General features: G+C 42.5%; 2 protein-coding genes across 3 annotated transcripts; both read right to left on the bottom strand.

Annotated features, from left to right (window-relative positions):
- Window positions 1-26,442: 26,442 nt before the first annotated feature.
- LOC125720882 (putative E3 ubiquitin-protein ligase UBR7) lies at window positions 26,443-50,393 on the bottom strand. Of its 2 annotated transcripts, none has more exons than XM_048996784.1 (12): window positions 50,359-50,393; window positions 49,706-49,835; window positions 40,899-41,032; window positions 40,607-40,667; window positions 40,350-40,445; window positions 30,253-30,306; window positions 29,744-29,849; window positions 29,534-29,664; window positions 29,096-29,269; window positions 28,827-28,998; window positions 28,680-28,741; window positions 26,443-27,159 (listed from the first exon to the last, which is right to left on the bottom strand). In XM_048996784.1, exons 2-12 carry the CDS (start codon window positions 49,832-49,834, stop codon window positions 27,067-27,069), a joined length of 1,212 nt encoding a protein of 403 aa, XP_048852741.1. In that variant the 5' UTR covers window position 49,835; window positions 50,359-50,393; the 3' UTR covers window positions 26,443-27,066. The 2 variants fall into 2 exon arrangements, with proteins under 2 accessions (XP_048852741.1, XP_048852740.1); XM_048996783.1 differs by lacking the exon at window positions 50,359-50,393 and adding an exon at window positions 50,128-50,258.
- A 5,641-nt stretch (window positions 50,394-56,034) lies between these two features.
- On the bottom strand, window positions 56,035-56,799 carry LOC125720899 (transmembrane protein 251-like). Its single transcript, XM_048996811.1, has 2 exons — window positions 56,694-56,799; window positions 56,035-56,466 (listed from the first exon to the last, which is right to left on the bottom strand). The coding sequence occupies exon 2, from the start codon at window positions 56,449-56,451 to the stop codon at window positions 56,035-56,037; it is 417 nt and encodes a 138-aa protein (XP_048852768.1). The 5' UTR covers window positions 56,452-56,466; window positions 56,694-56,799.
- Between the last annotated feature and the right edge of the window lie 15,290 nt (window positions 56,800-72,089).

Genomic DNA, 72,089 nt, shown 5'->3' on the forward strand with positions numbered 1-72,089 from the left:
CCTAAATTCTTGCACCCCTGCCTGATTCCACAGTTCCTACCCCACACTTATGTGGCCCCCCTCCCACCCTTCCATGACTTGTGAGATAAGAAAAGCAGACTTCTGCCTGCCTGGTCGGTCATTTCTAGCTGCTATTTAGGTTCTTGCTCAAATCCTGTTGCCTAAATGACTTATATCCCACTCATATTAATTTAAAATTTCGCTATAACAAAACAATCCTTATACATTTTAATAAAAAACGTGAACTATATATGTTTGGTGTTTTTTTGATTGAGCAAACTCTTTTGTGTTTTTGTGTGCGTGTCCGATACAACTGTAGTTTGTATCAACTTTTTTTTAGTTTGACCTCCGGGGTGTGTGTTTGTCCGCATGCGCGTGATTAAACATTTACTGAAAAACATATTTATTAAAATAACTAAGACTTTATTCTGTCAAAGTTTTTAAAAATGTGTTTTGATGCATGTCACTAAATGCTGCTTAATAGTACCTAACCGGGGGTGCTCCCCCAGAGACTGTTGCTAGTCCATTTATTCTTTTAAAGACTACTGATTCCAATTTGGTGCCATATGCTTTTATCTTGTAGGCCGTAGGATAGCTCCATTTCTACCAGCTATAGGCCATGGTACGTCTGGGCTATTATGCTTAAATTCTTTATTAATTAGCGTTGGCTATGTGCTTTATAACACTGCTGATTCAGGTCTCTTGTAGATTTTCTCTTGACCGGTCAGTGCAGTCTCTCTCTTGTACATAGAAAAAACAGAGAATACCTATTATTAGAATGTTATTTTTAATTTAATTTAATTTAATTAATTAGCATTTTTATCACGCGGATAAAAGAAATAATATACAGGTAAGGCCTGGATGAAACTTGTGGCTCTTTGGCTGGCAGGAAGGGTAAGACCTCGAAGATACTTGTGCCTCTGCCCTAGGAGGAATAGGCCCCCCCGCTCGCCGCAATATCAACCAGGTGCAGTCATATCGTTTCTCTATTAACCCATATGTGTACTGTCATGTATGAAAAACAGGATTTACTGGGAGACAAGGTGTCCAACTTGATGTATGGCCCAAGTCGTTAGAGACGGCCTTCAAAAGTGTGGCACCATAAGCTGATGTAATACAAACGCTTGCGTGAGGAAGAAACACACATACATTGTCAAAACTAGCGCCAAGCGTTTTTATTGGACGACAGACCCTCCACCTCCTCCTCCTCTCATTCTTTGCTCCAACTTTATCATTTTCTCCCAGAGTCTCAGTCTCTCAGAGTTTGTCACAGACTCGCGCAGCGGCACGGCTCTCAGCTCTCCGGCATCAGACTCGCGCCGCGGCACGGCTCTCAGCTCTCCGGCATCGCTCTCTCCGAGGATTATCCGAGCCCGCGTGGACCTTAGCGCAGTACCGCACCAGACACAGGGTTCTAAGGCCTTTGCTGATTCTCCAAAGCCCGGGACCTTACCGCGGTACCGTAACACCAGACACGCCGTACGCTCACGCTCCATCAGGTAACCCACCCCCGCTCAGCCACGGCTGTGCCCGACAAAATAATAACTTATTAAAATAACACACACACACTCATAAGCACTCTCCTCAATATAACACTCTCCTCAATATAATTTAAAAATAAAATAATAATTAAATAAATCATTTAAAATAATTTATAATAATAATAAATAATAATTTAATTTAAAATAATAATTTAAAATAAATAATAAATAATTTAATAATTTAATAAATAAATAATGAAATAAATAATTAATAAATCCAACTCCCGTGACGTCACATCGTACCACCACAACCAAACCCCGCCTACACAAGCCCCGCCCACAAGTGACCTTTTGACCCGACCTGTCAATTTGATGGAAGCGGCATTCATCCTCTCTCTCGGAGCCTATCCCGGAAGCAATGGGCACGAGGCAGGGAACAACCCAGGATGGGGGACCAGCCCATCGCAGGGCACACTCACACACAATTCACTCACACATGCACACCTATGGGCAATTTAGCGACTCCAATTAGCCTCAGCATGTTTTTGGACTGTGGGGGGAAACCAGAGTACCCGGAGGAAACCCCACGACGACATGGGGAGAACATGCAAACTCCACACACATGTGACCCAGGCGGAGACTCGAACCCGGGTCCCAGAGGTGTGAGACAACAGTACTAACCACTGCACCACCATGCCGCCCCATCTAATCAGTAACAATAATGGAATATAGGTGATTATACAAAATGAATTACCTAATTAGTAATTAACAATTGAGTTTATAATGTGTTGTTGTTTTACACAAAGTGGTTGAAACAATGTAATTTACTTGTCATTAATTGAATGTATCAAACAATAATGCAAATCTACTTAAGTAAGAAATTTCTATTTTCTATAGACGAATTAACATGTTTTCCATATATTGCTTGTTAAGCAAGTGGCCCAGGTCAAAGCAAAGGCATAAGATATTATAAAATGTATGCATGGTATTGGATAATATAAAATGTAGAAAAAGAGAACAACGAGTCCTAGAATAATGTAGCAAAAGGAAAAGTCCCAAATAGATAGACTTGTTCTAAGCTGATAGGTGGACCTTGAAAAAGTAGAAGGAACTGATATCTCCAGATGGCCAAACTTTCCTTTTGCTGCCTGGACCTAGAATGGCAGAAGTAACTGGAACGTCCAGATATCCGACTTGTCCTTGATGTGTCAGATGACTGTCACATTTTAGGCCATAAAAGATATATGCATTTGTTGCTTGGGGAGCAGAACACGAGACGCATGATTGCTGAGTGTCTGTTCCCTTTGAGCTCATCGAATAATAAAGTTCTGTCAAACACAAACATCGGACTTCGAGAAATTTCTTCCACAATAGACAGGTAGAAAGTACCACTGGTGCCGGTTGCTGATAATTAGGGTACAGATCCAAACAGCTAAATTTGTTACCTGGGACTGGAGGAAGACATGCAAAAACCCAGTGAAATGCTGATGCCCTGCATCCCGTGTGTCGTCATTTATGGCATAGGATCACCTAGTGTTCCTCTCATGGTGTTTACACCAGAGTAGTGAGCAGACATGGAGGATTATTAGGGTTTACATCCTTCTTCTCTAAAGGTGATATGTTTACAGCACCAGGCCCCCAAGGTGCGCTGTACGTGTCCTCCAGCTGTGCAGGCACAGGTGTGACCTATGTCTGCAGACGGACACTGTGACTTTCTGTTGTGACACTAAGGGACACGGGAAGGAGACACAAAGTCACGCTAACAAAACTTGTGATTGTCACACCAGACCTGGACATCTGTGTAATTCTGCGTCCCAAGAGCTCGTATGAATCAGTATTTGCAGAGGGAGCATTACATGTTGTTTGAAGGCAGCACACTTGAATAGCGTCCATAATTGAATTCCACTGTGCAGTGTCCTGGGTTTCACTTTCTCAGGTGAGAGAAGAGCAGGGCATTCCTCAGAGCCAGGCCACAATGACATGTTTCTGATCTGAAAGTGAATCTCAGCCAAACAGGAGTCAGCCGTTCGATCTGGGGTGTGTTACGGCGGCGTGGCTTGGCGCATATGGAATGAAGGCAATGATCCACGTACGGCTCCAAGTAACACGGGATTTATCAACAAAACAATAATACAAAAACAAAGGGCCCCAAGGTGTCACAAACTGAGTTAACAACTAAATAAGACTTAACCATGGTGCTGAACTAACAAGCACTAACTACATGAAGTCTAAAGAACAGGTAAGGGAACAAAGCTTTAAACTGAAACAGGTAAGGAATTTACAGGACCTGAAACTAAGGAAACACGGGGAAGTACTACCCTAGGAGAAAAATCAAGAAACAAGTAAAACAGAAAATAAACAAATCAATATCAAACTAAGGATACACCAAAACACGGAAGCAAAGGACTAAACACTAGGAAAATCAGAAACCCAATAAACAAACAAAAGAGGGGAAGCTGGCATCAAATCCACGACTGTAGGGTTATAGCTTCTGTACCACACAGGCAGCCCTTGAGATACATGGCTGTCTTGGGAGCCAGGGAAACACACAAGGGTCTAGGACAAAGACAGGAGGGACTGATGCTTACAGGGATGAAGCCCGTCAGTTTTTGTCATGATGCCAAATAGTGAGCAAATTAAATATTTACTTAGAAAAAGGCGAAAAAAATTGTAGTCTTGTAGAGATCTTCCAGGTGATCAACTGACATGGTTGCTGAATAAAGTTTAGCAGATTGCGCAAATATTTATTGGTTTTAATGCACAACCAGTATAAAACTGAAGGAACAATATCACATTTGTGTTGTTTGATTGTACCCTGTTTTGTAATGATTAACCTGATTGGTAACACTTTACTTGAGGATTATGATATTACGTGTATTAATTAACCACAGTCTAAGTCTTCGCTACACACTGATCTCATGTTCGTTCATCATTCATGAATTGTGTACACATGTTTTATGTCAAGCAATTACAGTATTTGTTACTATATCTGTTAATTTTGCAAACCTTTATGAAATACCGAAGGAACAAGTAATGAATAACACAAGTGAAATACTTATTTTGTGTTTGTTCATCATGAATGAATCATCACACACCTTTTATCTCAAGCAGTTGCTATATTTGTTACTATATCTGTTAATTTTGTAAGCCTTTATGAACTACTGAAGGACCTACTGAAGGGACAAATGAGGAATAACACAAGTAGCTACTATATTTGTTCATGATTTGAACTTCAGCAGTAACTGAGTATCTAATAAGTATATGTGCCCCGCAAGTAGTGTTACCAAATGAGTAAAGATACTGCTTCAGGTAATGCAGTTTCTCTGTTGTTTAATGATCCAGCTTTTCCTCTCCTTGATTCGGGTTTCATGAGTATTAGTGATGACTGGTCACCAAATATTCTCCAGTCTCCGGAACTCTGGATCTACTGCCGATGGCGTACATCTAGAGAGTGAGCTCATTCAGGTTTTTGATTAAGTTTTCTGTTCATTGTAGTGACTATATTTCCACCTAGTTTTAACTGTCTTTTCAATTATCTCTCATTCCCATATTTTGGTCATTTATCCACCAAATATTGAGAAGGAACATTCCTATGCGAAATATCTCCATTCTAACACCAGTAAAACTACTTCTACTAAAATCTTACATTTTTCACTCATGATCCTCTCCCTCTTTAGAAATTGACAATAGAGGAATTATTCTTCCATTATGGGACAATAATATAAAAATACAGAGTGCATTATGGGAAAAGAATTATGCAGGATGTCATAAATGGAAGAGCATTATTCCATTTTAAAAGACAAATGACTGCTGTGGAAAACCCTAAATATTACACTATATCTGGGAGACCTTGGTTTATACGATTACATTGCAAAGGTTGTTATGGTGTAATTTTTGCATTTTATCCTGAAAAACTCATCAAATGCAGGCAGGGATACTTACTTACATAGTGATTTGGCTTGATAAATTAATATTTCCCAAAACTGGGCTGGAACATCTTCACTTGTTTTTTCATTACTGTTTGTTGAACCTCAAGTTGAAGAAGGACTTTGATGCAAATGGGACATGGGAGATGGGAAGAGCTTATTAAGCAGCCGAAAGCAGCGTCATCTTCGTGGGTGTGCTGCAGATGAACTGTGTGTAATTTAACAGGATGTTTCTTGCATATCATCAAAATTATACTTATTATTCCAATCGCCATCCATCCCTCCATCCATTACAGGGCGTTCACATAGACTGAGCATCTTTTATAGAAATAACCGGAGAGTAACCAAAGGTCCCAGAGAAAACCCCGGCAGACAGACTCCACAGTACCACAGCTGGACTGGTTCACATCTTCATGTGCATAGCTGAGCAAATCTGCTTAATTGATACATTAAAATAAGAAGGTTCAACTAAGACACATGTTTATTATCATGACAATCCATCTATGAATGTCAAAGTATAAAAGTCAATGAATCTCACCTCCTCTGTTGTTATAAAACTTGTTCTAGTGCTTAATTTATATTTAATTGATTCGGTGTCTAGAATTCACTTTAATATGTCACTGAGCTCTCTGTCTGACACACTGGAATTTCTTTCTTAACACAAGATAATGTAATTGTCAGTGAATGAGTTTATAATAGAAACATGAAAGGCTGTAATCAGGACTGACTTGGAAGGGGCCGGGAGAGATATGCAGATTCATCCATCCATCCATTTTCCAAACCGCTTATCCTATTGGGTCGCGGGGGGTCCGGAGCCTATCCCGGAAGCAATGGGCACGAGGCAGGGAACAACCCAGGATGGGGACCAGCCCATCGCAGGGCACACTCACACACCATTCATTCACACATGCACACCTATGGGCAATTTAGCAACTCCAATTAGCCTCAGCATGTTTTTGGACTGTGGGAGGAAACCGGAGTACCCGGAGGAAACCCCACGACGACATGGGGAGAACATGCAAACTCCACACACATGTGACCCAGGCGGAGACTCGAACCCGGGTCCCAGAGGTGTGAGGCAACAGTGCTAACCACTGCACCACCATGCCGCCCCTATGCAGATTCATCAAGAAGAAAATCTCTGCTCTCTGTAAATATCTCCTCACTGCAGGTCTGGGGGTTCTGCGTTGTACAAAGATTGTGCCCTGAACTCCTGATCAAGTGGGCAGTTGTACTCCAAATTAATTTTGATAACACTTTACAATAATGTTCAGTTATACTACATGTACAAGCCTTTAAACATTAACCAATCATTTACAACCCCTCAATAAGACATTTATAAGCATGTAGTTAAGGACTAACAAATAATTTGCAAAACCTTAAACATTTATAAATTATTAAAATGGGAAATGATCATTTGAACACTTTACTTAAAGCTGTCATATATAATGTTTTATAGATAGATTCATAATGCATTATAATGTTCGGTATAAGAATTAATAAAGCATTACAGCTTCATCTATTGCCAGTCGTAAGACATTATAGCATTGATTATAATACTTCGTAAGCTCCATTGAAGTTCTTTTCTATAAGTCGCTATTGATACCTTCATAATGTATTACTATGGTCAGTATAAGCAATAAAGATGCCTTGCACTGCATTTTGAAACCAGAGTACCCAGAGGAAACCCCACGACAACATGGAGAGTACATGCAAACTCCACACACATGTGACCCAGGCGGAGACTCGAACCTGAGTCCCAGAGGTGTGAGGCAGCCGTGCTAACCACTACACCACCATACCACATTACTAATAAATGATTACAAATGATTAAGAATTTGTAGAGAATTTGTTCATCATTAAAATGCAGGTGTACTAATTGTTTAGTAATGATTTGTTTATTATTATTTCCCACCTTCACTTATAAATGTTTATTAATGTTTTGCAAATTAGTATTAGATTAGTTAGTCCTTAACTACAGCCTTATGAATGTCTTATTGAGGTTTTGTGAATGGTCAGTTAATGTTTATTTAATGTATTAATGTGGTACAAATGAAGATAAATGACCTGAATGTTACCTTAGTTTTTGTTTTATACCTGTTCTTTCCATTTACAGATGAAATCCAGGCCTTCTAACTGAAAAGTCGCGCCTTTACAATGGAGATTTCCATGGACACCTGAGCGTGACCTATGCAACGCGGACTCCCTATTGCCAAACTCACAGCCGCCAGTTACACATCTTTTGCTTTAATCTAAGCTGATTAGACTTTAATGATCTTGGAAAAAGTTTGACCATACAGCAGTTTTTATTAGATTTTGATGCAATAATGACTATCGGATGCCCATTATATCCTTGGGATGTATCGGTGCTGTAGATTTTTCATGACTCTCCGTTACCATTAAAAAAGTCAACATCACAGGGCACGCTCACAATCAGGTAACTTCAATTAACCTCAGCGTGTTCCTGGACTGTGGGAGGGTGGGACTGGAGTACCTAGAGGAAACCCCACAACGACTTGGGGTGAACATGCAAACTCCACATACATGGAATCATGGCGGAGACTCGAACCCTGGTTCCAGAGGTGTAAAGTCACAATGTTAACCACCGTGCTGCCCCACAACTCAGTATCAGAGATACTCCATGTATTAGGATGAATTCACGTACGATTACGTCACCCACATATATGGAATTGATCCTTTTACTGTAATATTCTGGGAGATCGTAATTGTGAATTAATTCTGATCGTGTGGGGACTGATCATCCTGAAGATCAATCGTCCAGGATTCACCCGGAATGTCATTGAACATGTTATTCTTTGCCGATCCCCCGTAAACCCTGTCCTGCCATAAAGAACTTCGGCTCATAAAAGAAGCCAGGATGTTTATCCTGGTTTCCGGGAGACAGGAGGGGGTCGGTATACGGCACCTTAAAATTGCCTCCGGGGGGGGGGGGGGGGAATAGGAAAGCATGACACCAGGATGCATATTTTATTATCGCAAGCAGCAACACTCGGACAAAAGGGGGAATTGGACCTTGCCCTGGGGGGAAGGGGTGAGCCTGACCAGCTCACCCCATGCCCACAGGCAGCACCCAATTTAGTATAAAGGATGGGGAAAACCGGAGCTCAGCCGTGGGATAGAGCGTGCATCGCCCGGCATTTCTCGGAACTCACGTGTTGGTCTCCTGACAGGACTGAAAAGGGCTCCCCAGTCTGTGTGTGAAGGTGGTTGATGATGGCACGCCCAAGTGTAAATAGTTTAGCAGCTGCTTTTACGTTAAATTGATCATGGGGATTAATTACCACTGCTAGTGGTAACAAATTCACATTATCTATATTTTATTGTTTCTTTCCTATATACAGTCAGGTCCATAAATATTGGGACATCGACACAATTCTAATCTTTTTGGCTCTATACACCACCTCAATGGATTTGAAATGGAATGAACAAGATGTGCTTTAACTGCAGACTTTCAGCTTTAATTTGAGGGTATTTACATACAAATCAGGTGAACGGTGTAGGAATTACAGCAGTTTGTATATCTGCCACCCACTTTTTAAGGGACCAAAAGTAATGGGACAATTGGCTGCTCCGCTGTTCCATGGCCAAGTGTGTGTCATTCCCTCATAATCTAATTTACAAGTAGCAGATAAAAGGTCTAGAGTTCATTTCAAGTGTGCTATTTGCATTTGGAATCCGTTGCTGTCAACTCTCAATATGAGATGCAAAGACCTATCACTATCAGTGAAGCAAGCCATCATTAGGCTGAAAAATAAAAAAAACCCATCAGAGAGATACCAAATACATTAGGTGTGGCGAAATCAACTGTTTGAAACATTCTTAAAAAGAAAGATCGCACCGGTGAGCTCATTTCAAATCCATTGTGGTGGTGTATAGAGCCAAAAACATTAGAATTGTGTCGATGTCCCAATATTTATGGACCTGACTGTATATATATTCGTATGATTAATACTATTCTATATCTCTGGTGGTATAAGGTTATCTTGCATTGTTTTTAATTGATATTGATTTTAATGCGATGTTATCTTGTATCACTTGTATTAAAGTGTTTTTTGAGTGAACCTAAGCGTGCCTGTTTGTTCCTTCGAGAGCCCTATATCCCTCTCTCATCCATTTTAAGACATACATGGAGGGAATTTGATTGGAAAGTTAAGATGACATACTTTAAGACTCCTCTTCTCACCTCTACGTTTGGCAACACCTCTAATCAATGTTGGACGGGTTGTGACCTAGTAGGAGACCACACCCACATTTTTGGAATTGTCCAAAACTGTCAGAGTACAGGAAAAAATTTACAGGAAGAGATATAAAAAAATGTTTGAACATAAAATTACCACTTGAACCAGCTCATTTCAAACTAGGAATTATGCCATAGAATGCAGTGCATGAAAATAAGGTTGTATTATTGACAGTTCTTCTTTTAATTGCCAGGAGCATGATAATGATCTCCTGGCTAAAACCTCAGCCCCCCACGACAGTACAATGGAGAGGAAAGAAAGTGTATAATATGGAATTTATAACTGCAAAATTGTTAATGAGAACGGAGTGTTTCTTTATCAAATGGCTTCCAATGTGTAATTTTCTTCTCAACAGATGTATGACACTTAGGAAAGGATGGGGTTGAATTGAGAATTCCATGTACATTACTGTGCAAAAAGCAAAGCAAATGATTTTTAGATTGTCCTCGTGTTGGTGTAAAACTATGACATTATGCCTGTCAAAGTGTGTCAGCTTAGCCATTTCAGAACCTCTGCTAAAATCATCGTAGGATTTGCAGCGACCGTCCAGTGCAGCCATGTATTTTTTAACTTGGCCACTAGCACACCTCATACAACTAGTCAATCTGTCACTTTTAAAACCAATATATTTAATTATTTAATTGAGTTGTTGATGAAATTTAACCAAATCATGGAACGGCTGAGGTGCCCCTGAGGAGAAGTTTGGGAACTGAAGCGGTGTTCATCTAGCCATCCAACTAGATATCAGTAACTCTTTAGAAAATAGAAGAATTTATTACTAGTTTTTATTGTGTTACTCTTAATTTGCACATGTTCTTGTCACGATCGCGGGCGGGCAGAACGGTGATTGTGCGGGTCGGGGGGCAGGAACAGGCAGACAAGCCGAAATCAGGGCAAAACTAGGGGTTTATTACGGGAACTGGGAGCAGGGAACATCAGACACCAAGAAACCTCACCAAACCAAAATGACGGACAAGGGAGACAAGGACTTAAATAGGACTGGACTAATCAAAGTAATCGGACAAAGATGGAGATGATCAGGGAAGTACACGTGGGTAATCCGGGGGCATGGCACACACGAGGAGCGGACGAGCCGGGCATCACAGTTCTAATGTTAAATTGTGTTTTTGTTCTAAGCCAAAGTACACTCGCTACCCAGATAAACAGCTTTAAACATTTCTTTGGACTTTTGCACAGTACTGTATATCTTAGAACATAAGAAATTTACAAATGAGAGGAGGCCATTCGGCCCATCAAACTCGTTTGGGAAGAACTTAACTAATAGCTCAGAATTGTTAAAATCTTAGCTAGCTCTGATTTAACCATCTCTCTCAATATAATATTGGAATCATTTATTCTCTTCAGAGGCCTCCATAGAATAGTGCATCCATCTCCTCACTTATGTTTTGACAGACGTATCCTAAGGCACCAGGACAACAACAGTCAGAATAACAACACCATCATCAATTTCACAGCTAGTTTTAAAAATTGCTTTAACGCAGAGTGATTACAGAAAAAAAGATAAGCAAATTAGGTAATATTAACAAAATTATTAAAACGAGTAATAGACATATTTGTCATTCAGACATATTGTGCTTTTTTAGGAGCAGAAGGGATACATAAAATCCATCCATCCATCCATTTTCCAAACTGCTTATCCTATTGGGTCGCGGGGGGTCCGGAGCCTATCCCGGAAGCAATGGGCACGAGGCAGGGAACAACCCAGGATGGGGGGCCAGCCCATCGCAGGGCACACTCACACACCATTCACTCACACATGCACACCTATGGGCAATTTAGCGACTCCAATTAGCCTCAGCATGTTTTTGGACTGTGGGGGGAAACCGGAGTACCCGGAAGAAACCCCACGACGACATGGGGAGAACATGCGAACTCCACACACATGTGACCCAGGTGGAGACTCGAACGCGGGTCCCAGAGGTGTGAGGCAACAGTGCTAACCACTGCACCACCATGCCGCCCCTGATACATAAAATCATGATTATATTTTGTTCTTAATAATATATATATGTATATATATATACACATATATATATATATATATATATATATATATATATATATATATTAAAATTTTACATCATTATAAATGAGAACTACAGGTCCTTCTCAAAAAATTAGCATATTGTGAAAAAGTTCATTGTTTTCTGTAATGTACTGATAAACATTAGACTTTCATATATTTTAGATTCATTACACACAACTGAAGTAGCCCAAGCTTTTTATTGTTTTAATATTGATGATTGTGGCATACAGCTCATGAAAACCCAAAATTCCTCAAAAAATTAGCATATCATGAAATGGTTCTCTAAACGAGCTATTAACCTAATCATCTGAATCAACTAATTAACTCTAAACACCTGCAAAAGATTCCTGAGGCTTTCAAAAACTCCCAGCCTGGTTCATTACTCAAAACCGCAATCATGGGTAAGACTGGCGACCTGACTGCTGGCCAGAAGGCCATCATTGACACCCTCAAGCAAGAGGGTAAGACACAGAAAGAAATTTCAGAACGAATAGGCTGTTCCCAGAGTGCTGTATCAAGGCACCTCAGTGGGAAGTCTGTGGGAAGGAAAAAGTGTGGCAGAAAACGCCGCACAACGAGAAGAGGTGACCGGACCCTGAGGAAGATTGTGGAGAAAGACCGATTCCAGACCTTGGGGGACCTGCGGAAGCAGTGGACTGAGTCTGGAGTAGAAACATCCAGAGCCACCGTGTACAGGCGTGTGCAAGAAATGGGCTACAGATGCCGCATTCCCCAGGTCAAGCCACTTTTGAACCAGAAATAGCGGCAGAAGCGCCTGACCTGGGCTACAGAGAAGCAGCACTGGACTGTTGCTCAGTGGTCCAAAGTACTTTTTTCGGATGAAAGCAAATTTTGCATGTCATTCGGAAATCAAGGTGCCAGAGTCTGGAGGAAGACTAGGGAGAGGGAAATGCCAAAATTTGATTTGATTTGATTTGATTCAAACCCTTTATTGCTGTTGCAATATACCATGTCACTAGTCACAAGTACCAGCGAAAAGCAGGCCATCGCCCGACATTACATATACAACATCACAGTAGGGGGTAGGGAGACAGGGGAGGAGAGAAGAAGAGAAACAGGATGACATGAGGAGAGAGGGGGAGAAAACACCTCAGCAACATAAGCACATGATCACTACATCGTACAACATGAAAAGACACGACTCGCAACGGGTGAGGGAATGGGGAGGTGGAGGTAGTCCAGCATAGACAAACAGCCATCCGGTCCTGCAGCCATGGAGGCGCTGGTCACAGACCCGTCTGTTCACGCTGGGGGTATGAAGCGGCGAAGGCGTTGGATGGGGGGAGGGTGCAAGTCCTTGGGATTGGGGGAGAGGAATGCAAGAGAGTCTCACTGCCTGTTCTTCCGGGGGAGTTGTTTGTTCAGCAGCAGCCTTGGCCAAGGCCAGTGCTGATTGAGGGGAGCCAGGAGCTTGATAGAATAAGGTTGTTTGGGTTTCCATGCGAGAAACTGTAATTTCCAGCTCCTCTAATGTCCACGCTGGTCGCCGCCATCCAATAAGTTTTGCAAAACTGTCAGCTTCTCCATGATGTTATCCAGTTTCACAGTCTGAGTGCTAACAGCTCTGCCCACTCCATCAATCATTCCGGCCAGCCTAGTGGGGCTTTGAGAGGCTGTCACGGTCTTCTTCAATTTTGATAAACCAGGGCAATGCCTAATCCAATCAGCATAATACCTGTAATCATAGTTCCGAATAGGTAGATGTCTTCAATGTCCTCCACGGAAAGAGCTGCCAGGCACACGACCCTCCACCGCTCCCATCCGTCCATCGTGTAGCCAGCCGCATACGTTCCCGCTGGACAGTTAGGTTCCCCCGAACCCAGGCTTCTCGTTGAGAAGATGGTGTCAATTGCGTTGAGAGACCAGCTGATCAAATCCATAATTTCTCGTAGTTTGGAGAGCAGAGCAGAGAGAGTCTCTTCAAGTATAAGACAGTAGACTAGATGAGACGAGAGGAGCGAAGCAGGGAAGATAAGGGGAGGGAGAGGGAAAGAAGTGCGACCGCCTCCGCTGAGAGCCAGAGAAAATGCCTCAAGTCCAGTGTCAAGTACCCACAGTCAGTGATGGTCTGGGGTGCCATGTCAGCTGCTGGTGTTGGTCCACTGTGTTTTATCAAGGGCAGGGTCAATGCAGCTAGCTATCAGGAGATTTTGGAGCACTTCATGCTTCCATCTGCTGAAAAGCTTTATGGAGATGAAGATTTCATTTTTCAGCACGACCTGGCACCTGTTCACAGTGCCAAAACCACTGGTAAATGGTTTACTGACCATAGTATTACTGTGCTCAATTGGCCTGCCAACTCTCCTGACCTGAACCCCATAGAGAATCTGTGGGATATTGTGAAGAGAAAGTTGAGAGACGCAAGACCCAACACTCTGGATGAGCTTAAGCTTATCGAAGCATCCTGGGCCTCCATAACACCTCAGCAGTGCCACAGGCTGATTGCCTCCATGCCACGCCGCATTGAAGCAGTCATTTCTGCAAAAGGATTCCCAACCAAGTATTGAGTGCATAACTGAACATAATTATTTGAAGGTTGACTTTTTTGGTATTAAAAACACTTTTCTTTTATTGGTCGGATGAAATATGCTAATTTTTTGAGATCTTTTTCATGAGCTGTATGCCGAAATCATCAATATTAAAACAATAAAAGGCTTGAACTACTTCAGTTGTGTGTAATGAATCTAAAATATATGAAAGTCTAATGTTTATCAGTACATTACAGAAAATAATGAACTTTTTCACAATATGCTAATTTTTTGAGAAGGACCTGTATAAGTGATTGCTAATTACTGTTTAATAATTTCCTGTATGATCTTTCTCCCCTTCAGTGTTAAAAATAATTATATGTCAGGGGGCCAATCAGTGGAGGCACACGGACACATTGGCCAGTTATCCTATTTGTTCAGCGCCAGCCCAACAAATAGAGTATTCAGTACCATGGACAGTGACCAGTGTTACTGTGACATCTGGTTCCTTCATTGGCTCTATACTGTATATTTTTATAGAAATAACTAAATGCCTCTGTTGCAGAAATTTCCAGCCATAGACTCGGTTCCTATATGATGAGAAGATTTTATTTTTACTCAGAGTAAGAAGCTATAGATAATCAGCTCTGCATGCAATCTTCCCTTTACTGCTCGAGCAGGGCACATATACATCAACAAATGTCAAGGCAGCAAGTGCATACAAACAACTTCTCAGGACAGTTATGGGGTCTTCAGGAGGAGTCAAACTGCTGCTTCATTCAGAGATACCATTGTCTAAGACTTGCACTAAACCATTCTAAGCACTTGGGCATATTTAGTGTCAGAATCCATCCCTGCCTTGTCCTGTTCTCTCTTGTTTGTTCCCATTTGGCCAGCACATGTCACTGGCCATCCTATTCTCTCCTCTGTCTTGTAGCTCCTTAGCCCGTAGTGTGTTTGCCTGCTCCTCGGGCCGCCATGTGGCTTAGTTTGACATGTGATCAAAATTTAGAGTAAACTAATACATGATAGCTTGTCTTAAAAAGAGATCAACGGCAGAACAGGGGCCGTGAAGAAGGTGATGCTGCCTGAACCACCAGCCAAGGCTGGGAGGAAAGGGAGGAACACTAGTAAAATGAAGAAAGAAAAGCAGCCCACCCTATCTCATGGTCACGGATACAAAAGTCAGGGAGTGTTATGAAGAAGACACCGTAATTAAGGCCATTGGTTTTATGCAGTGAATTATACCAGAGAGAGTTTTTGCATTCTAGCTGTGCTACGTAACATTCCTCAGCCTTCATTTGTTTCCACAGAATGCAAGACATAATTTACGGTGCCAAACAAAACAGTGGAACTGCAGTGTAGCCAATTATTAGTTTAGTAGTAAAAATCCAGTTAAAACAGACTTCATTTTTAAAAAGTTAGATGTCTGTAGTTGGAGAATGCTGCCATCAGTCGCTTGGGGTAGCACTCGCAGGATTTACCAGGCTATCACATAGCAAGGCCTGTTCTGCCTGGGATCCAGCAGGTCACTGGCGATGTCCTTCAACTCCTTTATGTACAGTGTCAGATGAGCAAACGTTATCTCCCCCTTGAGGATTTGGACATACCAACATAGGGACAAGGATTTCTGCTGCCTCGTCCTGCTGCCTGAGTCTGGCCACGGCACGTCATCACTGAGAAGGAGGTGGAGTCTGGTGCTGAATGGTTATGATCCTCGTCTGCAGGGGGGAGAGGGGAAGGGGCAGGGGAACCATTTGCTACACCTCCCTCGGCGGCATAAGGAGGAGGCTGTTGTTTGGGCAGCAATGCTTGGGCGGGGGCCACACAGTTTATTTATGGGTATCTAATTAGCAGACACCATTAGGTCCCTTCAGGGGCTCCACAGGCAAACTCATTGACAAAATAGAGTTGTCACAGACAAATGCTTTGTCACATGCTCAGTTAACATGGACTGTGTGCTGTTTACATATTTTTGGCACAAACAGAACCCCATGATTTTAAAGAGGGTAAACTCTGATCAGGAAATTTACGATGTCAGAATAAACTGATTTTTTAAGAGAACTAACGTGCCCTAATAAGGAAATGTATACAATCAAAATAAAATATCTATGGTTTTTATTTAACAGTAGTAACAATCTGATAAGGAAAGGTATCAGATATCTATACCATATCTATAGCATGTAACAGAACTTGCTCCCCTCCAGAACTCATAGTTCCAGTAGTTATCTGAAATTGTCGTTATTCGGAAAATTACAGACTATGAACAAAAACGGACAATGCAAGAAAATAAAAGAATGTGTATGACGGAAAGCTAGAGTATTTTTGCATGGGTGGGTACTAGCTGGTTTATGTACTAGCTCACATTCAAGAATCAGCATAAATGCTGCTCATACACAGTTGGGGGACAGGGGTCAGTATATAGACGAAGTCCTTGTGCTGTGATAGAAACATTTTAAATATAACGCTTAAAATAAAAGTCTGGACCTCTCAGTTTGGTGGGTAAAGGAAATCTCTTTTATTCTAGCAACTCAGCAAAGTGCTCTCATCACACTCTGGCACTCGGTACCAAGTCACACGGAGCACACAGACCAACCAGTTGATAAACCATAACTCCCAATTCCCAATAAGGATTTCTACATCCTGATTGGTCACTAAACACCAACAAACCAAGGTCAAACGTATAACAAACACAATTCCCCTGCTCTATTGGTTCACCTTGTCAGCAAGGTAAAATCCACCCATTTTGCTCAGTTTACCAGAACATGTCTCGACTGCTAGGCTCCTACTTGAGATATGAATATAGATATTGATTACATGACATTGAATCACTATTAATGTTTGGGTGTTCCATTGATTAATGATTAACACATTGATTGTCATTAAATCACAGCAAATACATGGTTAACATATATTAATACGATTAACATAATTACTTGTACATTTGCACTACCGCATAGCATGCTATATATTGTCTGCCGCAACTATTTTATAAAGCTATAACTCACTGTGCCCCGGGGCAGCTTCGAATATCTTCCTGCAGGTGGTTTCTCCCCCCCTTTGTTCCGCTGTCTGCCTCTCCAAGGTCCAAGCTTTCCTCAGGGTCTGCGGAACTTACTGCAGGCAGCTATCATGAAGCGAGGTCACACAGTATTTAAAACAATATCTTCTTGCCTAAGTCCTAAAGACACACACAAACCCAATATGCCAACCTCCCGGGCCTACCAATGTCCAATTTTACTTCCACACTCCCCCCTTTTGAACACGCGAGATCCGCACAGTTCACAAACAATCAGAGTCCGCAGCGTAGTAAAATTCCAGACAAATGCGTGGTGGGTCGAAGCGGGCTGGTGGTGGCTGGATGGAACAGGAGTCACCAGCAATGTTGGCGTTGCTGGTCACATTCATGACAACCTGGGGCTGAGGGTTGTAGAGCCAGGCGGGAACAAGAGGATCATCCGCGTAGGGAAGAGGGGGAGTCCGTAGGAACATAACAGAATTTGCCTGGGAAGACAGAAAACTAGAACAATACCTAGACAGCAAGAAGATTAGTAGCAACACTACAAGCAAGATCACTACACTGAAAACTAAGGGTCTGAATACCCCAGATAAACTCGGAATCAGTGAGGAGAACCAATAGTCCCAGCTGTACTCAAACAGACCATGCTCCTCATGTATAGCAGACATCTGCTTGTGCACCACGTCCTCTAGATCCTGCACAGTCTGAGTGGAATCAGGGATGAACGTGCAACATTCTCTCTCCACAATAGCACAAACTCCATCTTTCTCAGCCAACAGGAGATCCAATGCCATACGGTTTTGCAGGGCTACCTGCCTAACAGTTTACAATTCACCCGAGACGGCCTTCACGGTGTAAAGCATTTGATTGGCCACCTTTTCAACTGCAGTCTGCATCTCTTCCTCCTTAGGGAAGAGAGCTCTCCCTCTGGATTCCTCCAATTGGCATGAACCTGGTCCCAGGCTGCACCGATCGCTTGCCGCAAACCTGTAAGATAAGTCAGCAAATCCCCATCCACAGTCTCCAGTGTGACATATCGTGAGGGAGACAAAACACTCATCGGCCTTCTTGTCAACACTTCAAAAGGAACCAATCCTGTCTGGTGGTGTGTCCTGGCTCGCATGAATAACAAAGCCAGGGGCAGGGCATCCACCCAGGGTAGGCCCGTCGTCCCTGAGATTTTTCGCCAATTTCAGTTTAAGTGTCTGATTTGCTCTCTCCATAATCCCCCCACTCGAGGGGTGATAGGCACAATAATGCTTTAAATCAATTTGCATCCAATGGGACAATTTAGCCAGGGTCTCTGTGATGAACGCAGGACCGTTCTCTGTGGTGATTTTAGATGGAATGCCCCATCCTGGGCAGATGCCCTCCATCCACAAGTGATCCATCTTGCAGCACCACGGCATAGGAGGTCGCTGGGGATCCATCCTTCAGCCTCAAAGAACTCCCATCGACAAACAGGATGTTGCCTCCTTCCAGTGGGATGTCAGTCAGTATGCCTAGGTCTGCACACACAGTCAATGACCTGCAAAGAATCATGCGGCTCCCCGTCCACCCCCGTGGGAAGGAAGGTCGCTGGATTCAAAGCAGAGCATCTTTCCGCAGTCACATTTGCCAATAATGAAAACAAAACATTCAGATAATGCACCGATCGCGCAGGTGTCAAATAAGATGTCCTGGCCTGTGTCAGGATCGTGTGCACTGCATTGGGAATTCGAAATTTCAGTGGATAAAACTGGACTAGATCTGCACTTGCCATCATCGCCTCAGCTGCTGCAGCCACCGCTCGAAGACACAGGGGTAATGATCGAGCCACCGAGTCCAAATGCCTTGAGTAGTATGCAACCGGTTTGTTCCTTTCCCCATGATACTGAGTCAGAAGTGAAGTCATGAACCATTTTTTCTCATCCACATACTTCACAAATGGCTTTCTATAGTCAGGCACCCCCAAAGCTGGGGCTGACATTAATGCTTGTTTTAAATCAATCAGGGCATCTTAAGCTTTGGACGTCCATGTCAGTCTGTCTGTCCGTCAGTCCTAGCCCAATTGTCAAATCAACCAAGGGTTGTGACCTCTGTGCATAGTCCTGAATCCAAGGCCTGCAATAGCAAATCATGCCAAGGACTGAAAGCAATTGCTGTTTAGTCTCCGGTTTGGGCATCTCCTGTATGGAGGCCACTCGGTCTGCTCCAATAAGCAAAACAGTCCCAAAGCCTCTGTCCTGGCCTTTGGGTATGGGTTTTTCTTCCTCATCATCATCCCCTTGGTCATTGTCCTCATCCTCCTCATCGTGGGAAGACTCTTCCTGCTTTACAGAAGGATGCGGCATCGGACCCACTACCCCCCCTTCTGCAGCAGGGACAGAGGGCTCAACTCTTCTTGGAGGAGGGACCTGGGCAGGAGGGCGAGGTGCAGGTGGCAGCGGTGGAAGAGGGGACACTTCAGGCAGGACCGGATACAGGAGATCTGCATTAGGCTTTTTCCTCCTCTCAGCATCAGCATCAGCCACAGATGGGGAAACAGCAGCAGTTGGATCGGCCCCCCTTTCCTCTCTGCTAACCATTACACGACTTTCCTTATCAGTCAGCTGGTCTCTAGGTTTCCTAGCCCTCATCAAGGCCACAGACTTCCACCGAAAATAATATTCTGCCTTGTACATTCCCGTACTACAACAAACATTCCTTCTCCTTTCCAATAACGTTTCACAACATTCTATCTCCAATATGTTTAGAGTGCCCTCCTTTGTCTAACGTTACCAATTTCTACAAGCCTTCTTTAGTCTCAGGCAGTCACCCGTTCCATTATCTGCCTTGGGGATGGTTTTTTGTTGAAAACGAGAAGTATGCTGTCAAAAGAGAGGTCCAGAAAGCCACACCAAAAATATTAAAACCAATCTATTCATGGAGAAGAAAGCATAACAAGGTAACCAAGAGGTAAGAAACAAAATGGATGATAAATAATTGTTTGCGTGTATTTAATGGCACCGACCCGTCTGACACAGGAGACAGGAACAGAAAGCTAACACAGGATGACGGTTAGGCATGTTTAAGAGGGTTAAGCATGTTAAATGAAAGACATCGGGATGATCGCCTATAATGGCGCGCTATAACAAAATCAAACGTGACGTGAAAACGTTTCACCTCATGATAAAAAGGTTAGGGTCATTTACAACAAAAGCAGATTGTTGACTAGTGGGAAAACTATACCTTTTGATTACTGAAATGTAAAACTAGCAGCATCGCAAAAAGGGTGCTGTACGTCTCAAAAAAATACTTCATCGAATGTTTGTTAATGTGACATGAAGGTTTTTTCAAAGTAAGATGTACAGATGTTTTAAAATGTTACATGAAAGTTTTTTGAAAGATGTAACATTTACAGGTGTTGTACAAAATGTATCAAATGTATCACATTTTATCAAACGTAGTTGTACATTGTTTATTTTTCAAACATGTTGCACAAATTGCTGCTGACCTCAGCTCGGGACGTTTTGGGTCGGTGGAGGGAGTACTTCGAAGACCTCCTCAATCCCACCGACACGCCTTCCAATATGGAAGCAGAGTATGGGGACTTGGGGGTGGACTCGCCTATCTCGGGGGTGGAGGTCGCTGAGGTGGTCAAAAAGCTCCTCGGTGGCCGGGCCCCGGGGGTGGACGAGATTCGCCCAGAGTTCCTCAAGGCTCTGGATGCTGCGGGGCTGTCCTGGCTGACACGCATCTACAGCATCGCGTGGACATCGGGGGCAGTGCCTCTGGATTGGCAGACCGGGGTGGTGGTCCCCCTCTTTAAGAAGGGGGACCGGAGGGTGTGCTCCAACTACAGGGGGATCACACTACTGAGCCTCCCTGGTAAGGTCTATTCGGGGGTCCTGGAAAGGAGGGTCCGCCGGATTGTCGAACCTCGGATTCAGGAGGAGCAGTGTGGTTTTCGCCCTGGCCGTGGAACAGTGGACCAGCTCTATACTCTCAGCAGGGTTCTGGAGGGTTCATGGGAGTTTGCCCGACCAGTCTACATGTGTTTTGTGGACTTGGAAAAGGCATTCGACCGTGTCCCTCGGGGGGGTCCTGTGGGGAGTGCTCCGGGAGTATGGGGTACCGGGCTCCCTTTTAAGGGCGGTTCGGTCCCTGTATGACCGGTGCCAGAGTTTGGTCCGCATGGGCGGCAATAAGTCGGACTCGTTTCCGGTGAGGGTTGGACTCCGTCAGGGCTGCCCTTTGTCACCGATTCTGTTCATAGTTTTTATGGACAGAATTTCTAGGCGCAGCCAGGGCGTTGAGGGCGTCCGGTTCGGTGACCTCAGGATTAGGTCTCTGCTTTTTGCGGATGATGTGGTTCTGTTGGCCTCATCGAGCCGTGACCTTCAGCTCTCACTGGAGCAGTTCACAGCCGAGTGCGAAGCGGCTGGGGTGAGAATCAGCACCTCCAAATCCGAGACCATGGTTCTCAGCCGGAAAAGGGTAGAGTGCTCTCTCCGGGTTGGGGATGGGGTCCTCCCCCAAGTGGAGGAGTTTAAGTATCTCGGGATCTTGTTCACGAGTGGGGGAACGATGGAGCGGGAGATCGACAGGCGGATCGGTGCGGCGTCAGCAGTCATGCGGGCGCTGCATCGGTCTGTCATGGTGAAGAGAGAGCTGAGCCAAAAGGCGAAGCTCTCGATTTACCAGTCGATCTACGTTCCTACCCTCACCTATGGTCATGAGCTTTGGGTAGTGACCGAAAGAACGAGATCACGGGTACAAGCGGCCGAAATGAGTTTCCTCCTCAGGGTGGCTGGGCTCTCCCTTAGAGATAGGGTGAGGAGCTCAGTCATTCGGGAGGGACTCAGAGTAGAGCCGCTGCTCCTCCGCATCGAGAGGAGCCAGATGAGGTGGCTCAGGCATCTGATCAGGATGCCTCTGGGACGCCTGCCTGGGGAGGTATTCCGGGCATGTCCCACTGGGAGGAGACCCCGGGGAAGACCCAGGACACGCTGGAGAGACTATGTCTCTCGGCTGGCCTGGGAACGCCTCGGGGTCCCCCCAGAGGAGCTGGACGCAGTGGCCGGGGAGAGGGAAGTCTGGGTCTCCCTGCTGAGGCTGCTGCCCCCGTGACCCGACTCCGGATTAAGCGGGAGATGATGGATGGATGGATGGATGGATGGATGGATGAATTTCTGCAGCAAAGGAAACAAAATGCATGCATTTAACAACAAAACAAAAATGTAGAAAGGCTTCAAATATAAGGGCAGACCAGACACATAAAGTAATGCAGTTTCTGTAATTTCAGCTGATGATAGTGTTTTTTTTTTGTAAGTGTGTTATGATTGACTAAATGTTCCTGTTGGAAGAGAACATGTGTTAGTGTTTTAAATAATTATTTGATTTTAAAACATGTTTGCAGTGTTTTTATGACATAGTGACGTAGTTTGAAAATTAGTTTTGAGGTTTAGTTTACAATGTGTGATTTTGAGCATGAAGTTAACCGTTTTGTCAATTGTAGGTTTTAGGTGTGTTGGTGCGTTAAGAGTTTAGGGACCTTGTTAAATGTATTGCAAAAACTGTCATAGCGATTGTAAAAAACTGTAAGTCATTATTCCATTAAATTAAGCCATGGTTTCATGAAACTAATTTATGATTTCATGATCTTAAGAAGTCTTCATTTTAAGGAAACATGTTATGTTTTCTTGATGGTAAGTCATTCACTTGTGAAAATAAGTCATTATTTTTCTTAATTAAGCCATGGTTTCATGAACCTAAGTCTTGATTTCATGATTCGAAGAAGTCTTCATTTCAAGGAAACGTCATGTTTTCTTGATGGTAAGTCATTCACTTGTCATATTTAGTCATTCTCTTGTGATATTAAGTCATTAATTATGGTACATATGGTACAAATATAGTACATATTTGTGGATTGTCTTCTGTGGGTTACAAATAATAAAGTCCAATATATGCTTCCATAGATGGCCGGCCATGTTTCATTAAGACTATGTTGAATTAAGTATCAAGCAGGCTGCAGGTCAGTTAGCATTCTCAACTCAGCAAGCTGTTCTCAGTAAACATCTCAAATCAAGCATGTGGATGCTATAAGCACAGGCCACAGGGCCACCTTGTAGGAAAACTGAAATTTACTGAAGATTAATCTAGTTGATCATTTTTAAAGAAATTGAATCTAGTTTAACTCAGGTTGGCACTTTCATCATCACCTAACATTGTCTTACATATATTATATATAGCCGCGGCCTGTCCCATAGCCATTCACATAACAACCTGTTCTGTCGAAAAACAACTGCGGTTAAGCTATCCTCGCTTTCGCTCAAATCATCCACACTTAAAATGTATGGTGTGCGCATAGATATAACTTTACGGTTATAACGCTCTAAGTGATCTCGCATAAGAAAAAGGTGAATACTCATATGTACGAAGTACAGGATGTATGTAAATACAATTAGTTTCTTACTTTCCTATAATATATAAACAAGTCATATAGCACATGAACAATGTCCAAGGCTATGTCTAGGCAAAATGTGTTCAACTTTTACGTTTACCATTTCCAAGAAAATGCACTTGAAATCCATGCATATTTAGTGTTATCTGCCACTCAAACGGCAGCTCATTAGTTTGCAATGCAGACATCGGCCCTTTTATGTGAATGGCTGTAGATTAAGACAAAAGTAGGCCACAAAAGTTGAATATGGTGTCCCACAGGGATCAGTCCTGGGCCCGCTACTGTTTACCCTATACATGCTACCTCTTGGTAACATTATTAGAAATCATGGTATTGGGTTTCATTGTTATGCAGATGATACACAGTTGTACATATCTGTTAACCCTGATGATATATCACTGCTATCTCAGTTAGAAGACTGTCTATTAGATATCCAGTGCTGGATTGTAAAAAATTTCCTTATGTTAAACACAGAAAAAACAGAAGTTCTGGTAATTGGTCCCAAGGCTGCTAGAAATAAGTTTCACCACCTCAACGTTGGTAACCTTCCTACACAACCTAACATGGTGGTTAGAAATCTTGGCGTTCTTGTCGATTCAGATCTATGCTTTGATGCTCACATAAGAAGTATTCCTAGAACTGCATTTTATCATCTACGGAACATAGCCAAGCTTCGTAAGATGCTCTCACTTAATGATGCAGAAAAACTAATACATGCCTTTGTAAGTTCCAGACTGGATTACTGTAATGCCCTCCTATCGGGTTGCCCGTCTGGATCCTTGCATAAACTTCAGATGGTACAGAATGCTGCAGCCAGAGTTCTAACAAACACTAAAAAATTTGATCATATTACACCGGTCTTATCCTCTCTTCATTGGCTGCCAGTTAAGTCTCGAATTGACTATAAAATACTGCTATTAACTTATAAAGCACTAAATGGCCTTGCACCAGAATACCTTAGTGATCTGCTGACCACATACAACCCTCCACGCTTGTTTCGCTCTCAAGCCATGGGATATCTGTTAGTGCCTAGGGTAGAATGACCTACGGCAGGCAGCAGAGCTTTCTCCTACAAAGCTCCTCAGCTGTGGAATGATCTTCCACCAGATGTGTGGGTTTCAGGTTCACTCTCAATATTCAAGTCCAGACTAAAAACACACCTGTTTAGTTTAGCGTATAGGGACACTAGTTCTAGCCCTAGCTAACTCTTCACTCCCAGTCAGACCTGTAGTGTGAGGTGTAGAGCTGGGTGGGGATCGGTGCCAGTGGCTTTGGATAAACTGGATTGTCAGTGCTGTCACTCTAGCTTCGCAATCTCTTGTGGAACTGGAGTGCTGACATTTCAGGGACTCCCCATGCCAGCATAAGGAGCAGTGTGTGGCTCTGTGGGCTAAGCCTGTGTGCCTGTGATCAGAAGGTCGCAGGTTCAAACCCCGCCTCAGACTGTGGGTCCTTGAGCAAGGCCCTTAATTCCCAGCTTCCTGGGCGCCGCTACGGATGGCAGCCCTTCGCAGACAACTTCCTCTATGAAAAAAGAGCAAGTTGTGGGAGGTGTAAAGACAATTTCCCTACGGGGACAATAAAAGTATTGATTATTATTATTATTATTCCTCCCACTTGCCTCTCCCTCCTACTGATGCTGCCATAGCCATATCTGCCGGAGCTTGCATATTGCACTTCATATTGCACTCACCTAGCTTTTAGCACTGCCAATAGCCTCCTCTACTTTGCCTAATTGTACATTTTATTTCCCCTACTCCTCCTGGGGGGTGATGCCTGGAGACCTCAATCTATCAAGATATCCAGCACACCCGGCCACATGTGACGTCGCCACCACCAGTGACGTCCCTGCATCCAGCTCGCCGTTCTGATTTTCCATGTATGACCTTACCTCTGGTTGCCTGGCAATTGGAAGGAGACTCGGCATCGGCATTGGCTTGTCATCTTCCTTGCTCTCCAGTTATTTCCCAAATCTTATGATTGGGACAATGTGACTTGACCCATCTCTGGCACTTAGCCATCTCTCTATTTGACTATCCCTGCCGGCCCCTGGAGGATGGGCTCCCCCTTTGAGTCTGGTCCCTCCCAAGGTTTCTTCCTTCTAGGGAGTTTTTCCTTGCCACTGTCGCCTATGGCTTACTCACTGGGGGCTTTGGGTGAGGATGCTGTAAAGCGCTTTGAGACAATGTAATGTTGTGATAATGCGCTATATAAAAATAAATTTGTTTGTTTGACACCTAGAGTCAACTTGCCAAATTGATAACCACCGTCATAGTACCATTTAATTCAGATTACAGCAATCATGGTTAGTTAACCTGGCTCAATTGAGCTAGAAATTCACTTCAGAGTACACCCCACTGGAAGTGTACTACCAATACTTTTTTAAAATGTAGTTAGTAAAGAATACATTTTTGTGGTTTTTACATATTTTAGTACATACGTGTAATTTGTATTTGCATATAACGGTAAAGATTTTAATGTGAATTTTCATTGCAGGTTTGGTCATTGGATGGGTCTAATCAAAGCTTTTCTAGATACAAAGAAGTGTGCAGCAGTTTAACCTGCAAGGCATGTAGCCTACAAAATTGATTGCTAAGATCATCATAAGATCATGGTCTTTTTGTGTATTCTTGTGTTATGCCAAATCTTAGGTGATTATTTTCACGAAATACAGGTGTTAGCAATCTGACATCTGTTATCTTATAGGATGCTCCATCTTCCTTGCAGTTATCGTTTAGATACGTGATGGATGAGCAATGAATCCACAAACAGAAAAGCATGAATCTCAGCATCGCTGCTCGTTACATCATTCAACTTTATTTCTCAAATTGTCACACACAGAAATGGAGACACCACAAGTTCAAATGCAGGGACAAGGAGTGGGACAAAAAATGATACATGATCCCATGATGCTTTCCAACACTCTGTGTCATGGGAATAGCAGACATGATGACAAACCAGTCCTCTGAGAGGATGTGTAGTTGGTCCAAGAATCTGGAAAAAACCAGTTGGGACAGAGCTATTTACAATAACAGTAATTTCTTACTTCAAAACACACCAGTGAAGAACTGCAGAAACAGGGAGAACCTGCCTCTGGCAAACCAAAGCAAGTCACTAACGAAGTTTCCATTTTGGTCCACTTACATGGTTTTTTAATTTTACCATCACTACTTGCTCTTCCAGCTGGAAAGTCTTCCGGAAAGGGACACTACACACATTTTTGTGCTCTTTTAAATTATTACCATAACAGGTGGGATGCACAACCTTGGAGATACTGACTGCATTTTTATTTAAAAGCACAAGTAGAATAGCAGGACAGGGAGAGTAGTAAGTTATACTGGCATTGTTGTAATGGCAGTAATATTAAAAGCTGGGGTTCCGGCTTGGTGGACATGGAAAGATTGTATGGTGCAATGCTTCTTCAGCTGCAGTAGTACTGGCCAGCATTGGCTCGCCGCCTTTTCCGGCTCTGCTGCTCCTCAAAGAAGCGCTGGATGTCTTCAGGGGTCACCACCTGTTGGGAAGTGATGGAGCAGAACTCAGCACAGCTAAGGCAGCTTCCAGTGGCATATTCCTCAGCGCAAGAAAAGCTGCCAATCACTGGACCAGAGCAATTTGATTGGACCTGGAACTTGCTCTGACCAGATGAGACATTGGTGCAACAGATTCTCAACAATCTTCTGACATCTGCTGATTGCAGAGACATCAGCATCCTCATACCACTTGACCTGAGCACAATGTCCAACAGCATCTTCTAAGTTTTCTCTGGGTACTCACCTTCCAACTTGGCATTCCTGTGTTCCCTCAAGCCTCTTTCCTAGGGCCACTGCTCTTTGTATTATACATCCTACCCATTGACACTTAGTTGGAGTTAATCCAATCTCAACTTCCAGATTCCACTGATGATATCTAGATGTTCATCAGGACTAACTCAATCCACTCACCATCTATGTCCCAAATCAAAGCCTGTTTATCTGCAATCAAGATCAGGTTGACCAACAACTTTCTCAAGCTCAATAGTGACAAAAATTTATCCTCAATAAAGCTGGCTTGATTCCACATTGAAGGAACAGCAGTTCTCCACTCACTGACAGCTTACAGCCTTGGAGTCATTCTAGAACTCTTCATCTTCCATGTATGTAACATCACACAAATCAGACCTTGCCTCTCCCATATCCACGCCTTCATTCCAGCTGCTTCGACTACTGTAACAAGCTTAAAATGATCCACAACTCTGCAGCTCACCTCCTTACCAATACTCAGACCCAACTATACACATCCTGTTCTGTGACCTGCACTGGGTCACATAAAAATTTCGTATTCTGTTCAAAATTCTCCTCCTCACCTACCGGGCCTTCAATAATAAATAACCAAAAAGCACTACATAAATTTAACATATTATCATAAATTAGGGCTGTGAGTCTATTAAAAATCGCAGCGTTTGTGATTAATCTCGATTAACCACACCTTAGAAAAACATTTATCCAATGAATTCCCAAACCAATATAGAATTAACACAAAGGGTATATATGGGTCATTGTCAGAAACTCATTACCATAACATATTAATTTTCTCAAATTTTTTAATTGAGTTACAAATTCTGGTATTTCGATTTTGCCACCAAATCAGGTCATCAGTTTGTTAGGGTACCATTTTTTTTTGCAATAAACTAAAGTATTCCATAAAATCCAGTGCAATAATTAATGAGATGAGAAAAAAAATGTCAAAACTAGCAAAACTTTGAGTAAAAATAAGCATATTAGAGATTGGTTTTAACTTTAAACTTTATTGAATGTAAACCACAATAAACAACCAAAGAAGAGGGTCGGCGTTATGGGGGGCGCACTAAATGGCCATGTCCCCCAAATAAGCCATTGTGTGCCCCCAGACGGCACCCAATAGGGACACCATTTTATTTACCTTTTTTTAATAAAGGTATTCAAAAGTGTTGTGTGGTAATAATATGCTAATTAGAATGAAACTCACCAATCATCAGATGAACGTTAAGACATTCCATTAGCCATACCTCCTTACCTTTCCTTCATGTGCAAACCTCTGCAGATACTCCTTCAGCTCTGTCTTCATATCATTGTACTCTAATAAAGGGAAAGGTAGCACTGTTAGCTCCCCTCCCAGCTCAGCAGTTTGGAAGCATCTCCCCTTTCAGGCAGGTCGTCTTACCATAGATGATCTCCAGCTGCTGCACACGGTCCAGCGTGTTGAGTGCTGACATTAGTGGGTCACGACCCTCAGACATGTCCTCCTGATCTGTTGTCTTTCCCTTGTTCTCATAGGCTAGGACTGTGTCTGACTCATCTAGCAGGAAGGGCACCCCCACATCTGTGTAGACCGCCTACACCGGGGGGGAAGATAAACAGAGTGGCATGTCACTGAGAGTCAGGAGCGGGAGACTTGTGGTCCACGACCTGGCTGAGTTGAGAAAACAACACCTTGCAGTTGGTGCAGGTGCATAGTCTGGAGCGCCAGAACTGAGGCCAGAAGACGGCTCCCTCCCTTGGCCTGGACAGTATCCGGGCCTCCAGTTCCGTCAGCCTGCAATGCACTGCTGAACCCTCCACTTCCTGGTGTTTTCGCTTGCCAGATATGGCTCTATTGGCCTGGACCTTTTCAGGGGAGAGGACACAAGCTGTGATTGTGTGGTTACAGAAAAATCATCAGCACCTTTCAGATTTGAGAATTCAACAGTACTGTGGTAATGGTGTGGTATAATCAGCATCAGTATCTCCCAGTCACAGTGGAAGTTTCTATATCCACCACTAAGCTTTTGCAAATTAGCCCAATCTTTACTGGACAGCTCCCTCTATTGGTCACAGACAACATGCATGATTACTGGTAACACAGTCTTAGCAAAGCATACTGGTCAGTACCTTCTCTTCCTCCTGACATTGCAGGCTGGTCGAGGGTTCCTCTGTGCCATTCCTACAGCTGCTGTCAAAATCCTCCTTCTTCACAACCACCTTCTCTTCCGTTATCTCATCATCTACCTTGACTGAGTTCACTTTGCAAACACAGACACACAGTATGACCCTTCGGATAGTGACTGGCGAGTGTTGGTGAGCCTGACCCAGGAAGCTCACCTGCCAGATGGGTGGCGTAGGTCCACAAGAAAGGTGCCTTGTTCATACAGGTCTCGCAAACCATCTCCTGCATTTCCACCCCTTCTGCCACCCTGCAACCCAGGTGCTGCAGACCAGATCAGAGCACCATAGAAACCCTCTTTCTAATCAGTTACCAAACCCCTTTGTTACTGTTATGTTTTACTCACTTGAAATTTTGCTTAAAAGCAGCAGTTATCAATCTTGCGCCTGCTATAGTGTTTTCATTCCAACCCTACCTTAATCAGGCTCACATGGTCCTTAGTAGGCTAATAATTAATGTGGTAGGGTGAAAGCAGTGTGGGCTGGTATTAACACAATCATTTAAAACTGAAAACACTGCTTTAAGATATTTTTAGTAATGGTGAAAAATATAAGGAATTGCATGCAATCACATACTTCAATACATTAAGATGGAAGTACTCAAGGAAACGTCCCTGTGCTTCAGAACTTTACACGGTTTTGTCAAGAAAAAAGTTTACAACACTTACTCTCCCGTGGAACCAGTCCTCGCAAACGATGCACTGAATCATCTCATCTGGAATCTAGGAGAAAGAGACAGTCCGATGATCTGCGTGGGCAAACCTGCTTATAATAACCCATGTAGCTGTTTAGCTAATACTTTTTCGCAAAACACTAAAATTTACCAACATACAGTGCTCCAGATGGTGCTTAAAATGGTCACCAACGTGCCTGAATATAATTTGCGAATAGGTTTTCCATACTGAGGCTGCTGGGATTGCTGTAGAGATTGCTGGGATTGCTGCACTGTGATGGAGTGGTGTAGACTAGTGACGGGAAGTTCGGCTCAATTAACTGATTCCATTCTTTCGAACTGTCCTTTGTAATTAATCGATTCTAAACCCGATTCTATGATTCACTTTTTTTTCCATCTTTTTTTGCGCCTGACCATATGACTCAATGAATCATGGGATTGGATAATAGATCTATCTCAAGGTTACGTTATTTGACTGAAACATAACGCTGGTGTTCAAAAAAAAATTTCAGCTTGACTATTCACAATAAAAAAAAAAACTATATAAAAAGCAGAAAGGGTTTTTTATGCTGACTAAACATGCATGTATATATAGTTCTTATTTTCTTTACTTAAGCCAAATTCATGTACATGAGTATCAAGGACATCACAGTTAACAACTGCATCTGAACCAGATCGGAACCAGCAATTTGGGTAGGCATACGTGTATAGCAGCTGAGGAATGTTTAAACTAGGGACTAGGGGGGCAGGGAGGTTAGTTAAGAATATAGGTGGGCAGAGACGGACAATTAATATTAAAAGTAGGCACTATAAAAGGCCTACCCTTTGCAGTCTGTATTTAAACTCTAGGAGTATTAGAAACAAAATTCATGATCTAGAGGCTTTAATTCCATCAGACTCTTACAACATTATAGGAATAACAAAAACATGGATGAGTGACAATGATGAAGAATAATAAAATATGGATGGTTACACGTTGTTCCGTACAGACCAGATAGGCAAGAAGGGAGGTGGTGTTGCAGTATATGTAAAGGAAAACTTGCAGGCAAAGGAGCTCCCTGATAAAAATTTAAATGCAGAAGCTGTATGGATAAAACTAGATGCTAAAACCTCAAATGCCCTAATTGTCGGTGTTTGTTATAGAGCACCTAATGTAGCTGCAGAGGAAAGCAGAATGTTATATGACGATATCAGGATTATAAGTCATAAAAAAACGATGTGGTGGTTATGGGTGATTTTAATTTACCTGGGATACAGTGGGACACTGTAAATGAACTTAAGGTGGCGAAATAAGTACAGGATTGTGTTTTTACTCAGTTTGTTAATACCCCTACTAGGAGAGAAACCTTTCTTGATCTTGTTTTCTCTAACAACCAAGACAGGATTGGAAAATTAAAGGTTTTAGAACCACTGGACGGTAGTGATCACAACATGATTAAAGTGTCTGAAGAGCAAAGTCCAAAACAAAAATATACAACACGAGGAAGGCTAACTTTAATGGTATGAGACTGAAACTAGAAACTGTAAACTGGATGGAGTTAAACAGCAAAACTGATGAAGAGGCATGTGGGTTTTTAAAAGCACATTGCTGCAAGTGCAAGAGGAAGTTTACAGACTGAGTTAAAAAATAACATTAGACTCGCAAAGAGGAATGTAGAAATGAAGATTTCACCAGAGGCTAAGGATGACACTAAAAGTTTCTCCCAATGTTTTAACTCCAAAAGAGCTCTAAAAGCTGAAATCACTAATCTGCAGGATAGTAAGGGTCTTATGATTGAAAATGAAATTCATATAGTAAATGATTATTTTACACGGATGTTCACAAAAGAGAACACGAGTAACTTGCCACAATTTAGTACAAATACAGTGTCGTCTATGACCAATACATGTATAACTGAGGCTGATGTGGTTCAAAGCCTAGCTAAGCTCATAATACATAAATTGCAGGACCCTGATGGCATCTTACCTATAATTTAAAAAAAGATGAGGGATATTATTAGCCAACATTTAACTTTACTATTCCTGAAATCTTTATCTGCTGATATGGTACCATCTGATTTGAAGTATGCTAATATAACACCCATATTCAAAAAAAGGGGACAGAAGTAATCCAGCAAACTATAGGCCAATCAGATTAACTTGCATAACTGGAAAAGTAATGGAAGCTATAATCCAAGCGAAAATGGTAGATTACCTAGATGCAAATAACATTCTGAGGTATAGCCAATGTGGATTTAGGAGAGGTAGATCCTGTTTAACGAATTTACTTGAGTTCTTTGAGGAAGCTACAAGAGAAATTGATCACAAAAAGGCCTACGACGTGATCTACTTAGATTTCCAGAAGGCCTTTGAGGTTGTCCACCACAAAATGGCTCTTGCTTAAGGTCAGTGCTGCAGGGGTTTTAGGAACTGTAGCAGCTTGGATTGACAACTGGTTAACAGACAGGACACCGCTGGTAGTTATTAGAGGCACAATGTTACAGTGCGTCTGCATTCATAGTGGGGTACCACAGGGTTCAATTTTAGGACCACTATTGTTCCTAATTTACATGAATGACATTGACACCAATACACAAAGTAAAGTGGTTAAATTTGCAGACGACATCAAGGTGAGTGGTGTAGCAATGCTAAACTAGTAGCACAGAGGCTACAATGGGATCTTGATTTAATTAGCGACTGGCCTGAGACCTGGCAGATGAAATTTAACATCGATAAATGTAATCCTTGCAGGGAGCAGAAATATAAAGTACAGATATTTTATGGATTCCACTGAAATAAAGGTATATGATTATGAAAAAGACCTTGGTGTGTATGTTGATGCTTCCATGTCCCAGTCTCACCAGTGTGGGGAAGCAGTTAAAAAGGCCAATAGGATGTTGGGGTATATCTCCAGGTGTGTGGAGTTTAAGTCAAGTGAGGTGATACTACGATTATATAATTCCTAAGACCCCACCTAGAATATTGTGTGCAGTTTTGGTCACCATACATTAAAAAGGACACTGTTGTCTAGGAAAAGGTTCATGGGTTACAAGAATGATTCCTAGTCTTAGAGGAATGTCTTATCAGGAGAGGGTAGCCGAGTTGAATCAGTTTAGCCTTAGAGATTAAGGGGGGACATGATCCAGTTAAATAAGATTGTAACAGGTCTGGATGCTGTTCAGCCAAATGGCTACTTCAATATTAGTTTAAATACCAGAACTTGTGGCCATAGGTGGAAATTAGTGGGAGAACAATTTAAACTGAATTTGAGAAAACACAGTGTATAGTTAGAGTATGGAATAGTCTTCTTGTTCATGTAGTGCAAGCTAAAACCATGGGTTCCTTTAAATCAGAGCTAGATAAGATTTTAACAACTCTGAGCTATTAGTTACAGTGGGGCAAAAAAGAATTTAGTCAGCCACCAGTTGTGCAAGTTCTCCCACTTAAAAAGATGAGAGAGGCCTGTAATTTTCACCATAGGTATACCTCAACTATGAGAGACAAAATGAGAAAAGGAAATCCAGATAATCACATTGACTGAATTTTAAAGAATTTATTTGCAAAGTATGGTGGAAAATAAGTATTTGGTCAATAACAAAAGTCCATCTCAATACTTTGTAATGAAACCTTTGTTGGCAATGACAGAGGTGAAACGTCTTCTGTAAGTCTTCACAAGGTTGTCACACACTGTTGGTATTTTGGCCCATTCCTCCATGCAGATCACCTCTAGAGCAGTGACGTTTCGGGGCTGTCGCTGGGCAACACGGACGTTCAACTCCCTCCAAAGATTTTCTATGGGGTTGAGATCTGGAGACTGGCTAGGCCACTCCAGGACCTTGAAATGCTTCTTACAAAGTCACTACTTTATTACCCGGGCGGTGTGTTTGGGATCATTGTCATGCTGAAAGACCCAGCCACGTTTCATCTTCAATGCCCTTGGTGATGGAAGGAGGTTTTCACTCAAAATTTGACGATACATTGCCCCGTTCATTATTTCTTTTACATGGACCAGTCATCCTGGTCCCTTTGCGGAAAAACAGCTCCAAAACATGATGTTTCCACCCCCATGCCTTTCAGTAGGTATGGTGTTCTTTGGATGCAACTCAGCATTCTTTCTCCTCCAAACACGACTAGTAGCGTTTTTACTAAAAAGTTCTATTTTGGTTTCATCTGACCATATGACATTCTCCCAATACTCTTCTGGATCATCCAAATGCTCTCTAGCAAACTTCAGACGGGCTTGCACATGTACTGGCTTAAGCAGGGGGACACGTCTGGCACTGCATAATCTGAGTCCTTGGCAGCATAGTGTGTTACTGATTGTGGCCTTTGTTACTTTGGTCCCAGCTCTCTGCAGGTCATTCACTAGGTCCCCCCGTGTGGTTCTGGGATTTCTGCTCACCATTAAGAACATAAGAACTATACAAACGAGAGGAGGCCATTCGGCCCATCAAGCTCGCTTGGGGAGAACTAAACTAATAGCTCAGAGTCGTTAAAATCTTATCTAGCTCTGATTTAAAGGAACCCAAGGATTCAGCTTGCACTACATTATCAGGAAGGCTATTCCATACTCTGACTACGCGCTGTGTAAAGAAGTGCTTCCTTAAATCCAGCTTGAAATGTTCTCCCGCTAATTTCCACCTATGGCCACGAGTTCGTGTATTTAAACTAATGCTGAAGTAACTATTTGGTTGAACAGCATCCAAACCTGTTAGAATCTTATATACCTGGATCATGGCCCCCCTCAGTCTCCTTTGCTTGAGACTGAACAGATTTAGCTCAAGTAACTGTTCCTCGTATGACATTCCTCTAAGACCAGGAATCATTTTTGTGGCCCTACGCTACACCTTTTCTAAGGCCACAATGTCCTTTTTAAGATATGGTGACCAAACCTGCACACAATATTCTAGGTGAGGTCTCACCAAGGAATTGTATAATCTTAGCATTACCTCCCTTGACTTATACTCCACACACCTGGAGATATACCCCAACATCCTATTGGCCTTTTTATTGCTTCCCCACACTGGCAAGAATGGGACATGGAAGCATCAACATACACACCAAGGTCTTTATCATGATCGGCTACCTTTATTTCAGTGAGACCCATGAAATACCTGTACTTTATATTTCTGCTCCCTAGATGGAGTACCTTACATTCACAAAACCCAACAGCAGTTAAAACTCAGTGCTGGCTGCCACAAATTTATCGAACACACTTCAGTCAAATTATGGTGGGACAATTTACTGCTGTCCATTATCACATGGGACACTTGGTGGCAGGGCCAAGCATATTCTGCAGCAAATGGAAAGCCTATATTTTGTTGCCTTTGGTCAATTTTTACATGATCTTTTTTTCAAGAAGTCTCAAAGTTCAGCCTCATACATCAAAAGAATTCTCTGATCTTGTGCAATTGAGGTGGCTGCAATTGAAACCTGTGTGACTACAGTTTAAAGGTTGAAAGAAAAGTCATTAATAGAAGGGAAGATGCAGGAATTCTAACAGCACATAGAGTAAATTTCTAGGGCTGAAAGTACAAAACAACAGAAGATACTGACAACAAGCAGGAAGGAGAGGACTGCAAGTACCCTCACTGGCAGAGCCTTCCAATATGTCAAATTGAAGGCCCCCCAAAGTCACACCACTTTCAGGAATGACCTGAATGCAATAACTGAAAAAAAGAGTTGACATTACTGTTAAAGAACTAGAGAACAGATTTGGAAATATGACAACGTTACACAGCAGAGACATTCAAAGGGATCAGAGGTCAAGCCTTTCTCTGTGTTTTGCCGTGATACATGGCTGCAAGACATTGCTATCTATGGAGAGCAGGAAAATGACACAGCAGTGACAAAATTAAGTCAAACAAAATAAAATTTAGCCAAAAGTGCAGCAAAACTTAAAAACGCAGTGAAAAATCAGTAGAGGGCCCTTCACCTGACGACTCAGTGAAATTCAGAACAGAGAGCTCCTCACTAGGGCTGTTCAATGCAGAACTCAGCTTGGAGCATTGCCAGACAGCTAGTAAAACAAACACAGACCTAACTAAACTGGCTGACCAAGTGACAGTCACATTGTAATGGTGACACTGACTCTGAAATTAAGGAATGGGCTTTTTCAAAAAACACCCTGTATGTAGATGTCATGCTTTTATGTGTTACGCAATCGTGTTCTTGTGTTATTACATATTCTAAAGACAATACAGAAGAGCTCGTAATGATAGGTTGAGTAGACAACAGCAAACCCCACGGTGATTAATATGTATATTTTTACTTATTCCATGTTTGACATGTAAAAGTGATTTTGATTTTGGAACCTAAAAACTTGATTTGCCGACGATTCTGAAAAAAAAAAGTGAATCGCATTTCTTTTAGTGAATTAAACAGCAAGGATGAAAATGATTATAACTGTCTTGGAGAACGCATGCAGCGCTGATGCAAAAGCAACAGAGGTAAACTATAAACTGATTCTTAAACATATACTAGATAATCTTGAAAAGGAATAATTAAAATAGCAAAATCTGATTTATTTTTCCCCTATGACAGAGTAAATTTTTTTTTAGTGAAACAAACTCCCTGTGCTACAATGTTTGTATATAGAACTGAAAATAAGAAAGACTGATCTTAATTTAGCTGACTGGCGAAATATGAATTACATGTGCACAATATGCGATGTGGGTATTAATGTTGAACATCGGCCAGCCCTACAACATCACTAGATTTACCGAGTTTTTATTTTCTGGTGAGAGTCCCGAAGTGTTTGTCACCCCTGCTGAGATTTTCGCAGGTCTTCAGCTCCGTTCTCCTCCTGCTTTTGTTGTGCAAACACACCCATTACCTGTGAGGCCTGGCACATTTGCATTTTTTACTTAGAGTAGCTCAAATCCAAGGTAGGCCAAACCTCTGTGTGAGACATATAAACCTTCACAAAAGTCTGCCATATCTATACAAAATATCCCACACACTGACCTGCAAATATGAAAAACACACATTCACAAAATATATGGAAACACAAGTCTGTTTTATTTATAAAAAAATTTAGTGAAAATAGAATGAAAAGTTGCTAATAGAATGAAATGAATAAAATGAAAACATGCTATTACTTCATCCAATGCATGTTTGTGCATAAATGTCATAAGCTGAGTGAAGTCATGGTCCATGGTTTTTGAGATGCTCGTACACATACAGAATAAAATGTCATTTCATTTTCATTGGTCATCACTGAATTATAACACCAAAGGTGAATTTTGTTTTTATGTAATCTCTCCAGCTTTGCATGTTTGGCTGTTCATGTAAAAATAGCAGCAATTGTAAAAAAAAAAAAAACAAAAAAAAAAAAAAAAAATTTATCCATCCCTCAGTTCCAGGTTCATCTCTTTATTATCTTTCTGCCTTTTGTCTCAGTGGTTATTCTCCCACACAGTCTGTCTATCTGTTTCAAAGTCTGTGTTTGCAGCGTTTGCAAACCCAGTGAGTATCATCCCTGCATTCGGAAATGGAGTTCCTTGGCTAGAAGAATCAGAAACAATCTTCGTTTTCCTTTCCACGTAGGCATTCACCGCCACCAGGTCCAGCATTTTGTAAAACACAGCTACTGGCCACCTGCGTGTTGCTGCTCGTACTGAATACATGCGCGCCATTCTAAACACTGACTGTCCCTGTGCAGTGTCTTCTGCCAATGGAGGAAGTTCACAGCAAACGTTATTCACCATGCCCAGTAAAGTGAAGCAGTCTATGTGACAGTGAGGTGAAGAAATTGTCCATTGTGACATTTCTCCCGTCATACAGAAATGGCTCCATCAGACTCATGACCATGTTCTCTTCACCAAGAACTGTGTTGAAAGTTACACTCCAGGAGAACACATGAACATAGATGTACAGCTGGTACATCTTCAGTACAGGTTCATTGTCCACGCAGTATATCGCATCCAAGCCGGACAAATTTGGGATCAAGTTCTGGATGGCCACGGATTTGGAGACCAAATACATCTGAAACGTGTTCCCTTACTTGGGAAAGGACCCCATTCGTCAGGGAGAGGCTGGCAGAGAACGTGTTCATGAATCTGATGGAGCCATTTTTGGATGATGGGAGAAATGTCACAATGGACAATTTCTTCACCTCACTGGCACTGTCACACAGACTGCTTCAGCGCAAAACAACACTACTGGGCACAGGGAATAAAGTTTGGCGCGAACTTCCTCCAATTGCAAAGGACACTGCACAGCAAGAGGAATTCTCCATGTCAGAGCTTAGAAGTGGCAGTGTCTCCTTGACAATTTTTGCACCTAAAAAAACAAGACTGTGTGTGTTCTGAGTTCCTTGCACCAAGATGTGGCGATCTGTGACAGCAGAAAGAGGAAACCCAACACCATAACAGACTATAACCACATGACGGTATGTGAATGTGTGTATAATTTTACACCAGTGCTACAATGTTTTCTGATATGTACTATACAGGCTTATATCAGGTAGAAAAAAGCAGATACACCCATGACATCTCTCTCTGCTTTTACAATGTGCTGTAAATGTGTTGGACCAAATGGCGTGCATGTATTCCATAAGAGCAGCAACACACAGGTGGTCAGTAGCTGTATTTTACAACATGCTGGACCTGGTGGTGCCAAATTCCTATGTTCTGTACAAGGCATGTACAGGGTGGGAAGGCAAAAGAAGATTCTTTCTGAGTCTTCTAGCCAAGGAACTCCATTGCCGATTTATGCAACAAAAGGCAATGGAGACAGAGAGGAAGGCTGCTGCTGTGCCAGGACTTGTATGGACAACTCAGTGCCAGGTACAAGAAAACTGTAACAGAAATCACAGCAAGTTTACCAGTGCAAAGTGTTACAAACTCACTTGCGCCAAATGCAGGGACGATGGTCACTGGGCCTGCAAACACTGCAAAGTTTGAAACACTCAATTTTTTTTTTTTAAATCAAACAGACTTGTGTTTCCATATATTTTGTGAATGTGTGTCTTTCATATTTGCAGGTCAGTCAGTGTGTGGGATATTTTGTATAAATATGGCAGACTTTTGTGAAGGTTTCCATGTCACACACAGGTTTGGCCTACCTTGGATTTGAGCTGCTCTGAGCAAAAAAATGCAAATGTGCCAGGCTTCACAGGTAATGGGTGTGTTTGCACAACAAAAGCAGGAGGACAATGGCCTGCGAAAATCTCAGCAGGGATGCTAGTAGGTGTTAGGTCCAGGGAATTTATGCAAATTCACGTAGATTTGGCAAATCTACTGACATACAGCCACTTTTTGAGTTCAGCTCAAAAAACCCTGCCTCACGTTGTGATGTCATTCAGCACTAGTACCAGATTTTATAGCAGTGGAAATCCAACACCTTGAAGTACCGTACTTCTGATACTTTCTCGAAGTACTAAAAATGACCTGGGGCGCTGTAAAATTCTTTAAAGAGAATGCAGAATTATGGAATGCTTGAGACTCTCTGGGGAAAAGTAGGAGTGCTTACTTTGATCTGACTGATGTAATACAGAAGAATCGTTGTAATTTAGAAATGAGATTGCATAGAGGTGTGAATTGAGATTTTTTTTTCTTTTTAAACAATTAATTGTGCAGCCCTTTATGTTATTCTCTATGGAGCCCTGTTATATAGCTGGAACTTAAGTAGACAACAGCAGCTCCCGTCTTGGGACTTAAACAAGCACTATTCTGGTTAATAGTCCATTCTTATAACCACTATGTCACCTGCTGCACCAATACTGATAAACTAGAGAATGCATTTAACACAATCTTACTCAAAAAGTAATGAATGAAAAATATTAAATTTGATTTACTATGTAGTTAAAAATCAAAAGATACATATTCAACTTAGAACACAGCATTTTTAGCAGTCAATTCTTTTGTCATTTATATTTTTACACTGAGTTCAGGATTTACTAAGGAAACTGTCAGTTTGGCTGCAAATGCTGGAAAACTGATGTACAGAGTCTCAAAGTCTCTTGTGGATCAGGGTACAGCTAAACCTGATCTATTACACAGAAGCTGTACACTGAATGCACACAAAATCATGCAAATGAACAATATGCCTCAGCTGTGCTATCAGGGAAGTAAAAATTTACAAAAAGCTTTCAGGAAATGGTGGCCTTGCCTGGTCCTCTAGATCCGGGTACGGCCTGTTGCAGATACAATACAAGCCAAAGAAATTGTGGCTGTATTTGTTGTCAGTGTTCAGTTGATCTTTTTCCTTCAAAGAAGAGAAAAATGTCAGTTTCAATACTTTCACTTTAATATGAACAGAATGAATGTTTGGCCACTACAGTTACGAGTTAATTCTACACATCGCACTTTCTGCTGTAAGAAAATGTGAGCTGCAAAAAGATCTGGAAGGAATAAAGCTGAACGTACGGGACATAGCTTGCACTCAAAGTCTTTGAACTTGGAATTCCCACAATCACAGCGGAAGTTCCTAAAAAGAAACATCAGCTTAAAATATACAAGTAATATGTACTGATAAGACATTCAAGCAACATAACATACAGTCTTGGCTTATTAGACAAGAAAAACCCATGTTTTAAATAATAATATAATAATATTATATTATTATTTTATGACCCCCCCCCCCCCCCCACCACCACCACAGGTTCAGGACCCACAGTTCTACAGACAGGCAATAGGTGACATAGACTATAAGGATCACCTTTTGGTGTAGAGCTCAAAAAGCTCGTGGCCCTCGTGGCATGTGTAGGAGCAGGCAAGACAGACTCCGGCCGGCTCTCCACCTGTCGGCGTGCACGTGTTGCATGCATACAGCGCCTGTCGCTTCACATAGCCCTGCAGCACAACATGACACAGCATCACCCAGTAAAACCTCATTCAATGAGCCGTTGCACCAATTCAAGTGTGCAGCCACTTTCAAACACAGATGTAAAGTCAAAAACAGTATAAAACCTTCCATGCAAGTGCTATCCCCTATATTAATTAATCAGATTTAATAAATAATAAATAATCATCTAGCCCAGGGGTAGGCAACCTTGATTCTGGAGTGCCAGTATCCAATAGGTTTTGTAATCTAGCTGAGATCAGATGCGATTCATCAGAGAACCAAATAGGACAGAAAACCTGCTGGACACTGGCACTCCTGGATTAGGATCGCCTACTTCTAGTCCAGCCTGTTCATTTATATCAACAAAATATTAAACCACTGCTCTATACACTGCATCCAGAATTATTAGGCAAGTGTGTACTTTCCTTGTACCTTCCCCAATATTTTCAGCCCAGATGAAACCACAATTAAGAATGGGCAGTTTAAAAACAGAGCACGCTCAGTATTTGGTCTGGGTACTTTCTGTATGGAGTAAAACAAGGAACTGCACATACTTCCCTGTGTAAAGTTAAGAAAATTATTATTATTAAAATGGGTCAAAAAGGACAGTGCACAGAGCGGAAATAAGAGTAGTAAAGTCCAAGTCAGAGGGATGCAAGACAACAGAAACAGCCAAACTTTAAAATATGATCACCATACAATTGAATGTTTTGTGGCCAGCAACCAAAGATGACAGAAGGAGTATGCTGAGACAAGATGACACAAATTATCTGCCACCTTCTTCATGCACCAACAAGGTGGTGGTGGAGTGATGATGTAAGCTGTAATTATCAGTGATGAACTTGTCGGACTTTTCCAACTTGAAGATGGTGTAAAAATTAACTACAAGATCAATTTCTAGAACATACCTTCTTTATACACTTGTACAAGAAGAAGTCAGCATCTTTCAAAAAAGGCTATGATATTCATGCAGAACAATGCCCCCTCACAAGCAAGTAGTCCATAAATTGGACAGGGCTCTGTACAGGCAGGCCAGAAACACACTGACCAAAGAAATCAGAGTGGCTAAAAGAAACTACTCTGAAAAGTAAAAAAAAAAAAAAAAAAGTCAGTGGATGATGCAGTAAACATGGGACTGCATTACATCCTGTAACTGCCCAGGGACTGCAAGGATCCCGTTTATAGACTTTAGTTCGCAGTTCAACACCATTGTCCCAGAAATCCTCTCCTTCAATCTTTCCCAGCTGAACATATCTCCTGCCATCTATCAGTGGGTCATCAGTGTAGGATCACACATGCACATATCACAAAGCTTAAATTCCAGGTGGCCTGAGACAAGGCCTACCCTGGTACGAGAGGCACACATTGGCCTAGGCCTCAAAGGGGGGTTCATGACCCCACACACACAGACACACTTAAACACACACAGATAACAAGGGAGGCCAGCACTCCGACTTTTATTGCTCAAAGATTTAGGGACCTACAGACAGCAGAGTGGACCTCAAGGACAGGGGTCCCTCGACTTAGCACACAACCCCCTCCTCAGACATCCTGCCTTACATACCACTCACCCAACAGACCAACACCCCAAAGAAAGTCTCTTTTAAGTTTGGCTTTTGTATATCTGTATATTTATTTACTCTTGACTACTAGTCTCAATATACGTATGTACAGGTTATGTTTGTATGTGTCTTAACTTTCGGAGATTCTTTTTCTTTGTTTGACAACCCCCCCCCCCCTTTCTCATCCACATTCCTTAGTGGCCTTATCTGATCCTTGTGGCCGTTAGTAAGCTCTTTGTATTCTACCATGCCTATCTAAGGGTAAGATGTGCTGTTGACATGAGAATATGTCATATAATGCCTGTATGAAGGGTAGCCTCTGATTGAGGTGCAACCTAGACCATCTAGACCAGGTACTGGTGAGTAATATAACATAACATAATGACATAATATAAGTAATCATTAATTAATCATTACAGATGGTGTTCGGTGTGAACCACTAGGCTGGTATGGCATGTTTGGTATCAAACCGATGGAAAATCACTCCAGTTTCCAAATCTGGTCAGTGGTTACCACGAAAGTGAATATATCAAAAGTTACACCAGTCTAACGAAAATCATCAATACAAGGGAAATCAGTCTGGTCATAAATCTCAAAAGGACTGATACAGACCCCCTTCCGAAAGCCCGCCAAATGGATGGTCAGTCATTGGTCCAGGAGTCGAATTCCTGGTCACTCCTATTCACGAACTTTACATTATAAAACCTGGCACCTCAGAACAAAGGCAGGAGAGAAGAAACAGAAGGGGAGAAGAAACAAAAAGACCATCAGCCCGAAGAGAAAGGTGTAGAACATCAGCCCAGAAGAGAAGCCCACAAGCAGCGCTCTTGAAGCCTGTCAGTGAAGACCCAGCTGGACAGAGAACTGCAACCCAGCCCAAGCTTCACCAGGAGAGAGAAACAGAGGGGCTCCACACCAACCACCGCTGCAAACACCACGCCTCCCTGAATGCCATCACCCATCAGCTCATCAGGCTCCGCAACCAATTGCCAAGACCACCCCCCCCCCACTCTGCAACCAAGTAAACCAACTTCCTTTCATTCCTAATAACCTAAACTGTCCTATTCACCTGCTATATTCCTTTAGGGTCATATTTTCAGAAACTGCTTGCTTTGCAGTACAGTTTTTCCCTGTTAAGGTTACTCATTTTAAATCTGGTCATTGCATTTTCATGATTACATTGTTTGTTTCTATTACGCTATTTCGTGTCTATTGTTTGTCTTAGGTGCAATGTCTGTCTTATGTTAGTTGTAGGAATAAATGCATGTCTTTTACACAACTTCAGCCTCCATTCATTGAGTGCTCACAATAGTCCCTGCCTCTGTGCGATCTGGCTACTACGCTCTGAAACCTCAAACTCGCCTGAAATATCGCGAGACTCTCTCTCATCGGCCGTGAGGGGAGCTTCGCTACCGATCGTTTACATTACCTAGTGACGCAGTTCGCTGGACGAGCCTACTAACCCAGGTTATTAAGCGATACGGATTATTAATGAATCCCATATAAGTCTCACATTAACAGACTCACGGGGATTCGCAATTGAGTTTGGAGGAGCCGACCATTCGGCATAACAATTGGTTAATAATCAGCATTAAATAATAATTAATTAAAAGTTAATTCATTTCAAAACATATTGGTGGAGATATTATAATTTACCTGAGCTAATAATTCCTACATCAGCTTCTTGACTGACAGAGAACAGCAAGTTACTTTCATATTGTTGAATAATTCTGTAGGCTGATGAGTTTTTCTTTATTGTTGTTTGTGACAGACTAATGTTACATTTTCTCTCTAAATAAATTTACTTGAAGCAAGACAAATTCATAAAATTCTGTGGGAGTAGTACTTCCCTAATAATTCTGCATTCAATGTAGACTGCTGATCAGTAAAATTGACAAACAAATGTAATTTGATTAAATTACAACTAGTCCACCTGTAGTATATTTTTGCACTCAGTTCAACAGAATAAACCACAACATGCAACTTCTACCAAGTTGTACTGTGAAAACATAAAGGGCAAGATTTAGGATTTGTGTTCAGCCTCAAACTTTGAAGATCTGACTCCCTAATCCTAGCCATTAAATGCAGACGCAGCACACACAACGTTTACAGAGATGGGCACTATTTCAGTTAAATGTATTTAAAATATATATGTATTTCATTATTTCTTGCGTACTTTGCGTACTTTGTAACAAGAAAAATTTGTACATAATTTATAACAAAATACTTTAAGAGATTGTATTTTATTATTTAAAATATTTTAAATAATGAATTTTATGACTTTATTTTCTCTCATTTTAAAACCATTAAAAGTCTTTAAGCCAGGTAATAAATATCCTATCACCGTCTTTGGCTAGATGCAAGTAAATCACGAGACCCAGGGTCAGTCAATCCTATAGACGACACAGGCTATAGGCCTAGGGTGCCAACTTCTAAGGGGGCGCTGACTAGCCAGCCAATTTAATTTTACCTCAGACAGAGGGGTACTGGCAGTGATGCGCACCTAGGGCACCACATAAGCAAGAATTGGTTCTGACGTGACCCATCCTGCTAGGCCCAGCTTTCTTGTTATGAACTTTGTTTTTACATGACCATTAATCCTCAAGAAAAGAAGCTGCTTTGGTGCTCAGTGCAAAATGCCTTGGGGTAAGTCCGTGCCAAATCAACCAATGTCCAGAAAAGTACCATGGGCATCATTCCTGATTTAGATGAAAACTTGGTATTTTGATCCTTATAGAGAACACTGAAAATTTCCCAAGTTTTATTGAAAAATTCGGATGCAGTCCAAAGTTATGGCCCTTTCAAATTTGGGTGCCATGCCCCTTTTTTGCACTCACGAATCGCGCATGTCATTTGTAAGGGTTTTCAGGAGACCATATCTTCGCTTCTAAGCATGCAAGAGAGCTGAAAATTGCTCTCCTGGTATACCTTTCCCTGCTCTTTCAGAATCAGCTCAGGGGAAGCACTTCAAAGTTATGGACCTGCATAAATCAGTTTTTGGTTCACTTTTTTCGGATTTTGACCCCAAGCTGTGGGGTCACCACCACACCTACATCCAATATTCTTCTATATTTTTGCTATTTGAGGAAGATACTGTAAGCAGATGCAAATTCATTCTAAATAGCCATTTATTCTTTGATATATTGCCATCTGAAAATGGTCACAGGTGAGAAATCCCCCACAGGACCCCCTACTTCGGGGGCGTGGTTGTGTAGATAGTTAGTGATGGGAATGAAACTTATACAGTTGAAAGAAGCATATCTGAACTATAAATTCTGAAAATATAAGTATCTCAACTCAACTCCTTCAATATAAACTCCCAGGGTCAAATATGACATTTTCAAGTCTTTCTGTTCAGCTGCCAAGAGGTCAATTTTGAGAATACCCCTCTTGAAATGTGAATCTAATGAGAAGGAGCACTGTCAGTCAGAGATACTTAAATCAGATCTTAAATTTGAGAAACCTACTAGTAGCATCATTGAATTAATGAGAAGCCTTGTTCACAGTTCTTAAGATATTCTTTGGTCAATCCATCCGGACTAACACAGTTCCTGTGACAGGTAAGTGCACAGTACAGTTGAAAGAAGCATATCTGAACTATAAATGCTGAAAATATAACTCTCTCAACTCAACTCCTTCAGCATATAGTATTCCAGTCAAAAAATGAGCATTTGGCATGCATCAGCCCCACCCCCTGCAAATAACTTCCAAGCAATATGGCCCTTTACATACATCTATGAACTAATGCTGGCTGATGTTGTCAAAATGCTACTGAAAACATCAGGGACTAAGTCAAGCTTACCAGGGACTTGACTTTTTTCTTTTTTTAAAGAAGATTTTTTTAGCATTGGAGCTAAAAAACTGCTCGGACTGAACGACGCTGACGGCACAAACTGCTGCGCTGAAAGCATGACAGGCTAGCCCTGGTCTGGAGCCAGACCAAACCAAGCGCCCCCAACTACGTTAAAGTGATGTGATTGGTGAATAAATGAGTATAACCCAGACCCTGTTTGACATGCTGATAAAGTAAATACACGTTAAAGTAAATCGAGATTTTCGTTTTTACACATTGTTCTAAAGCAAATCTCCAATTAATGAATACAATCTATTTCTCATACAGTTTGTGTGTGTGTGCAATAAAATAAATGATTATGCAAGTAACACCGCAACCTCCATGTTAAAAAGCTCAAATAATGTGCAGTCCTGCTGCTCTTTTAGTTACCTGAAAGCGGTCAGTGATATTAGTGTAATAGATTAGTTCAATCGAATTATTTGCTGGCGTAATATTTTTACTTTATTAAAACTGTAAAATTTAATTGCCTGACAGAACTCCTAAAAATTTAAAACATAACAGTACACGCTGTATGCGGTGAACAATAAAGAGGTGGGGGCAGATTTTAAGTTGTAAGAAAATACAGCCTGACTTAGAAATGTATGTCAGAAACTAAAAGGTGTTCTGCAAGATATCTGTTAAATCAGGAGTCCACGATACGTCGATCGACATATACAGTACTGGTCGATCGCAAAGGTAGTGTGGGTAGATCGCACGGCATAAAAAATAGAGAATGGATGATGCATTCAACCGCGCCAGCTAGATACAAAACTCTAGCAAGCTACCGAGTCACCTAGTCAGCCTCCAATTTATTTCTGCTGAACTTAAGAAAGGGTATAAAAATGAATGGGTGAGCTGGACCAAGTAAGAAGCCACTTCCATACGGAATGGGAGGACTTTTTTCCACAATTATATTTGAAGTGCGTTTGCCTCATCTGTCAGTCTACCATTGCTATTCCGAAGAAGGGAAATGTGGAGTGGCATTTTCAGACTGTTCATAAAAACTACAACATTAACTTCCCTCCGAAAAGCGAGCTAAGAAAGAGAAAGGTGAAGGAATTAATATCCCAGTTCAATTCAAAAGTACTTTATTTATCCCAAAAGGAAATCGATAAAGAATACTATATACTTTATAAATAAATATATGTTTTGCAGTTTTATAGTAGGTAGATCATTTTTACTTGGCCATTTATAAATAGATCACAATCTGAAAAAGTATGGGCACCCCTGTGCTAAATTATCACATTTATGGCAGTCAATGCTAATCTGTATCTCTGTACACAATGTATATATAATTTATGACAAGGGTTAAGCAACGGCTATTTCTAAGCGATGTTTTCTAATTTAAATATAATTTGCAATAACATTCTGAATATGTCATGCTCTGTCATATTGTACTTGTATTTGTACTTGTGGCAAAACAGAAAATTATATGCTGTTTGTTGACATCGTCGGACATTACAGTTCTCCGGCTCCAGTACCTGGGGGTATTTTTTTTGTACATGGATTACTCATTTAGCCGGATGTAATTGTTGACGATTTGGTATGATCCTGGATCTGTCGGTTTTTCAAAACTCCTGTTGTCATAGCAGCACTTCCAAATCCTCAAACCTGCTCGGAGCAGGTTTGTTCTACGTAACAAGGATTAATTCACATGCTCACACGCTTAATCAGTGTCCGTGCATGGAAATCCATTCAGTCATAGCCTCGCCATTCATGGATGAGCGACCAATTGCAATCGGTGCACAAATAATAAGGGAATTTCAAATTGAGGGTTTTGCGCGATCGGCAAGATCCTTTATTGTTGCAGGATGATATTCTTTTCGAAACATACGGCTTCAGCCGAGATGGCATATTATATCTTAAAGTAATACTACGGTCAAGTGATAAATACAATAACTAAAAACTACTTACACATTTAATTTGTCGAACACTTTTTGCCTCCCGTCTATTCTGGTTTGGGCCACTTTTAATGTGTTTCCTTAAGTACATATTCATTCTTTGAATTCATCATACCCCTCTTTATACCATTTTGTGGAAGCCAAAAGAGACTTGCCGAACAAGTTTGCTAGACTCGATATATCTCCTCTGTGAATGGCCGTATGTCGTGATGTGTTTAACGCCTTTACAATTTGAAAGTATTGCACATACAATGCTTCGCATATGTAGAAATGTCAACATTTTCCAGTCCAAGTCACAAACTGGAGTCCCCATCTCTGCAGGTACCCCTGTCAGCCACCACCACTAATTCTGTGAGAAACACTGGGTGTAAATTAAGGGCGTGACGGTTCTGAAACCAAGACTAAGACCGTGATACAAACGTTCACAATCTCGTTTTGCGGTTCTGTAAGACTTAACCACGATACCACCAACCTCAAACCGTTACTGGAGGTGCAACTTAAGCTCTCAATACGTTACTAATGTTACAAAAGTCATTTTCAGTTCACAATTAACACTGTAACATCCATCTATTTTCCAAACCGCTTATCCTACTGGGTCGCGGGGGATCCGGAGCCTATCCCGGAAGCAATGGGCACGAGGCAGGGAACAACCCAGGATGGGGGGCCAGCCCATCGCAGGGCACACTCACACACCATTCACTCACACATGCACACCTACGGGCAATTTAGCAACATGTTTTTGGACTGTGAGGGGAAACTAGAGTACCCGGAGGAAACCCCACGACGACATGGGGAGAACATGCAAACTCCGCACACATGTAACCCAGGCGGAGACTCGAATCTGGGTCCCAGAGGTGTGAGTCAACAGTGCTAACCACTGCACCACCATGCCGCCCCACACTGTAACATGTCAATTATAAAATTATTTAAAGTTACTGAAAGCTGGATATTTTGGAAATATTACACGTACACTACAGATGAAATGGTACACTTGTCGCGTATTGTCACTAATTCACATGTATTTCTGTATTTGCAAATTACAAATTAAATGTATTTTAATTAAATACAAAGTACTGGTGTGAAAGTGTATGTTATTGTGTTACATTTGATTTGTAGCAGGATGATGTTGACGTATTCTGCCTGGTACTTAGACATTTCATCCAATTTGAAAGTCAAAAGCAGCTGTAGCAGACCGTCTTAATTATAAACGAGCGGCCAGACATGTGGCAACATACCCATATTTACGTCAAAAACATCTGGATGTGCACCTGCATCTGCCCTTCATCATAGCCTTATATTGGCGCCGGCCAGCTTCGGAAGCGAGCAGTGGGCTCCGGCGACCCGGCCAGCAACGACGAACGGCTCGAGGGCTACTGCTAGTGTTACCTCGGGATATGAACACTTCTCCGAGTCGCTACCGCCCAGCACTGCCGACGCCTCGTTTTCCAATTCCTCGTCTTCCTCCAGGACGTCTACAAGAGAGACGGTCGCCTCGTCCCCCTCGTTTACCGCCATGCTTAAAAAGATAGAAAAAAACTAAGACTCACTTCCTTTTCCAGGGCAAACGGCACGGGGGGGGGAGGGAAAGAGGGGGGGGGGTCTACCGTATTCACTGGTAATGCACACAGGCATGTGCACATTTTTCATTAGAATGAAGATTATTGAGGAACAGACAAAGGAGAGCGCTAAACGATTATTTCTTGGTGTTAACTGTAATAAAACATGAAATCGTTTCTAGAGCAGGCAAAATATTTGGACGAATTCAGGGGCGTCTCAAGTATTTGAAAACTCTAATAAGTCGAGTTTACCCGGAGTTTGGCCTTTTTTTAAAGGAAGATAGGCATCGGGTAGACGGAAAATACGTGGGGCTATAGCCCCAAGTGGTCAGACCTAACGACTCCCATGGACTAATTTCCTACTAAAATGTTATGCAGGAATCGCAGACAAATACCACTGCGTATTTTCAGGCTGGCCAATTTAAGCCATAATCTAGCGCCCCGGTTTGTTAGCCGCATGTAGTTCTGAAAGTGGGCACATACCCTCCTATAGCCCCAGCACCCTATCCGTGTTAGGCTCGTTGACGTCATTACGTCGGAAGTCACGTGTGTCATTCAGGTAGTATGGCTGCGCCGGAGCTGCGTGGGGAATTGAAATATCGAGATGGTGACAGCCGGGAATTCGTGGTTAAAACAGAGAAAAGCCTCCAGTCTGTTTTATCGGGGATTCACACTCTAAGTGCCGATGTGTCACAAGCCTTGACGGAGTTGGTGTCTAAGGACGGAGGAACTGCGGGAAACGGCGTGGACCAGCTTAACGCCGATGGTATGCCTCGGTCGTTAATATTCGGCCGGTAGCGCTTCGATGGTGTCTGTTGAATATTAAAACTTGCCATATAATTGCTACGGATGTTTTTCGGCGGTTGCCGTGCAGGTTCTGCCTGAAGTATTAAAACGTTGAGGTGTTCTTTGCGTGTTTGAGACGTTGGGGTTGATACGGCCATTGATGCGAATATTTGGAGCTGCGTTTTAAATATAATTCATAGTGAATTATGAAATACAGAAGATTTTACCAGTATTTTCTATCGTACTAAATAACGGAGGCCGTCTGCAGCTGCACCTTCCGTACGTACCCTTGGCATTTGGACTAATCATTCGGCTAACGTATCATTTTTTTTTAAATATAAAAATAGAAGGCGGCATGGTGGTGCAGTGGTTAGCACTGTTGCCTCACATCTCTGGGACCCGGGTTCGCCAATATAAGGCTATAATGAAGGGCAGATGCAGGTGCACATCCAGATGTTTTTGACGTAAATATTGGTATGTTGCCACGTGTCTGGCCGCTCGTTTATAATTAAGACGGTCTGCTACAGCTGCTTTTGACTTTCAAATTGGATGAAATGCCTAAGTACCAGGCAGAATACATCAACATCATCCTGCTACAAATCAAATGTAACACAATAACATATAAAATACTGGTGTGATGAAGTGTATTTAATTAAAATACATTTAATTTGTAATTTGCAAATACAGAAATACATGTGAATTAGTGACAATACGCGACAAGTGTACCATTTCATCTCTAGTGTACGTGTAATATTTCCAAAATATCTAGCTTTCCGTAACTTTAAATAGAGCAATAATTTTATAATTGACATGTTACAGTGTGGAGCGGCATGGTGGTGCAGTGGTTAGCACTGTTGCCTCACACCTCTGGGACCCAGATTCGAGTCTCCGCCTGGGTTACATGTGTGCAGAGTTTGCATGTTCTCCCCATGTCGTCGTGGGGTTTCCTTCCACAGTCCAAAAACATGTTGCTAAATTGCCCGTAGGTGTGCATGTGTGAGTGAATGGTGTGTGAGTGTGCCCTGCGATGGGCTGTTCCCTGCCTCGTGCCCATTGCTTCCGGGATAGGCTCCGGACCCCCCGCTACCCAGTAGGATAAGCGGTTTGAAAAATGGATGGATGGATGGATGGATGGATGGATAAAAATAGCAGTGTTGCACAGTTTAGGGTAAAATTTGATTCGCGTTTTCCCCCTCACAATCGAGATCGCGGGCAATTATGCTAGTTGGTTTTATGTTCGATATTCGCTACATTTACTGACATATAAACTGCAATATCTTCGGGATCATGACGGTAATTCTTTTCAGATTAGGCTCCACATGTGAAGTTAAACGAGGAGGATATTTAACACTTTTAGTTAGCTCCACATTCTCCAGCAATATGAATTAAAAATACAAAGCAAGACGGGAATATAAGTCTGCTCACACAAAACTGCCGGAAAACTGAGGGACCGTCTTGAATGTTCAATGCCAATCACCGTGACACCACTTGTACAGCATGTGTCCTATAACCGTCTGTCAATATTGCTCCTTCATTTTAAGCCAGTCAGCATCAAACCAAGTTTAGTGAGTTCCTCTGGCCCTCTCTCATCTTTCGCACCCTTTCAGGAAATGTTGTTCCTCGCCTCATGCCCATAGATTCCAGAATAGGCTCCAGACCCCCCATGACCCAGAAGGATAAGCAGTTTCAGGAAATGGATGGATGGGTTATGTTACGAAAAAAACAGAGGAAAATTGAAAGGAGAAAAAAATACAGTTTATAGAACTGCAATACTGATGCACGGTTTTAGGTCACATGCTTTACAAGTGGTGTTACGGTGATTGGCATTGCACTTTCAAGACGGTCCCTCAGTTTTCCGGCATGCAGTTTTGTGTGAGCAGACGGATATTCCCGTCTTGCTTTGTATTTTTAATTCATATTGCTGGAGAATGTGGAGCTAACTAAAAGTGTGAAATATTCTCCTTGTTTAACTTTACATGTGGAGCCTAATCTGAAAAGAATTGCCGTCATGATCCCGAAGATATTGCAGTTTAGATGTCAGTAAATGTAGCGAATATCGAACATAAAACCACCGCCGTATGTCACCGATCAATGTCAGGTCAGTAATTTAAAAACTATACAGTAAAATAGTTTCAAACTCAGGATATAATAAGTGTAATAGTTGGTGCTTCGCATGGTATTGCGCTTTGTAACAGACGTATTGACAGTCGCAAGATTTTGTCGTCAGTTTGGCTGAAAATGCATTGTTCGTATAGTATGCCTTAATGAAAAAATACCAAATCCAGAGGTCACTATTTTAAAAAGTATACAGTAAAATATATTCCTATGTAATCGCCAGACTACACTACACTACATCGTCATAATAGGTGTGTGTGTGTGTGTGTGTGTGTGTGTGTGTGTGTGTGTGTGGTGGGGGGGGGGGGGGGGGGGGGGGGGTTGATAAAACCCTTTCACCCCAGTGCCTTGTTTAAGGTGTCTGGATAAATATAACGCCTGTCAGAATTCGCCGTGGTGCTGATCTCTGCTATCCCCATTATACATGCAGTTATTTACTTATTTGCCTTTATGTCCCAGAAATGTTGGTACTTGTGTGTAATAAAACCTAATTAAAGAAAGGGATGTTTTATGTACCTGCCACATCAATTTTCCAGAAAAAAATATTATAGGATTTAGCCACTAAATACATTTAAAGCAATTTTGAGTTTGAAAGTATTTGAAGTGCAATTGTTTTAGGCTTTATTGTATATTCACCTTGGTTTTTGTCTTGATGTGTTTTCCTTTTACCTTAAGTAATAGACTAAACTGGCTAGTAATTATTCACCTAAAGAAGTATTTTTTACAAGGCACATCAGAAAAAAACTTTAAAACCAGCCAGATAAACTTCATGTTTGCTTTTGACAGATGAAGAAGGGGATGAGGGTGATGAAGACGAGGACCAATCAAAGACTAGACAGAAAGGGACAAGCAGAGAGCCTCCAGCCAAGCGCACAAAGATACTTAAGGCATAGAGTCTCCTGTGCTGTGGTTTGTGCCTGAAAGAAAAGTTGGCCACCCTAGGGACTGTCTCATTGATTGGTATATGCAATAAGATGGGAAAAGCTCCCCTACCCCTTCTGGACATGGGGCTCCCTGTTGCACCAAGAATGTCAGCCTTCAACATCAGCTGCTTGGTTTTGATCTCATTCATCAAAAATGTGTCTCATTTGTGCTTTTTTATGGATTGACTCCTTTGTTTTGCTGCCAAGGAGAGCAGGAAGTATTAAGGGATTTATGTGCATTTGTCCATATGGTTTAGTGTGTATGATCTTCAGAAAACTTCTGTGGACATTTTTATGCCCTTAATACATTTTATTTCTGCAGATTGTAGCTTATTTCAGCGTCATTATTGAATGATCCAAAGTGCATTTTCTTTTAAACGCCAAAAAGACATACAGCAACACTTCCCCTTTGTTAAAAAAAAGGTGTGTGTGTGTGTGTGTGTCAAGACAAGCCCTTTTGCACTGAGTGAGCACTACACCCTCAAAACACTAAAAACAGCCTTTTCCATTCTGGATATAAAGAGATCATCAGTACAGGGTTCATTTCTGTGACATTGGGCCTTTGGTGTACATCTGTACTTTACTGTTTTCCTCCCAGGGTTGCTGGACAGTGTTGAAAAAGACAGATACACATTTTTACAAAGAGCTATAAAACTTAGTAATACTTGGTAACAAAGTGCATTTGAATTTCAGCTGATATTAAACACGGCTGTTCTGTTTATAAATCTGAAGTTTCATTGTCTCCTGCACAGTGGACACACACAACTTCCTCTGGTTTCCTCATGAAAAATCATAACCTGTACATACATAATGAGGGAATACAAGGGCCTTTCGGTTGACATCAAGTCTACCACCCTTTTCCATACAGAAACATTGAACTGGCAGTATAAACGTGAGTGAATTATTCCCCCCTGATTGGGTTGGAAGCAGACATTACATTCATTTAAATCACTGCCAAAATATGAAAGTACTCAATGGGATTCAAGTCAGCATATTCAGAATACCTTAATTATGGAATGATCCTAGAAGTTCATGTGACCTATATTATTTTGACCGCAGACTCGGTTATAAACCATTCTGTAAGAAATTCACTACAGTAAAAAAGAATATAGTAAATCTTCCTGATTTCAGAAATACCAATACTAATAATGCCATTGATTCTAGAAAGCCATGCTTAGGGTATATCCTCAAATCTAACATAACAGTTCATTAGGTATGCAGATAGTGAGCTTTTGAAAGAAATTAACATCTGTAAAAAGACAAACTCATATGAGAATTCATACTGTACTTTAATGAAAAGTGCACATCTCCCACTGATAAACAGGAAAATGGGACTTCAGTATATCCAGAACAGCGCTGCCAGGATCCTGATGAGGGTGCAAAAGCATGATCACATCATCCCCATCCTGAAAACCCTTCACCAGCTCCCTGTCACACTCAGGATAGGGTACAAGGTCTCCCACCTCACCTACTTACAAGAACTCCTCACCCCCATACCTCCTCACTGCTCTGTACACACCAACACCCTCCAAGTCCCCAGAACCAAGCTCCGTAGCATGGGTGATAGGGTTTTTTCATCTGTGGTGCTGAGGCTGTGGAATGCCCTCCCTGACTACCTGAGAGCCCCACAGTCGACTGATGCTTTTAAACAAAATCTAAAAACTTATCTTTTTAGAAAGACATTTAGTTAAGTATTTTATAGTATAGTCTAGTATTTTTATTTTATAGTATTTTACTCTATTTTTGTTTTACTTTGTCGCACTTCGAGATTGCTAAAATACAAAAAGTGCAATACAAATAAAATGTATTCTTATTATAACAGGAAAATGCCACCAGATCCCAGAAACAAATAAAAACAAAAGGGATCCAGCAGCTAAATGCTACTTGGACTCAGAATGAAATCTGTATTACATGATACATTCAACTCAAACAGGTGTATTGAAATATAAGGCACTTTCCCTACACTAATTCACTGTCGGGATGAACACAGAAAGACAGAAACAAACATGGCATATATTACACATCAGCACACCATATAGGATCCACACCACAATGCAGTTGCCAGGTGCTGGTCGCTACTTCTCTACAACACTCTTAAGCTGTACTAGCACAGGGTTACTGCTGTAAGGATCGCCAGCTACCAGGGTTTAATAAAAAAAAAAATTACGGCATTATGCATATTCTAATACTCCCACAAAAACCAAATGCGATGGAAGGACAGGGAGCAGCCACCATGCAAATTGAAAGGACCCAACAAGCTACCTGAAAGACATGGTTTTGTACCAGCCCATTTGTCAATCAAAGGCATCCTGGAGGTTGAATCTGATTGTTCCCGTTAAGTGTCAATCAGCTGTAGGTGACTGATCTGATTGAACGCCTTTTCAAAGGTCTGATGACGACTACAGAGAATTGTCAAACAGACGGGGAGGATGCAGTAACCGATGGTTTTGGGGTCCATACGAGTGCAGGAGTAGAGGAAGAGGAACACCTGGAGGTAAGGGATAAGTAGGAAGGTAGCCCATACCCAAAAAGGAAAGGACAGCAGACGCACGTTTAACCAGTGAGTCCATGCGGGTGACGCTGAGGACGGCTCGCCAGGTGGTGCAGCCTTTCCAGGCGCCTGTTCCACCATGTCCAGAGTCAGCCGGTTGTACTTCTGGTTGATTTCGAAAACATAATAGAAAGCAGCCGCACTAGCCAGCAGATATAGTACCACGCTTATCCATCCCATCCGCTGACGGAAGTTCATCATTCTCCATAGTCATTCCTGGAAAAGAATTTAGGGTCAATGCAAGAACGCAAAATTGATCTTCAGCATTTTGCTTTACCAGGGGAGTTGGAAGTAAAACTGAGGCTACATCTCAAACAACATCAGTGTACAGGCCGTTCTCTCGAAATTGAGAAATGCCTGAGTAGTCACAGTAAATGAATGCTGAGACTGTCTCGGAGCGACCCACGAACCCGTTAGAATTCACCTCGCTTCCTCCCCCTCACCTTTCTAAATTTATTGATCCATCCGACAGTCTATGTGGTTTTGTTTCCGTGTCTCCTGATGTTCGACCAACAACTGAACCACATATTCGTCGTTTCATACATATCCATCGAACACAGACAGCCTGTCACATGGCCACTTACACTTCTTCCGATAGGAGCACCGGCGTTTGCTCATTGTTTTTTGGTACCGATATTTGACATAAAGTGCAGCGCCACTTAATGGTCGGAGTGGGAAGTGGGGGAATGAAATCAGATCGTGTTGTACTGAACTGCAATATGATTAGGGGTTCAAGCAGCGTTAGCTGCTGGATCCTTATTGTTTTTGTATTTATTATTTTTTTATAGTAGATCATCATTATTTTTTTAATCGTAGAGAAACTATATGTGAGGAATTATGGGTTTGCAGTTTCACTACTGTTCTGCACAGCGAATGTTTCGTTTCATTTGTTATTAACGTGTGCAAATGTTTTCAGCAGATCGTTTTTTTTGTATTGTCATTGTTATATGTAGTTGTTGCATTTTTGAATAAGCCTGGAAATGCACAAATATCTAGCAGATTTTAAATATGCTATTATATAATGTGAAACTCCAAATGCTCGAAACGCGTCGCGTGATGGGATTGAATTAGGCCTACTTAGGCTGGTAGTATATAAAATACGGAAGACACGATTAGCTGATCGGTGCAATTTTTATTGTGGGTCATAAACATAAATATAATAAACTAGCTTGTTAATTTCTTAAATATTGTTCATATGCAATGCTTATTAAATCAAGGCATGCACAAATTAAATTTATATTTAGAGTATTTCCCGATGTCAAAATAGAATTGAGCGTACGTTTCTATCTGAAATAATAATAATCGATATTTTATTGATTCAAATCTCCTCCTGGGTCACATGTGTGTGGAGTTTGCATGTTCTCCCCATGCCGTCGTGGGGTTTCCTCCGGGTACTCCGGTTTCCCCCCACAGTCCAAAAACATGCTGAGGCTAATTGGAGTTGCAATATTGCCCATAGGTGTGCATGTGTGGGTGAATGGTGTGTGAGTGTGCCCTGCGATGGGCTGGCCCCCCATCCTGGGTTGTTCCCTGCCTCGTGCCCATTGCTTCCGGGATAGGCTCCGGACCCCCCGCGACCCAGTCGGATAAGCGGTTAAGAAAATGGATGGATGGATGGATATTTTATTGATTGAAATTGTCTTTACGCCTCCCACAACTTGCTCTTTTTTCATAGAGGAAGTTGTCTGCGAAGGGCTACCACCCGTAGCGGCGCCCAGGGAGGTGGTGGTTAAGGGCCTTGCCGAAGGATCCATAGGCTGAGGTTGGGATTGAATCTGCGACCTTCTGATTACAAGTACACAGGCTCAGCCCACAGAGCCACACGCTGCCCCCCATAAGTTGAATATTCTGACGTGTTAACGTTATTTATGAGTACTCAGTAATACACATTTAGGAATCTGATTAGAATGGGTATGCTACTTGTAATACTCATATATAGGTCTACTAGGTCAATTGTTCATCAGCGTGGTGTGTAGAGTGGACAATAGAATCAGCCATATTACATGCTTTGAAAATCAAGCTTTCGATTAATCCTTAATTTTAGCGCATTTTCCTGTGCACTAAGATTAAAACAATATAAAAATGTGAACTATGTGCTGTATGTGACAGTGTTGTTTATATTCAGCAATGGGCAGCACAAGACTATTATAGAAAGAATCTAATGCTGGAGACATTGTAAGTCATGGTAACGTAAATCACGTGACGTAAAGCAATCTCCTGTTTTAGGACCATTCCTCACACCTCTCTTGCTGGTGGTTCAAATCCTCCGCTCCACTTTGTGCTGTTTACATATTCTGCCCCCTGCATGTTTCCTCTGGTGGTTTGCTCCTACAGTTCACAGGTAAATAAGTATTCAGGCATTGCAATATTTTAGGTTATTTTAGTCATATAGAATAACCTATATATTATTCTTCCTGTAGTGCTGCAAAGTGAGCAGTTAGCTTTCAGGTGTTGGTAACAAGATTAAACCAAACATTATATGCTTTCCGTGGAATAAACATAAGATGAACGTTTTTTTTCTCTCTTTCTCAATAAAATCTTTCAACTTTCAGTCATTCATTTGTGCCATTTTCTGAATTACTTTTGATCATTTTTATGCAACTTCAGGTAAACTGCTGGAGATGTGTAATAAAATGAAAGTGAAACACAAATTTTATCACTGCAAATGTCATCTTTCGATTTCATGTACTGATATTATCTACCTTCCTCAAGTATAAATATTTGATGTAGTTTAAACCTTTTTATGTACTGTTTTTGATCAGCAATGGCATGTCTACATTTTTGCTAAGTAGGCTTATTAAGTATTATATAAATTAAAAACAAGGAAATTATGTGGTTCCTAAATGATGATTAAAATTAATACTGAATTAATTAACTAAAATTAATAAAAAAAAAAATGAAGACTGTGCCATAAGTTTTTATGTTCATTCCTGTTATACAATGATTTTTCTGTTCCTATGATTTACTTACTCATATTTTCTCTAAAATGATTTGCATATTTATAAAATATGACTTTATATAAATGATATATTTAGGCCTCCTTTTTCACTTGGAGACATCCATCCATCCATTTTCCAAACCGCTTATCCTACTGGGTTGTGGGGGGTCTGGTGCCTATCCCAGAAGCAATGGGCACGAGGCAGGGAACAACCCAGGATGGGGGGGCAGCCCATTGCAGGACAAACTCACACACCATTCACTCACACATGCACACCTATGGGCAATTTAGCAACTCCAATTAGCCTCAGCATGTTTTTGGGCTGTGGAGGGAAACCGGAGTATCCGGAGGAAACCCCAAGACGACATGGGGAGAACATGCAAACTCCGCACACATGTGACCCAGGTGGAGACTCGAACCCGGGTCCCAGAGATGTGAGGCAACAGTGCTAACCACTGCACCATCATGCCGCCCCCCACTTGGAGACAAAATATTAAAAATTATATTTTGTATTTTGCACACCTTTTTATTGATATAAGCATTCAATAATCATGTCCTCAGTGCAAAGTAATCAACTCCCATAAGATCTGATCAATCAGCAAATGATAACAATACCTTCAGGTATTATGTGTCACATGTTATTCTGTTAAGTTTAGGTTCTGTACTTATGAGGGTGTGGTTATGGAATTGTGTGTGACGTGGGACATTAGGGAGGGGGAGGCTCTGTTGGCTTGCGGGGAGTTTGGGGTTGAGGAAGCAGAGTGAGTCTGATTCGGTCAGGTGTGGAGATTATTATTTGTTCCGTTTGAGCTAGTGCCTGTGGACCTCAGCCGCGTACTGTTAATAAATCCACATTCTGCAGCAACCCTCGGAGATCTTATTTCTTAAATCTGGTCATTACAATACATACAAATCAGGTGAAACTATAGTTATTATTTTTTACAATTTTTATCATTTACTGTGTTTCCCTGAATTCATCTTCTACCCTGTTAGTATGTACTTTCTCACCTTACAAAAATTATTTTTGAGACCATTTTCAGGATGTGACATCTCTTTATTCTTTTTGGTGGGAATTCAGCTGTGCAAACCGAGGTAAGCTTCAACTAACACTCTTAACTTTTTTTAGTTTTTGAAATGTTATCCAACAACAACAAATTTATTTTTGTATAGCGCATTATCAGAACATTACATCGTCTCAAAGCGCTTTACAGCATCCCAACCCAAAGTTCCAGAGATCCACGGTGGTATTCTCTGGAATACTTCCCGTGCCATGTGCAAGCCAGGCTAAATTAGCTGGGATAAGGAGATTAAATGCCTGGATAAAATGGTGGTGTAGGAAAGAGGGGTTTAGGTTTGGGGCTTGGGGCACTGGAAGACCTTCTGGAACCAGTGGAACCTGTTCAAGCCGGACAGATTGCATCTGAACCAGAGGGGAACCAGTGTATTGGGGAGGTGTATGTGTAGAGTAGTTGAGGAATGTTTAAACTAGAGACTGGGGGTGCAGGGAGGTTAGTTAAGAATTCAGGTGGGGAGAGAAGGAAAGCCCCAATAAATATTAAAAGTGGGCACTGTAAAAGGTCTACCCTTCGCGGTCTGTATTTAAACGCTAGGATTATTAGGAACGAAATTCATGATTTAGAGGCTTTAATATCATCAGACACTTACGACACTATAGGAATAACTGAAACATGGATGATTGACAATGATGGTGAAGAATATAATATGGATGGTTATACATTGTTCTGTAGAGACCGGATAGGCAAGAAGGGAGGAGGTGTTGCAGTATACGTTAAAGAAAATTTGCAGGCAAGGGAGCTCACTGATAAAAATAAAAGAACAGAAGCTGTATGGATAAAACTAGATGCTAAAAACTCAAATAACCTAATTGTCGGGGTTTATTATAGAGCACCTAATGTAGCTGCAGAGGAAAGCAGAATTTTATATGACAATATCAGGATTATGAGTAACAAAAATCACTAGTTCCTATTGAATGTAATTAAATAATCATCTCCACCTTCTTTAAAATAAAAATGTATCCTAAATTCTTACACCCTTGCCTGATTCCACAGTTCCTATACCCCCTACTCTTCCATGGCTTGTGAGATAAGAAAAGTAGACTTCTGTCTTCCTGGTCAATCATTTCTAGCCATTATTTAGGTTCTTCCTCAAATCTTGTTGCCTAAATGACTTATGTCACACTCATACTAATTTAAAATTTCTCTATGATAGAGTGATCCTTATGCATTTTAAGTAAAAATGTAAACTATATATGTCAGATGGTATGACTGAATTTGATTATCAAACTCTAAAGGCCAACCCTTGGTTGTGCGCTTGTGCGCATGTTCGGGGTTTTGCTGTATGTGTGTAGGTTGTTCATCTTGCGTCCAAAGTTAAGGTTATATTTTATGCTAATTTAAAATAACACATTTTTGTTTGACAAATACATCTAAAGTTTTTATACCTTTAAACATTAACAAAAGCCGTTAATGTCTTTTCTTTAAAATTTACAAGTCTATTTTGTCTGGTTTTTCACAATAAGGCTCATGAACTCAGTGATCTCAGGAGCTATGTTGTCTGGGGCTTTATGCCCCTGGTAGGGTCACCCAAGGCAAACAGGTCCTTCGTGAGTAACCAGACGAAGTGCGGCTCAGAAGATTCCTATGAAGGACAAAATTTTGGACACACGATTTCCCTTGCCCGGACGCGGGTCACTGGGGTCCCCCCTGGAGCCAGGCCTGGGGGTGGGGCTCGAGGGCGAGCGCCTGGTGGCCAGGCCTACACTCATGGGGCCTGGTCGGGCACAGCCCAAACAAGGCACGTGGGTCCCCCCTCCAATGGGCTCACCACCCATGGGAGGGGCCATAGGGGTCGGGTACGATGCAAGCTGGGGGGCAGCCAAAGGCGGGGTCCTTGGCGATCCGATCCTCGGCTGCAGAAGCTAGCTCTAGGGACATGGAATGTCACCTCTCTGATGGGGAAGGAGCCTGAGCTGGTGCGCGAGGTTGCGAAGTTCCGGCTAGATATAGTCGGACTCACCTCGACGCACGGCTTGGGCTCTGGAACCAGTCTCCTTGAGGGGGGTTGGACCCTTTTCCACTCTGGAGTTGCCCACGGGGAGAGGCGCCGAACGGGGGTGGGCATACTTATTGCCCCCTGGCTGGGTGCCTGTACGTTGGGGTTTACCGCAGTGGACGAGAGGGTAGCCTCCCTTCGCCTTCGGGTGGGGAGACGGGTCCTGACTGTTGTTTGCGCTTATGCGCAAAACGGCAGTTCAGAATACCCACCCTTTTTGGAGTCCTTGGAAGGGGTGTTGGAAAGCGCTCCTCCTGGGGACTCTATTGTTCTGCTGGGGGACTTCAATGCTCACGTGGGCAATGACAGTGAGACCTGGAGGGGCGTGATTGGGAGGAACGGTCCCCCCGACCTGAACCCGAGCGATGCTTTGTTGTTGGACTTCTGTGCTCGTCATGGATTGTCCATAATGAACACCATGTTCAAACATAAGGGTGTCCACATGTGCACTTAGCACCAGGACACCCTAGGCCGCAGTTCGATGATCGACTTTGTAGTCGTGTCGTCGGACTTGCAGCCGCATGTCTTGGACACTCGGGTGAAGAGAGGGGCAGAGCTGTCAACTGATCACTACCTGGTGGTGGGTTGGCTCCGCTGGTGGGGGAGGAAGCCGGCCAGGCCTGGCAGGCCCAAGCGTATAGTGAGGGTCTGCTGGGAACGTCTGGCGGAACCCCCTGTTAGGAGGAGTTTCAACTCCTACCTCCGGCAGAACTTCTCCCGGGGGAGGCGGGGGACATTGAGTCCGAATGGGCCATGTTCCGCGCCTCCATTGTGGAGGCGGCTGACCAGAGCTGCGGCCGTAAGGTGGTCGGTGCCTGTCGCGGCGGCAATCCTCGAACCCGCTGGTGGACACCAGTGGTGAGGGATGCCGTCAAGCTGAAGAAGGAGTCCTACCGGGCCTTTTTGGCCTGTGAGACTGTGGCCAGATGAGGTGGCTCGGGCATCTGATTAGGATGCCTCCTGGTGAGCTGTTCCGGGCATGTCCCACTGGGAGGAGGCCCCGGGGAAGACCCAGGACACGCTGGAGAGACTATGTCTCACGGCTGGCCTGGGAACGCCTCGGGGTCCCCCCAGAGGAGCTGGATGAAGTGGCCGGGGAGAGGGAAGTCTGGGTCTCCCTGCTGAGACTGCTGCCCCCGCGACCCGACCCCGGATTCAGCGGTAGATGATGGATGGATGGATGGATGGATGGATGGATGGATGGATGGATGGACTCATGAACGACTAAGTTAGTATGTTTTGGGTTCTGAATACACATTGCAGTCCTATACTTTCACAGACCTAAAGTTAAACTCTAAAGCCCCTGACCACCGGTGTGTGTGTGCTTGTGCATATGAGCATTTACTGAAAAAAAAAACATTTATTAAAATAACTAAGGCTTTATTCTGTCAAAATTCTTAAAAATAATGCCAGCGGATAAACGGGTTGTTATAGTCAATCTGTAGTGTCCCTGCATGGTGGATGACTGCTGACACTGTTGAAATCGAACTATGTTTCATTAACTATCAAACAGGCTGCAGCTCCGTTACCGTTGTCAACTTAACATTGTACTCCATCAAGCATCTCAGATCAAGCTTGTAGATGATATAAGCTGGGGCCATGGGGCACCTTGTAGGATGTCTTTATTTTAACGACTAAGGCATTATTCTTTAATGCTTTTAATGTGTATTTGCTGCATGATGCTAAATACAGCTTACTAGTTCCTATTAAATGTAATTAAATAATCATGTACATCTTTAAAATAGCAAGAATATATCATAAATTCTTGCACCCTTGCCTGATCCCACAGTTCCTACCCCACACTTATGTGTCCCCCATCCCACCCTTCCATGGCTTGTGAGATAAGAAAAGCACACTTCTGCCTGCCTGGTCGGTTATTTCTAGCCGCTATTTAGGTTCTTCATCAAATCTTAATAAACATTTTAATCCATACATCCATCCATCATCTCCCGCTTAATCCGGGGTCGGGTCGCGGGGGCAGCAGTCTCAGCAGGGAGACCCAGACTTCCCTCTCCCCGGCCACTTCATCCAGCTCCTCTGGGGGGATCCCGAGGTGTTCCCAGGCCAGCCGAGAGACATAGTCTCTCCAGCGTGTCCTGGGTCTTCCCCGGGGTCTCCTCCCAGTGGGACATGCCCAGAATACCTCCCCAGGGAGGCGTCCCGGAGGCATCCTGATCAGATGCCCGAGCCACCTCATGTGGCTCCTCTCGATGCGGAGGAGCAGCAGCTCTACTCTGAGTCCCTCCCGAATGACCCAGCTCCTCACCCTATCTCTAAGGGAGAGCCCAGCCACCCTGCGGAGGAAACTCATTTCGGCCGCTTGTACCCGCGATCTCGTTCTTTCAGTCACTACCCATAGCTCATGACCATAGGTGAGGGTAGGAACGTAGATCAACTGGTAAATCGAGAGCTTCGCCTTTTAGCTCAGCTCTCTCTTCACCATGACAGACTGAAGCAGCGCCCGCATGACTGCTGACGCCGCACCGATCCGCCTGTCGATCTCCCGCTCCATCATTTCCCCACTCGTGAACAAGATGCCAAGATACTTAAACTCCTCCACTTGGGGGAGGACCCCAACCTGGAGAGAGCATTCTACCCTTTTTCGGCTGAGAACCATTGTCTCGGATTTGGAGGTGCTGATTCTCATCCCAGCCGCTTCACACTCAACTGCGAACTGCTCCAGTGAGAGCTGAAGGTCACGGTCCGATGAGGCCAACAGAACCACATCATCCGCAAAAAGCAGAGACCTAATCTTGAGGTCACCAAATCGGACACCCTCAACACCCTGGCTGCGCCTAGAAATTTTGTCCATAAAAGCTATGAACAGAATCGGTCACAAAGGGCAGCCCTGATGAAGTCCAACCCACAGGACTCCCCGAGGGACACGGTCGAATGCCTTCTCCAAGTCCACAAAACACATGTAGACTGGTCGGCAAACTCCCATGAACCCTCCAGAACCCTGCTGAGAGTATAGAGCTGGTCCACTGTTCCACAGCCAGGGCGAAAACCACACTGCTCCTCCTGAATCCGAGGTTCGACAATCCGGCGGACCCTCCTCTCTAGGACCCCCGAATAGACCTTACCAGGGAGGCTGAGGAGTATGATCCCCCTGTAGTTGGAGCACACCCTCCGGTCCCCCTTCTTAAAGAGGGGGACCACCACCCCGGTCTGCCAGTCCAGAGGTACTGCCCCCGATGTCCACGCGATGCTGCAGATGCGTGTCAACCAGGACAGCTCCGCAGCATCCAGAGCCTTGAGGAACTCCGGGCGAATCTCATCCACCCCTGGGGCCCGGCCACCGAGGAGCTTTTTGACCACCTCAGCGACCTCCACCCCCGAGATAGGCGAGTCCACTCCCAAGTCCCCACACTCTGCTTCCATATCAGAAGGCGTGTCGGTGGGATTGAGGAGGTCTTCGAAGTATTCCCTCCACCGACCCAAAACGTCCCGAGCTGAGGTCAGCAGCGCACCATCCCCTCCATAAATAGTGTTGATGCTGTACTGCTTTCCCGCCCTGAGCCGCCGGATGGTGGACCAGGATCTCCTCGAAGCCGTCCGGAAGTCGTTGTCCATGGCCTCACCAAACTCCTCCCACACCCGAGTTTTTGCCTCAGCGACCGCCAAAGCCGCATCCCGCTTGGCCTGCTGGTAGCTGTCAGCTGCGTCTGGAGTCCCACAGGCCAAAAAGGCTCGATAGGACTCCTTCTTCAGCTTGACAGCATCCCTTACCACCGGTGTCCACCAGCGGGTTCGGGGATTGCCGCCGCGACAGGCACCGACCACCTTACGGCTGCAGCTCCGGTCAACCGCCTCCACATTTAAACATTTTAATAAAAAACGTAAACTATATATGTCTGGTGTTTTTTGATTGAGCAAACTCTGGCCAACCCTTGCGTACCTTCTTGTGTGCGCTGCGCTGTTTGTCGAACCATTACTGAGGCTGATACACGGTTGTTTAGGTTCTTCCTCAATTCTCATTGTCTAAATGACTCATATCACACTCATACTAATTTAAAATCGCGCTAAAACAAAAGAGCTAAATGTGTGCTACATTCTAGACAGTTTCTACACCACCCACCCGTTGCTACACGATAAGAAAAAAAACCCTCTTCCTAACTAGTGAATCTAGCATGACAGTACATAGTCCGGGCGCTTGGGGGTTTAATCTACCAAAGTTTTAAAAATGTTTTTTGATATATATTGCTAAATAGCTTTTATTAGTTCGTACAGCTATTAAATGAATAATAAACTGGGCTCATCTTATTTAAAATGAACTAACAAAATACAACTAAATTGTTTTTGTTCCTTAAATATTATTGTTTAAAAATGTATACTAATGTATCATACATCTTTTCAAGTTATAGTGATTTATTCCTTTTGATTAACCAGATGTAGATAAATTTAGCCAAATGTCGGTAAACAATCCGGGGCTGTTGTGTTAGAGCTCGACTTTTATTTAAGTTAGAAATAGATTATTTTATACTATTTACAAATAAGCTAGATTAACATAAAGAGTTAATGTGCATTCTGCCAGGAAGGTGGTGTGCTTCTCACAATCCAGGGCCAACGGTTAGCATCACAACAATTTCCGCTGGTAGCCATTTTGTTTCCAATTTGATAGCTGCTTGCCGCAACAAGTCGGCTCTTTAAAGAAAATATTGTGTGCCTCTATGCGCATGTGCTACAGGAGAGTGAACCAGAGAGAGAGAGAGCACATGCGCTCATTTAAACAAGAATTAACAGCATTATACCTTGATTCTTGTTGTCGAAATGCTTAGAGTGCTTTACTTTATTATTCACATTGGCAGAAAAGTGCTTCATTACTTAAAAACATCATGGTTATAGGAGTTTATTTGAAATAACAGGCGCTCCGCTGATGTCGCCATTTTGAAATGGGCGTCTGCATGAGTGCGCATGTGTCAAGTACCGGCCCCTTCAGTCTTTCATTTCAACCGCGCTGTTCAAACAGACCAGTCACATATGGCCGAGCTCCCGGACTTGCTCATTTCGTCCTATTCTTCCTAAAAGTTTGCTGTTTAAATGCTTTCTTCAACCTAACAACGAAATAAAACACTGGTAAATACCGCTAAAGTCTTTCTTTTTCTTCTTTTAACATGTTGGTTAAATGTAATGATTTTAAGTGCTGCCTTCCTTTAGATGTTAATTGGTTTTGCTTGTGCTTGTTTAAACTCAGCATTTGCTCTTCTGTTGCTTTTGGGCATGTTTGTACTTTAAATTCCGCCTGCTTTTCTTTTTAAATAAGTTTTTCTTCTTTAAAATACTTTGGTGCTTTCTTTTAAAATACACTGTGGTGCTTGTGCCTACTAACAACAGGTGGCTGCGGCCGGACAGACCCCCGCTGGACATATATGCGCTAGCTTGCATTCATCATGCTATATGTTTTATTATTCCTTAAAAAGATAACTAAAAATAACACACAAATACATATAATGTATTTTTATTCTATTAAAGTTTAACGGCAACCCTTATCACCCAAACCATATGGCCCCCTATCGGCAACACGTGGCATAAGCATGTATGGTATATGGGGATAACACCCCGGCCAATCAGAATAAGGGATATGCCCCCTTCCACTTATGATGTCATAGATGGGGAGAGCATTAAGCTCCGCCCAATGTACCAGTTACCATTTTTTCAGGGTTCAACATAAAACGCCACAACTAGCTAACAGCCTTATATTACATATAATTACTACAGACATTTGCAACTTAAAATGCACGTTCAATACAGGATAATACAGACAGCACTCTGCACGCCTTACCCCTCTTAGCTTCCATAATGCACTGAGCGAAAACAAGCCTCGCAGCGCGCGAAAGCTATAGAGTGCACCGCTAATACAACCCTGACCAAACAGACAGCATGGAACCAAAATTTGCTTTCCTACCCACAATCACATTAAAAATTGCAGTGCTTCGTAACATAACCAAACAGTTTGAACAAAACTAATATGTCCGAGTTTTGATGAAGTTCACACAACTACATATTGACGTAAACAAAAAATATCTCAGCTACATACTCCCCCCTGAACTTCTCAAAACACATCCAGGCAACGTAAGTAGCATAATCAAACATCAGAAAATTTAATCTTTCATTTGTACATGCAAACACTTGTAACATATATGTCTCCCCACTTACAAGGGAAGCGACAGAGGAAAGCTGGCCAAGTCTTCTACCGCCACTTGCTTAAGGGGTGCCCTATACACCCCCCACCACGGGAAATAGCATGACTTCATTTACTCTAAATCTGTGTGAACTCACAGGCAATGCCAATTATATATACTGTTGATTATGACAAAGTACTGACAAGCCCACCGACTGACCTGCCCCATAGTGCACTTTTGTGTGTCATGTTACAAATTAGTTGATTGACTTGTTTCACCATCCTTCCTACTCTCGTCCTAATCTGAGTTAGCAGGGGACATGACCTCAGCATTCGTGGGGATGACAGAGCACTCTGCCACGAGAGAGCTTGCAGGAACACTGTTGCTCTCAATCCCAATGTCTTGTCCTTCACTTGAGTCACAGTCATCACATGGTAGGTTATTCATAGGCAGAAAGTTCGGTTCTGACACTTCCAATTCTGAAGATGTACGCGGATTTTCTGCACAATCAGCTGTATCAGTAACTTCAGCTACCCAGCTGGCGGTCCGCGTAACACTGTCTACGGGTGAATTCAGTGCAGATGGGGTTCCTTTGAATCCCTCACTCTGGGTTTGATTGACTTCAGTCTTCCTGATGAAAAAATGTTCACCCCCAGCTTCTGCTTCAAGTGGTAAAAAGTTATTTTGCAGGAGCAGGTTCCACTGAAATACTTTCACATGTCCAGAACTGGCGTTTCTCATGTGATAGACGTGGCACTTGGGGTCTTTTGATATCACAATATATGGGATGGATTCCCACTTGTCTGCTAGTTTCCTACATCCACGTTCCCCTTTATTCACCAGAAAAACTCAGTCTCCTATTTCGATGCTGCATCCCTTGGTTCTTCAATTATACAAGTCAGTTTGCTGGCATTGACTGTTGATGACATTCTTTTGCGCAGGTAACAAAGCTTCTTTCAGATCTTCTCTCATCCTCTTGACATAACCGTCATAATCCACACAGTGATCATCTCTTTCCACATTACAGAACATGACATCGACTGGTAACCGTGGGGTTCTTCCAAACATAAGATAAAATGGCACGTAGCCTGTGGATTCTTTGGCTGTACAGTTGTACGCAAAGTCTGTAACATCTGAGGCCACTTCTGTTTGGCTCTGGGTGGTAAAGCTCTGATCATCCCGCCCAGAGTCCTGTTGAAGTGCTCCGTTTGACCATTTCCCATTGGGTGATAAGCAGTGGTCCTTGACTTCTTAACACCAGCCATCTGCATTAGCGCTCTAATCAGCTGACTCTCGAAGTTGGCGTCCTGATCCAAATGTATTCTCTCTGGGAATCCACATACATAGAAATATCGATCCCACAGTTGCCTTGCCACCTGCTTAGCTGACTGGTCACAGCATTGGAAAGCATGAAAAAAGGTTAGGTGGTACCTTGGGCGGAGCTTAATTCTCCGCTTCTGACGTCATAAGAGGAAGTGGCTTATCCTTGATTCTGATTGGTCGAGAGTTTATGCCCATATATGGTATCAATACATGCTTATGCCACGTTTTGCCGATAGGGGGCGAAATGGTTTTGGGAGACTGCCGTTATGTGCATATATGGTATCAATACATGCTTATGCCACGTGCTGCCGATAGGGGGGTTTGGGAGATTAAACTTTAATAGAATAAAAATACATTACATGTATTTTATTAATGTGCTTTTTAATTACGTTTTTAAGGAATAATAAAACATAGAACCGGATGATGGCAAGATAGCGCATACACGTTCAGCGGGGGCGTCCGTCCGGCCCTGTGTTGTTAGTAAGCGCCGCGGCGTATTTTAAAAGAAGGCACCAAAATGTTTTAAAGAAGAAAGCACCAAAAGAAGAAAACCCTTAGTGTTATTTTAAAAGAAAAGCAGTGTGAATTTAAACAAACATGCCCGAAAGAAGCAGCAGAAGAGCAAATTTAAACAAGTGCAAGCGAAACCTATGAACATACAGCCCCGTCGTTTTAAAAGAAGCGAGCACTCATTACATTTAACCAACACGAAAGACTTTAGTTATATTTACCAGGTTTGAGAAAGCATGTAAGCGGCAAACTTTTAGAAGAAATAGGACGAAACGATCCCAGAGACCTGCCATATGCTACTACTCTGTTTGAACAACGCGGGTCGGAATGGACGGTCGCTAGTCCGGAGTTTGGCGCATGCGCACCCACGCCGACGCCCCTTTCAAAATGGCTACGCCGGCGGAGCACCTGTTTTAGCAAATAAAACCCCTATAACCGTAATGTTTTTAAGGAATGAGGCACTTTTCTGTCAATGTGAATAATAAAGTAAAGCGCTCTGAGCATTTTCGATAGCAATAATCAAAGAATAACGCTGTTAATTCTTGTTTAAGCGAGCGCATGCGCGTAGATCCACACAGTATTTCCTTTATTGAGCCAGCTCGTTGCGTCAAGCAACTGTCAAATGGCGATCAATTGTCAAATTGTCTCATACAGAAAATGCCATCCATATGTTTGGGAGCCAACTCGTTGCGTCAAGCAACTGTCAAATGGCGAACAATTGTCGCTGGACCAAGAATTCATGCATCTACCTTTGCAATGCAACCACCTTTTTCTCGGGTCGACAGCACAACACCCCCGGATTGCTTAGCTACATTTAGCTAAATTTATCTACGTACGGTTAATCAAAAGGTGTAACCAGAACTTGAAAAGATGTATGACAACACATGCTGAGCTTTTATTTCAAATAAGCCCCTTTAACCTCATCGTTTTAAGCAATGAAACTCTTTTCGGCTAATGTGTTATTTAAAATAAAACATCTTAAGCATTTCGACAACAAGAATCAAGGAATAACGCTGGCGATCCTTGTTAAAATAACTCTCCATGTCGCGCTTGTGCGTGCAGCCACGACACCCACACACCACTGTCTTTTATTGAAAACAGCTGAGGCAAGTCGCTTTCGGAACTGTAAAGTGTGTATACAATAAGTAAACGTGTGTAAAAGAAGTATAAAATGTGTTATAAAGCACATAGCCAACATTAATTAATAAAGAATTTAAGCATAATACCCCAGACGTACCACGGCCTATAGCCGGTAGAAAGAGAGCTATCCTACGGCCTACAAGATAAAAGCATATGGCACCAAATTGGAATCAGTAGTCTTTAAAAGAATAAAATACATTATATGAATTTATCAATGCGACATTTTAAATACGTTTTAAGGCATAATAATTTTAAGGGGTCACCGGACGCGTCGAGCTTTTCTAGCTAGAGAGGAAAGAGAGTCGGGCAGTTTTGAATGGTAAAAGCAGTAGTTGTGTATTGTTAACGGTTTATTTTTTAACAAAATGTACTATTTTATAACGGTAAAAACACAACAATCCTGTTTTTAGGGGAGATTTATGCGCATTGCATGTCTAGACATGTCGATCAGCTAATGGCCGCGGCAGTGAGCGATAAGCCTATGAGAAGGAAGCGTCAATTGACAAATTGACAAATTGTTGCAGAGTGCGTGTAACATCTCGTTTAACCGCTGGTCCTGAGTGTGACAAGCAGACAGACAGCATTCACGCACCGGCAGAAAGCACATTACGTCTATTTGTTAATCTGTTTTATTCGTAAATAGTATAAAATAATATATGTCTAATTGAAATAAAAGTCGATGTCTAACACCACAGCTCTGGGACTCTAGCATAGCCCCGGGCGCCCCGCTGAGG

The sequence above is a fragment of the Brienomyrus brachyistius genome, unplaced genomic scaffold (genome assembly GCF_023856365.1).
Source record: "Brienomyrus brachyistius isolate T26 unplaced genomic scaffold, BBRACH_0.4 scaffold27, whole genome shotgun sequence".
NCBI classification, from domain to species: domain Eukaryota; kingdom Metazoa; phylum Chordata; class Actinopteri; order Osteoglossiformes; family Mormyridae; genus Brienomyrus; species Brienomyrus brachyistius.

Bases quoted from the DNA above. Each gene is read 5' to 3' on its own strand.
- LOC125720899 (XM_048996811.1), bottom strand. From the start codon at position 56,451: ATGATGAACTTCCGTCAGCGGATGGGATGGATAAGCGTGGTACTATAT.
- LOC125720882 (XM_048996784.1), bottom strand. From the start codon at position 49,834: ATGGCGGTAAACGAGGGGGACGAGGCGACCGTCTCTCTTGTAGACGTC. The intron at 40,446-40,606 runs GTACGTTCAGCT...TCTTCTTTGAAG, and splicing joins TTGAGTGCAAGCTATGTCCC to GAAAAAGATCAACTGAACAC. The intron at 29,270-29,533 runs GTACTGACCAGT...TCCCCTGAAAAG, and splicing joins AATGTCAGGAGGAAGAGAAG to GTCCAGGCCAATAGAGCCAT.